The sequence below is a fragment of the Cottoperca gobio genome, chromosome 19 (genome assembly GCF_900634415.1).
Source record: "Cottoperca gobio chromosome 19, fCotGob3.1, whole genome shotgun sequence".
In the NCBI taxonomy this organism is placed as follows: Eukaryota; Metazoa; Chordata; class Actinopteri; order Perciformes; family Bovichtidae; genus Cottoperca; species Cottoperca gobio.
The window spans coordinates 16750618-16819432 of NC_041373.1; the positions used below are offsets into that span (position 1 = coordinate 16750618).

The 68815-nt window shown below is 43.4% G+C and overlaps 5 protein-coding genes across 6 annotated transcripts; 3 read left to right on the forward strand and 2 right to left on the reverse strand.

The window, feature by feature from the left end:
• Positions 1-20022: 20022 nt before the first annotated feature.
• Positions 20023-22652, reverse strand: LOC115024726 (uncharacterized). The gene is made up of 2 exons (XM_029456521.1): positions 21460-22652; positions 20023-21365 (listed from the first exon to the last, which is right to left on the reverse strand). The coding sequence occupies exons 1-2, from the start codon at positions 21521-21523 to the stop codon at positions 20332-20334; spliced, it is 1098 nt and encodes a 365-aa protein (XP_029312381.1). The 5' UTR covers positions 21524-22652; the 3' UTR covers positions 20023-20331.
• Positions 22653-36128: 13476 nt separating this feature from the next.
• On the forward strand, positions 36129-45931 carry fscn2b (fascin actin-bundling protein 2b, retinal). Its single transcript, XM_029456524.1, has 6 exons — positions 36129-36221; positions 36354-37080; positions 43479-43635; positions 44225-44346; positions 44431-44598; positions 45029-45931. Exons 1-6 carry the CDS (start codon positions 36129-36131, stop codon positions 45232-45234), a joined length of 1473 nt encoding a protein of 490 aa, XP_029312384.1. The 3' UTR covers positions 45235-45931.
• A 1193-nt stretch (positions 45932-47124) lies between these two features.
• faap100 (FA core complex associated protein 100) lies at positions 47125-51362 on the reverse strand. Of its 2 annotated transcripts, none has more exons than XM_029456880.1 (8): positions 50982-51362; positions 50770-50902; positions 49715-50563; positions 49412-49562; positions 47950-48871; positions 47739-47861; positions 47461-47538; positions 47125-47347 (listed from the first exon to the last, which is right to left on the reverse strand). In XM_029456880.1, the coding sequence occupies exons 1-8, from the start codon at positions 51135-51137 to the stop codon at positions 47216-47218; spliced, it is 2544 nt and encodes an 847-aa protein (XP_029312740.1). In that variant the 5' UTR covers positions 51138-51362; the 3' UTR covers positions 47125-47215. The 2 variants fall into 2 exon arrangements, with proteins under 2 accessions (XP_029312740.1, XP_029312739.1); XM_029456879.1 differs by having other exon boundaries at positions 49715-50572; positions 50784-50902; positions 50982-51360.
• A 244-nt stretch (positions 51363-51606) lies between these two features.
• Positions 51607-54409, forward strand: birc5a (baculoviral IAP repeat containing 5a). Its single transcript, XM_029456882.1, has 4 exons — positions 51607-51823; positions 52503-52612; positions 53836-53953; positions 54156-54409. Exons 1-4 carry the CDS (start codon positions 51716-51718, stop codon positions 54246-54248), a joined length of 429 nt encoding a protein of 142 aa, XP_029312742.1. The 5' UTR covers positions 51607-51715; the 3' UTR covers positions 54249-54409.
• Positions 54410-54537: 128 nt separating this feature from the next.
• tmem235b (transmembrane protein 235b) lies at positions 54538-60269 on the forward strand. Its single transcript, XM_029456881.1, has 4 exons — positions 54538-55170; positions 55258-55338; positions 55759-55896; positions 59501-60269. Exons 1-4 carry the CDS (start codon positions 54993-54995, stop codon positions 59728-59730), a joined length of 627 nt encoding a protein of 208 aa, XP_029312741.1. The 5' UTR covers positions 54538-54992; the 3' UTR covers positions 59731-60269.
• Positions 60270-68815: the final 8546 nt, after the last annotated feature.

Genomic DNA, 68815 nt, shown 5'->3' on the forward strand with positions numbered 1-68815 from the left:
TCAATCTGTGTGTATGCATGTGTGTGTGTTATTATGTGCTTGTATTTGTGTGAGTGTGTGGAAATGTAGGGGGGGGGGGGGGGGAAAGCAGAGAAAGAGGTGGTACAAATTTGTGGATTGAAAAAAGACGTGGGGGGGGGGGGTTGTTGGGGGGTTTCCAATCCAGAGAAAGCCTTCCATTTAGATATAGCCTGAGCATGTCACTGAAGTGAATGAATGGCTGTCAGCTGCGGCGTGTGTGTGTGTGTGTGTGTGTGTGTGTGCGCGTGTGTGTGCGCGTGTGTGTGTGTGTGCGTGTGTGTGTGTGTGTGTGTGCTGGGGTATATTCAGGTCACTCAGAGTGGGAGTAAGGAGATCAGCACTCTTCTTTCTCACCTCATCCATTGTTCATATGAGCCTCTGCGAGCTCTCCACTGTTATCCATCTTACTATCTGTGTGTGTGTGTGTGTGTGTGTGTGTGTGTGTGTGTGTGTGTGTGTGTGTGTGTGCGTGTGCGTGCGTGTGTGTGTGTGTGTGTGTGTGTGTGTGTGTGTGTGCGTGTGTGTGTGTGTGTGTGTGTGCGTGTGCGTGAGACATTGTAGATGTCCGTATAGCCAATCTGACTCATTGGTAGTTGTGAAACGTATTCTGTGGCAACAGATGGTAGGCTTACATAAATCATGGATTCTTGGCAGCGTGGAAGTCGTGTCTATTCTCCTACATTACAACACCAACAAACCTCCACTGTTCTTTCTGTTTCCCCCCAAGTTTATGACTTGTTTCACTTTCTGGCTCGTTTCACAGAGTAAAGAAAAAACCCCCAGAGAAGTCGTCAGCTATATTTCCCACAGATAAGTGGCCATATGTAGATGTTTCATCAATCTAAGAGCTGTGAGCATCAGGATGTTGTTAAACTCTTATGTTCGATCGTAGTAAAATCTATTTTAGAGTAAGACTTTAAACTATTGGTTTTGAATCCAACATGGGTAAAAAGACCATTAACAATTGTATTATTTAATCTGAGGCAACATCAGTAAATTATTGCTGCAATAGGCCCATTTTGAAACATTCGCTGTATATGTATAAGGTGTGTTGAGCACAACATTTAGGTAAAATAGTAAAAAAATGCTCATTTATTCATTCATTTATTTATTTATTACAATTGATAAATTATTATTAATTTATATGACTTTTCAAAAAAAAATTCAGGTTTTATTTGGACGCTATTATGTGTTTTTATATTTTTACTTTGTGTCTTTAATTGAATTAATTTACATTAAAAAAAGTATGATCAGAGTGTTTTATGTGTTTGTATTTTCAGTAAATATAGAAGCTTTGTAGATAATCATTTTTTAAATTACGAAATTATTTAAACAAATGAAGTGAATGAAACAGGGCAATAAGAATACAAAATATATATTTTTAAACCAATATTACACATTTTAATCATTTTAAATATTAACAAATGTTAGAATATCAATAAAATAATATTTTATTTTGTTATTATATATTGTATATTTTCCCCCTGGTCTCCCATGATGTGCTTTAAGTTATGAAGAAAGAGAAAGAAAAAAGAAGAGGAGAAAAGGATAAAGAGGAGCAGGGAGTCTGAGGAAGAGCAGGAGATGAGAAGTGTTTTATAGCTGCTACGCTGGCTCAGGGTCATCTCGGGTCAAACTCCCTCCGTCACCTCCTAATCCACACGATTCAAACACCAAACTGCAGAAAAACCACCACAATTTCCTCTCTTAATGCCGGCAACACACACACACACACACACACACATCAGGTTGTAGCCCTCTCTACTCGGAGCAGCGGTGGTTATCGCTGATGTTAGTATTTGATATTTGGAATAGTAGAGGAGTGTTGGCCGGCTCGAGTCCGCCTGCTCCCACCGTCAGAATAGGTCAAACATCCTGTAAAGTCTTAGTGGACACAGCAACCCGAGCCGCAGACACCAGATAGCTGCTGTGTGGGAATGTGTGTGTGATATTTATGATACGATCTGGATGCAGCGTGGAATTTATATTCGTATGTGTGCCTGTGTGAGGCACTTGATTGCCGAGCTTGCCAACTCTACCCCAGCGACAGCAGGAGAAAAGATTTGTACAGTATATTTATATAAAACAACTGGTGCACACACACACACACACTCACACACAGATATCTCCAACAGCCCTGTATGTTCTTTCCTGCTGAAGCGTTGTCAGCTACACTGCGGGGGTCATTAAAATACATGTAACTGTACACCTGTCTGGATGTAGTACGTACAATAAATTAACATGAAACCTGAACAGTGTCAGTGTGTGAGGATTTATCTGCTCACGTGCTTCTATCGCTACTTTAAATGGGAACTGACGCAACATTTGTGATGTTAACAGACAGTCAGGTTGCATTTCTTTACATTACATCAGATTTTCTCAAACATATTCCACATTAAATGAATACTGCACCACGACCCCCCCCCCCCCCCCCTGCTGTAACTTTTTTACACCAACAGCAATAAGAGCACAGCTGTTAAATATCGCTGTAAACGTGCATTTCTCAAAAGATTTGTATTTAATAGACGACACTATCTGTCGTGTTGGTTTGAAACTTAGTTTTGAGAGTTTTCATTTGAAGAAATGTTACAATAAATACATATTATTATACATAAGTATAAGTATTCTCCGGGTCATTAATCTGACGATGTTTTCTCAGGACGTTGGGAAGGGGCCACTGGCTGGAGTGATCCCGTGGAGAGGGTGTGTAGTTTCAGTCCCATGTGCCCAAACACTAAATATATATAATATACAATGATAACAAAATGGCTGTATCTCAGAAACTACAAGGAGCACAAGCAAGTGTTTGGTCAAAAAAGTTAAAAAAATGTTAGATACCAAAAGTATTTCCAGATTTCAAGACTATTAGACGAATATTAAGAGGAATTAGAACAAATGTTAGCTCAGTAAATATATTCTTTGGGCACAAACGTCTTAATTAAACGTCTCCTGAAAGCAAATAAGTGTATTTCCGTCGATCTATGACTGTAAACCTCACGCACCTCACATTTCAACACCGTGTGTCCTTCACAGAAACGCAGACACACGGAGGATACGTTCCTAATATCACCGAGCGTCCCCTCTCCAAACGGCTCCCCATGCTGAGCAGCTTCCTGCATTTCCAACCCCAAAATTCAATCCAAACTCTCAATCACAATTAACCGCAGCAGCAGTCGGGGTCTATTCTTATCCAACACAAGAAAGAAAAAAACATGTATAGATCCGAATCCTTTAATTGCTGAGAAGCTGCACAAACATTACCTGATGACCTTTGTGTTTGGTGATACATGGAAGGTAATTTGCAATTTCTTTTTTTTTTGTACTTCACGCACACGGCAGATTCACAGCAATTAAGAAAACAGACAACCTCTGCAGTTATTACAAATCACAAGAGGAGCCGAGGTAATACTAATCCCGGGCCTATGGGGCTAATGTCAAGACATAGTTACCATGGTAATAAATGGCAGGAAATGAATTAACAACTTGGAGAATTGGTAAACATTGCAATTTCTGCACTTGAAGTATCTCCAGTAGCCCCTTTGCTCCTCTCCTCTCGTGTGAGACGCACAGAGAGTGTGATACACTGCAAAGACAACCTTCATACGATGTCTATTTTATGTGTTCTGTCTAAACTTCTCTGCCTGTATAGTCCCTAAAGCTGAAAGCCGCTCTGCTCGGTGTGTATGACTGACGATTCATCAACTGACAGCGATCCTGAGAGATTAAGACGCCACGCTGAGTGAGCAGAGCTGAACCAACACACCAGGAATGTACAGTTCAAAATCAATGGAACAGTTAAGCTTCCTATATATCACACGACAGAAATCAAGACAGGCGGGGTGAAATCCTGGTGATATTTTGGGCTTTTGTTATCCGCATTGACTCAGCAAAGTGTGTGTGTGTGTGTGTGTGTGTGTGTGTTTGCATGAGAAAGGGAGTCAGAGAAAGAGGTGGAGGATTATGCGCCGTGTGTGTGTGTGTGTGTGTGTGTGTGTGTCGTCCCGTCCTATGGCGACAATTAATCAATTAATTGTAGAATCAATCATTTAATTAATTCACTTTATTTCAAACACTGCAACGTGACCGGATGGGAAGGTTTATAAATAGCAGGCGGGGCATTTTAACGTGTCATGTCACATATTTTAAGCTTTCCACGTGTCATTTAACGCCGTTCTCATTCGCAGCACGGTTGCCGTTTTAAACACGTGAATGTAAACCGCTTGGTTATATTGAAGCAGCAGAAACACACTTGTTTAGGTTCAGGAAGAGGGGACATCTATTCCATAAGTTATTTACGTTTGGTAAGTAGTCAACGTAAATATGGAAAGTTGACTTTTGGTTCCATACGGGACACAAACACTAACTAAAGGTCATGTGTTTGTTTGACCCATGCATTCAATCCTTCTTCCTGTCGCTGAGCGTCTAGCGACCGCTTGAGACGACACGAGAAGAGCAAAACAAAAGAAAAAAGAATGACTTGGAAATTGCCATTTTGTGAGAGCACTGTGGTCCACGCAAGACTAAAATAAAGGGTCAAATAAGGGAGAGGTAAAAGACATGTGTGTGTGTGTGTGTGTGTGTGTGTGTGTGTGTGTGTGTGTGTGTGTGTGTGTGTGTGTGTGTCCTGTCCACAGACAAATTACTCTCCCCTCTAGAGAGAGTTTCAGAACCCCCCAATAAATTACAAGGCAACAGAAGAAAGAAGTTTAATACCAACTTTGGCAAATTTGTGATTTCTGTCTGTATATTTTATCTATCTATCTCTATATATGTGTGTGTGTGTGTGTGTGTGTGTGTGTGTGTGTGTGTGTGTGTTTGTGAGCATGTACATGGTAGTACAGCCTCCTGTGTGCTATTCATGTCACGTTTCTGTTGGCTTAAAGAAAACGTTTCATCTATAATCGTCCCTTCATCTTCCACGGTGGTGTGTGTTTCAGTGTGTGTGTGTGTGTGTGTGTGTTTTTGCATAATGTCTCTTTGGGTTCTCTAAGTTTGTGTGTCTGTTCAAGTACACTTGCATGTGTGTTGCATGCACACACACGTCAGTGGTCTTAGTCATGGGCTTCGTCTCAGTGTGTGTGTGTGTGTGTGTGTGTGTGTGTGTGTGTGTGTGTGTGTGTGTGTGTGTGTATGTGTGTGAGTGTGTGACTCAACGTTTGCGTGCTGATGGCTCTTCACTCTTTCATCTCATCAAGCGTTCATCACTCTGTCCTTCATCAATCACACCATCCAGCAGATCACTCATCAACAGAGGGTCCTGCTTTTAAATGATAAGATCTCTCAGTCCACAGACTCTCTCTGTCTGCAACACACACCCATACACACGCACACACACATGTGCACACACACACGTACACACACGCGCACACACACACACACACACACACACACAAACATGTAAATGGCGTGGAATGTGATCATAGTGAGTTTTGAAGGTATTCTTGCTAACACAGTTTGAGGCCTCCTAAACATTATTCTCCCTCCTCATAACACACACACACACACACACACATTTACAAACCCTCCAGCTCACTGTTGGTCGCCAGTGCACACACACTCATACACACACAGTTTCCATGGTGACGGATAGGCAGCCATGCAGAATGAGTGCATAGTCCCTTGGGACATCTCCTTTGTCCATCTTTCCATCGCTCTCCTTTAGTGATGACAAGATGTCTCCTCTCTGTCTCTCTTTCCCTTCGGCCTCTGTTCATTATGCATAATGCATATGTTTCAATTCATAAGCTAAATTTCATCTGGCCCATCAAGTGTGTTGCAGCACAGGCAGTCTTTGTTCCCAAACTCTTTCCTCCAGATTTGCCCACTGTATTGCTCCAAAGTCTGTTTCAACAAATGCAACTGAGACTTTAATCCCATCTGAGCCGGCTCGTCCTGTAACCTCCACGGTGTTGCAATAAGTGCAGCTGGAAGCGGTTTGAGTGGCAGCTCCTCGTTATGACAGAGTAAGTGAGGTATGGATGGAAGCAGGGAGGCAGCGCACAGATTGGCTGTTCTGTCAGAGATTGTGAAAAGAGGCCACGTGACACTGCGGTTGTGTTTAATGCTGAACATGATCCCTTCATTTCCTATGTGTCACCGCCAGTCGGCATGTCGGGGCTTTGCTGGGCAGAAGGAGCGTCCAAACTGGACATCGAGCACAATCCTCGGCCTCCTCTTTTGGAAGCGAATGGTAGAAAAGCATGGATGTAGTGTCTCTGACATCCAGTACACAGACATGGACTGCTGTTCAAGAGGCAGCATGGTGTTAACCCTAAACCAGACGCCATTTTGGAGTCTCTTACGATGTGAGAAGAACCCAGTGGTGCCTTTCTTTGCTTTTTCAAAGTTCCAATGTATCGAACAACTTCTGGTTAGCGGTGACCAGTACGTGTGGCTCGTCCCGTCCACGACTGTACTTTTGTAGAATGAATGTTGAGCTGATATCGTGTGTCTTGCGCGTGCCGCGACTACGCACAGGTCGCACATTATGTCTGACTTCCATTAACTTACTGATTTGCCACAACGGGAATAAACACTATAGATTAGTGCGACGCATGCCCCGAGTGACGCAAGAGGTCAGGAAACGCTCGCTCATTTTCATTCTCTTCTTTTTTGAGCACCTGCGTTTTAAATATTGTACTTGTGGGAGGGGCGGGGCTGGCTAGATGTTAAACATTTGATCATGCGCCAAATTCACACTGCGGCTTGTGGTCGAGCTGCCATGCAACGTGTGTTCAGCGAGCTGCGACTGTTTGATTCTGCGGGAAAGAGTGCGACCAGAGAGAACCTGCAGCCAATCAGTAAACAGATTCCTGTGACGCCTGTGAAATGTTGTAAAGACTTTCATCCCACTTGAAACACATGAACACCCCTCAGATGTGAGCCGCACTTTGCTTCACTTAGGGAAAGTAACATTTTCCTGCAGTGATTAATTACATGTTGAAAACTACAAATGTAACTACTTAAAAACGGCTTGGGTTTTGCCATTTTCAGGGTCTGCATATGTATTTTTCTGGACCTGTTCTTTGCTAAAAAACTGAATGCATTTAGTATTGTTCTTTATTTCGACTCAACTAAGCTGATCTGTAACCCTGCCAGACTGACAAATAGCCTCAGAAACACAGACGGTACGTTAACATTGCAAATCTTACTCATCACTGCAAAACAGTTATTTCCGTGCTGAGGCAAAAGGAGCAACATTGTTATACAGAATGTGCAAATGAATCAGTGTTGCTTTGAGGATGAATTAGTCTCTGCTTCTTTTATTCTGAGACATTTGGCACCACATGCTTCTTACACATTTGAGTTATCTGAGCCTGATTCAAACCATGGTGATTTTATAACTCAGATCCGTACGACACAGCTCACATGTACCATAATGTTCTGTATCCACTGGATAATAAATGATGTAGAAGTGGTTTAAAATCAAAGATTAGAGACATGTGTTCTTCACTGCAAACTTTAATCATGACAAACTGATTACAATGCAATAAGTCATTAAATATGTTCATCATGTAAACATCAGATAACCATAAAACCATCTGTTAATATTACTCATTTGATCATTCATTCAATAAATCAGTGTATTAATGACATGGTGATTGATCTCCTTACTTTAATGTAATCAGTATATACGTACTTTTTGAATTCCTATTCAATTTCCCCCTATAATTCATATGTATTTAAGTGTATACATTTCAAATATGGACAAAGTTATTGGTAAATTATATGTTTAATTGTGTGCAATACCACACTGTGAACATCCAGTCCAAATCTGGTGACATTCTGATCTTTATTCCCAGAGATACATGTGATAAGAACCAACGCTGTTTTTCTGGATGATCCAGATGGTTCTTTGAGCTAAATGCTAACGTTAGCATGCTAACACGCTGAAGCTGGTTTCTAAACATCTCGCCAAAAGACTGCAGTTGAAAATTAGCCAGCTGGCTTACTAAAATGTTCATTGATGTGCGTTGTCCATATAAATAAAAATATGAAATGCTTAGGTCTAAAGTTTACCGTGTTTAGCATCTTAGGTTTATGTGTTAGCATGCTAACATTTGCTAATAGGTACTGAACACGAAGTACAGCTGAGGCTGATTGGATTAGTTCTGCAGGTATTTCGTCATAAACCAAAGTATTGGACTTAATGGTGCTTAATGGAAAAGAAGGAATCACCAATTCATCCTGAGGGGAACATGTGTGTGTAGCAAATTGGCGATCCATCCTCTGTTTGTTGAGATATTTAAGTCTGGATCGATGTGCTGGACCGACAGACTGCCTAAAAACCTTTTTCTCTAAAATGGTTTCTCAAAAAGAATATGACCGGCATCACATGATGTAATTTCCCTGCAATAAAAACTCTGTATGTTTCCCTCCTTAATCTTCATAGTGTCTGAGTCAAGATTTGATTTATTGAAGGTCAGCCGTGTTCATTCAATGTCTTTTTTTGGAAAATACCATGTTGTATTTGATTGTACGCTTCTATATGAGTAACACTGTCAACGCTCATATCTGCAGTGAAATTGACAAATTATTCACTTAACATGCTTTCAACTCAGTTCCTAACGTGAGTTCGTCAAGCAGCAACTTTAATACTTGCATAAATCTTTACTTATTCTCCTAAAAAAACAAAATGTCAGCCACCAACTAGCTGTTTCCATCAATCATCCGTTGCTCAATCACCCAACAAAATGCAAAAAAAAACACGAAAATGTTGTAACACTCGTTCAAGATTGTCCTGATAAGATCGGAATAAGAATGAGGACACGGGGAGGTCGGGTGTAGTGAAACGGAAAGCTTGTGCAATGTTGGCTGTAACGCTGCAGAATTACATCACTTAATGATGTGGAGGGTGAAAGGCAAGAGGGGAGTAGGTGAGACGCTGATCACCTACCCAAAGAGATATGACTTACATTCACATGAGTGTATTGGAGAAGTAGAAGCGTGTGTTAAACTCCCTCGTCGGAGAATTTCCTCATCTGACCCAAAAGCTGTCGGCCATTGTGCAAACAAGACCATTTCTCTTTCACTCTTTTAGTCATTAGTTGTGGACAACTTACGATTCAGCCTGAACTATTGCTCTTGATCTTATTAGTTGCACACACAATCTCCGAGGCTGTGTGGTCACCAGCAGGAGGGTTTTAACAGGCTCCCCTACAGGGAGATGTTGAAAATCTGATTACAGACGGAAGATGTTGGAGGTAATCAGGGGAAATGTGAAGAAAACATCATCTGGTTTCAGCCCACGCTGCCCTACCACCCAGTGACTGTTCACCCACACCACAGGATCACTAATAAATAAGACTACGACGACTCCGCAGTTCACTTTTATTGTGCGTGTGTGTGTGTGTGTGTGTGAGACCCCCTCCCGTCCTTTGGCTCGTGGAACATTTTGCTCTTCTGTTTTTACAAGCCGGGCGTTAAGCTGTCAATCAAATGCCAAGAAATTACCCCTGATCCTTTCCCCCCTGTCACACACACACACACACACACACACACACACACACACACACACACTCACACACACACACACACACACACACACATGAACAGATACACACACATTGATTCTGTAGAAACCACAGTCGCAGTAGCGGTAGCCGCTCCTCTGCCAAAGCTCTTAAACATGCTGAAACCAACCTCTCCGCTCTTTAAGGCCTCTCTTGTACATGAGCCTTCTCTTTTTACATCTCTCCCTCTCTCATCCGTCCTCCCTTCCACCCATCATTCATCTCTCTCTCTACGTCTCTCCCTAAATATCCTTTCTGCTCAGATACAGACCAGCAACTGCTGACTAGATGGGCCGTGATACAGCCAGCCTCATCTGGCCGCACCACTTTAGATGGCTTGTTGGGAGATATGCTTGTAAATGTAAAATACGGCTTGACATGCTGCACGGCTCTCTATTACTGCAGTCAAAAGAGAGGATGCAAAGGTTGTGTGTGCATTCAAGTGTGTGTGTGTGTGTGTGTGTGTGTGTGTGTGTGTGTTTTATAACAGGTAAGGCAATATATCAAGTTGAAATTGTCTTTATTCAATATTGAATATTGCAGGAAGCATGAAGGTTACAGCAGAATCACCTCCACAAAGCACCTGTTTGGCTGTAAATTAGAACTTGTGAGCTGTGTCGTGTCACAGATTAAAGGTTTGGTTGTGTTGAGCGTCTGGAGCCCGCGATGACCGACAGTGAGCAATGTTTCAGGACAAAGAATGAATCTTGGGAAACAAGGAAGGGAGACACAAACACAGGAGACCGCTGATCCGTGTGAAACGCCAACGTTGACTTATTTTAATCCTAAACTCTGATCTTTTGCTAAACCTAACCAAGTAGTTGTGTTTAAATGCACAACCTTAGTCACATGTTTAAAGCTGTGACTGTAAAGGGGAATCAGGTGGTTAGTGTTGACTCAAGGTACGGATGTGTCCCGATTAAAGTACACAGAAACAGAAAGTTGTGTTGATTTATTTAGGCTGCGGTCTGTAACAAATATACAAACACAGAACATTACATTAATACAACAAACAATCACAATACAATTAACTTTACACAATTAAGTAAATACTCACATGCAGATAAGGACTTTAATTATGAATCAAAATGTATCTACAACCAATTTACTGCCCTCACACACTGCATATAAAAGGCTTATGAGCTAGAAACATTTCCTGCAGAGACACATGTGCAAAGTTACCAAATAATCACACGACTATCGGGTTTGCAATTATAAATATTAACACAGTCGCCTTTAAAGCATTTACGCACAGCGGTAAACAAAGGTAGTATAGGTGAATCAGAATGACGCAAACACAACTTATAATGCAGCAGCCCGACTGGTCTTTAACCCAACTTACTCCCACAATGCACCGCTCCTTCACTGGCTACCAGTGTTGGCCCGAATCTGCTTCAAGACTCTGGTGCTGGCCAACAGTGCTGTGAATGGATCAGCCCCTTCCTACATCCAGGCCATGGTCAAAACCATACACCCCAGCGCGTTCACTTCGCTCTGCATCGGCCAATCGGCTCGCTGCTCCCTCACTGCGAGTGGGACCCAGATTCCCCTCAAACAAAACCCGCCTGTTTGCTATCCTGGCTCCAAAATGGTGGAACGACCTCCCGGTTGATGTGAGGTCAGCAGAAAGTCTCCACACGTTCCATCGCAGACTGAAAACTCACCTGTTTCGACTGCACCTCGGGGAATGAGGAAAATGTGCATGTTGCGCTTACATTGGTTTGGCTTATTTGTAGCTAATGGTTGAATTCGTATTCTATTGTTTCTGTTCGTTGCACTTGGTTTGGCTTATTTGAAGCTGTTGTTCTGCACTTAAAGGATTGTACCTGTTTGAAGCTGATGTCCCTACAAGATCGTTGCTGTTCGGAGTTGTATCCTCGTGCTTTTTGTCGCTGATACTCTGTCATCGACAAACTATTCTGCCATATGAACACATATTGAGAAGGCAATTGTATTGAATAAAGTCAGCTCACAGTCTTTCCTTTATCGACGATTTTCCATCTATTGGGTCAAAGTGCAAAATTCTTCTTTTTATAAATATTGTACATTACCTTATATATTCATCAGCAGCTTCAGAACAATAGTCTTGGCCTTCAAAAACTCTGTCAATCCCCTGGTACATCTATACATCCGTGTGCAGGAGGGAGAGTACACCTGGGGAGAACCTTTGACAAATAAAAGGTGGGAGACAAAGGGGAGAACTAAAAGGAGGGAGAGCATCACAGGGGCCATGATCGAGAGAAAAACATCAATACTGTGTGCATTTAGAGGAAGAGAGGGAGAAAGAGAGAGAGAAAGACGGAGCCATGGGAGAGAGGCAGGGAGCTCCGCTGAGAGAGAGAGAAGGAGGCTTGAGAATCAAGAGGGGAAGTCTAAATGAGATTACCTGAAAGAAGTCGAAGACAATGAGAGAAGCATTCAGAGGAACAGACAAAGGGACGAGTGGAAAGCTTTCTATAAAGTGCAGGAGGAGAAAAAAAAATCCAGCCTTGTCAGTGCTGTGATTTCAGCTCAAACTGATCTTACATATTAACACTTAGAGTCTCCATTAATGTGTGAACATACATTTATGAACTGGCATCTTTGCTGCATATGTATGTTACAAGGTTACGGTTGAAAACAAAGAAAAGACAAAGAAATTTGTCCCTGTAACTATAAATGTATGGTTGACAGTGTAGTGACAAAAGGAATCAATGTTAAAGGATAGAGCTCATCTTATTCCATGTTTTTCTTATTGTCAACAAATCATCAATGCTTCAATGGCTTGCGGCCAGCTGATACCATGAACATCACTTGCAACTCGCTATCTGCCCCGTCTCAAGGTCTGATCCACCAAACATATCCCACTGATGATATCGCAGCACAAACACGGCCATTAAGTTTTGCATCTTAGTGTAATTTGCCCGTTTTTGTTTGCGTCTGATGTGGCAAAAAGGTTGCCTCAGCATCAAGAACACATTAGGCAGAATAATATCAGAGAGAAAACGAGAAATTAAATTTGTGTCACCAGCTGTTCCCGGCCTTACCCTTGTGTCAAGAAGCGTTGACACAAGGGCACGGCAGCCGTGTCACGCATTCAAGTCTTCAAGTGCGGCTCCTGAATTGAGACACAGCTGTTGTTCGGTCCTGCGTATTTGGTTGATGCAACTTTGGTTGGGAGGTTGTTCAAAAAGAAAGCACTGGAACCTTGTGTATTGAGATACACGTAAAAGAAATGTGTTAACGTGCTTTAAAGATGTTTGGAAAACACTTCTTTCACCCGAGACCTGTAAACCACAAGGTAAAATAAGCATAAACTAAACTCTTGTTAAGATGATAGGTACGGCAGAAATCCCCCAGATATAATAATTGTTGTCATGAGCCATCAGTTCGTCAAACATCTGCACATTCATCCACCTAAAATTGGGTCTCTGAGTGTAAATCTGTGTGTGTGTATGTGTGTGTGGAGGGTTTTGGCGGGGTCATGTCAACAGACAGTCAGTGATATAATTGCACCTCATTAGTCGTACAGATTGACGCCTTCCACTCCCTCTCCATTTTCCTCGCTCCGGATGACCCCATAGGACGGCTGCCACTCAGAAGAAAGTCATTAACCAATCACAGCGTGGCGTTTGTCACTAAGGGAAGAATAATGATAATCGTAATCCTTAGAATCACCCGGATAACTCATTTATTTCATTTAAAAGCCAAATTACAGTGCTCGAATGCAGCGGAGGCCACAGTGGCACTCAGAGCCGAGCGTCAGAGAGGGATGAGCGACGTGTCGCGTCTTCATTAGCAGTGCGAGAGGGAACCAAAGACTCTGCACGCAATTAATGCAACATCACAGCGCTAGCGTTTATCACTCGCCCTCATTCACACACACACACACACACACGTATATGAGTGGCATAGACACAACAGCACACTGCTCATTACTCCTGTGCAGGCCTGGTCTCCATGGTCTAGGTGATGTGATGGGGGCCGTGGCAGCAGCACCGAGCTTCACCTGCTATAAGGGATCAGGATGAGGGAAACCTCTGATTCACCGCCTTTTATCTCGGGCACATACAGACACACAGAACACACTCTCTCTCTCTCTCTCTCTCTCTCTGTCTGTCTCTCCTCACACCCACACACACACACACATGCAGCGCAGTCATATCTTGATTAGGCGGCTTAGGTGGTCCCGGGGAAAATACACTCATCCCCGTCTGTCTCCCTGCCTTCCCTTCTCTGGCATGTTGTTATCTCCAGGGTCCAAATGTTTGGAGATATCTTCACACACACCTGATGGCAAACGGCCTCAGTTGTCTCCCCGGCCTGTCCTTCTTCTAACAGGCTGCTGCCTTGACCGGAGCCGCAGCCTGTTTACAAAGGGTCAGCCCCAACACAGCTATTTAGCCCTGTTTGTCAAAGAAGCAGAAACAGAAAGCGCCGGCAAGCTTTTACACTTCTAAAATTGGATTCCTGACCAACTGAGGAAATCCATTTGCATTTTGTTCAAATGACAATGTTTTACTGAATAATGGCTCCAGACAGAATATGAAATGAACTTCTGTATTTTGACTGTACTCATGCTGTACTTGTATTTATATTTTGTCGGCTCATGTTGTTTAAATATATTGTGCATGCTTTTTACCACATTGTAGTATGTTCTTAACTATTGTACATATTATATTATTTGTATTATTCTAAGATGCGTAACAACATAAGACAAAGAGACTATATTTCAATTTGATTTTAGTTTTTATTGTCCCTTTTCAAAACATTTTTTTATTTAATAAAATGTAAATATTCATCTTATTTTATCCATATGCTGTATGACCAGCAGATGTGCTTGTAAAACTAAGGTAAAAAGTGGATATGACATATAATTCTAATAATTATAGGTCAAATGTATCTGATGGATATCCGGGAACAGAGTGTTTTATATGTTAAGCTCGGATTTAAAATGCACACATGAATCTATAACTGTAACGTCCCGCCATGTGTGTTAATGTATTTATGTTATATGTTTCATGTGTAGTTTATAGTCCAGGTTTAGTCTTGTCTCATTGTTCTCTTGTGTTACAGTCACTCATGTCTAGTCTCGTCATGCACTTCCTGTTTTATTTTGTAATTACCTGTTCCTCTCGTTTCAGAGCACTTCCTGTTTGTGAGTTTTTCCCGCCTGTTTGATTGTTGCCACCTGTTCCCCATTACCTCGTGTGTGTGTGTGTGTGTGTGTGTGTGTGTGTGTGTGTGTGTGTGTGTGTGTGTGTGTGTGTGTGTGTGTGTATAAGTCTCCCTTTGTCCTGTGCCAGTTCTCTTGTGTTTCTGCCACCAAGAGAGCCAGCGTTTTTGGAAATAAGTAGCTTTTGTTCTACGTGTTTTCTTCATATGAGTGATGTTGTTGTTGTAATTGCAGTCTTCATTAAAGACCTTTTTACTTTTGAAACATTATCTTGAGTTGTTGCATTTGAGTGTACCCTTTTGTGTCACGTTCCTAACAATAACTGTATCTGACAGGAAATATACGTTCCATAATGAACCCAAGCCATTAATTTAAAGTCACAATATGCAGCTGTTTAAAACACTCTCAAACCGCTCAAACATATCTGTGCGAAGATAAGTGAGCTGAAGACTGCTTACTCATGATGAAATCAACATATAGTCTATAAAGTACGAAGCAGTCGTCACAGAAAGTGTATCTGGGTAAAGAGGATGAGTGTTTTTACTTGCGACGCCTCTTTAGAGCAGCTAATAAGCTGTGAAATGACAGGTGCAGCAGTTTTCAGAGCGGTTGGCCCACCAATAAAGACAAAACCTCATAAAACTGTCAGAGCAGGATCTTCTCTTCTTTCCCTCCTTTATACTCATCAGAGACGGCAACAGAAACGAAGCGGCTTACAGGACAAGAGGAGTTTCTCGTCAGTTGTGCACATAGAAACTTAGGTTGTAATCTACACTGTATGCAAAACACAACTGACATTTGTGTTAATGAGTTTGTCAAGGGAGTACTCTCCTCACATGTTGACTTATAAAGATCAGTCAATAGAAACGTCTGATTTATGATGTCCCACCAGCGACAGGATGATTAGTTCAGTCATACTCGTCTTCACCAGTGTCCTGTCAAACTTCAGCACAAATTAGACCACCATTCTCCATGATGATGGTCTTCTTATTTACATGGAGCTAGCAAAGAAAGTTGCAGTTTACTCATATAATGTACGTAATGACGACTTAGAGGGAATTAAAAAAAAGATATGATGTGTATTTTCTCATAATTAGCGTATAAATTCAATTCAGTACAAGTGGTTTTGGGCCAAATGCCCCTCAAGGCATTCCTCAGATGTGGCGTCAAACGGGCAACCCGAAAACATAATCCGGCTCCAGCTGGTGCCGAGGCTTAGAGATGATGGAAATGGTGCAATAGGATGTGCATTCAATGTAAATGTTAAAGTGAACGTGCATATCCCATGCCTTTTCATATTTATAAAGAGCTGCAGAGTTTTAAACTTTATATATTTCTTGATTCTATATTCATGACTAAATAAGCTACAAGTTGAAAGTATTAAGTTTCGCTTTTACCTTTGTCTGTCTGTCTGACACACACACACACACACACACACACACACACACACACACTCACATTACATCTAATCATCTCACAACTGTGACTTTAAATGTTGTGTTCCTCAACAACTTATAAAGTGAGGAAATATGTTCTATTTGTATTATACGTGCTTATAAGACTTATCATTGCTATGCTATCTTTGTTTAAGATATAACACAATACAATGGAATATTTAAGGCTATATGGGAGTTGATATACACAGCTTTCACACACAAACATGACGCTCACTGCACACACGCAACTTTGTGACAGTAAGTAAACCGTGATGAACAAAATTCCTGCAGTTGACAGGTAGCGACGAGCCTGAAGGATAACTGACATGAGTACACACAAACACAAACACGCTTTGCACACAATCTCTCTTTCTGTCTTACACACGCACACACACACACACACACACACACACACACACACACACACCACTGATCTGCTTGAATGGACTTTGTTTAGCACGCAATGACTGTGCTATGTGCATTTTATTTTTCTTACCCCCGTATAGTTGACTCATGCTCCGCTGCCTATTGTGTGTGTGTGTGTGTGTGTGTGTGTGTGTGTGTGTGTGTCGAAACACTATCAGGGTTCACTCTTCTCACATTCACAATAACTGATGATGTGGTGTGATCGGTGACTGTAGCCAAAACTATTGCAGACAGGTTTCAAAATGAGTTAGAGGAGGGGCTGTTCAATTTTTCAACCGACTGGCTGTTGAAAGCCTGAGCTGCTTGTATAAATATATGAAGACGCACTCACATGTATGTGCAGGCTCAAATATATCAGATGCACGAACACACACACACACACACACACACACACACACACACACGGCGTTAGAGCAAAACAAGTAAAGGCTTCATGAAAATAATGTTGCGCTACTTCATCTTCAATTTTTGTTTTGCTGGTTTAGTTCACAAACAATGGTGTGTACACACACAGACACACACACACACACACACACACACACACACACACACACGGACACGGGGACAGGTATATCATGCAGTGCCAAGGCGCGCAGTAATTGAAACCAGGGCTGAATAATCCGAGAGAATGACAGCCCTGAAAGATTATGTGAACTCAAACATTAACACAATTAAGTGTGTGAGCAGTGGAGTATGTCGCAGCATTAGACACTGTCTTAATGGTACTCCAGCACAAAGACAGAGGAATGTGTGTGTGTGTGTGTGTGTGTGTGTGTGTGTGTGTGTGTGTGTGTGTGTGTGTGAGAGAGAGAGAGAGAGAGAGCATGCATGACAACCCATATCACCATAGTGCGATGAAGAAGGACCAGAAGCAGAGCAGTGGTTGTTTAAATGTTGCAACACAAAGAAATCTGCTGCCTTTTTATTATTTATTTTATAATATCAGTTTGATTTTCAAAACCAGAAAGCGGACCAGACTTCTGCTGAACCTTGTAAAACCCCACCAGTGATAACAAATTGTTTTTATTTTTTTATAGCAGTGATCCGGTTGTTAAAGACAGACGCTTTATCAGACAGTGAGAAAATGATTCAATTGTCTCCTGATGATTCTGCGCCTCAGCAGCAGCCGCCGGGTCGGCGTGGCGACGGCCCGTTTCTGATTTATCTAGCGGGCTACACTCAGGTGCTGTTTTGTTAACAGGATTGCAGCCATTTATAACTGTGTTTCATTACTGTACTAAGAGCCGATAAGATGATCACTCACACACACATACACACACACACATTCACACACACAGAGGCGCTAATTCAATCCGCTGACAGGGAAACACGGCAAACAACATCCATTATGGCCCTAGAGCTAATTGGTAATGGGGGGAGGTGGAGGGCTGGGTGAAGGGAGCAGGAGGAAGCCTGGGTTAGGTGGGGGGTTTCTACAATAAGTTGTATCCTCCGGAGAATATTTATCCTATTTTTCCCCACTTATTGATTGCAATTAGTCTTCACATGTATCGCTTAACCACCTAAAATCAGCACGTCTCACCCTCGCATCTCCTTTCCTTTCCTTTTTGAAAGAAAGCTGTTGCCAGGAGCTACAAGTAAAAATGGAAATACCTGCCAACAAACCAAACACATCCATGTGACCGGCAGCAAACTGTATGAACCCAAAACAAAGATGGCATCTCGGTCCCCAGGTGGCATCAAACTACGGGTGACATTTAATAATTCCTTCTCTCCCGAGAACCCTCGCCCCCCCTCGCCCCCCCTCGATCACCTGACTCCCTGCTACAATTAGAGATAAATCTTCCTCTTATATACGCAAAAGAAACAGGGGAGGGGGAGACAAGCTAGTGATGAATTACCGTCATTCATGCAAAGACAAGATCTTTTAGGATTTCTGGCTTTGGCTGTGTTTATTTACTTCCTCCATCACACCACATCAGCAACAGAGTGATGGTGGATGAATGAGTGAGGCAGGCAGACCGTCAGACAGATGGAGGAATAAATAATGCCAGTGGAGGTGTTTTGAGAGGAGGAGACGAAGAAGAAGAAGAAGAAGAAGAAGAAGAAGAAGAAGAAGAAGAAGAAGAAGAAGAAGAAGAAGAAGAAGAGAGAAAGATTATAATGAAGAGGAAAAAAGGAAAGAAACAGTGGGGAAGGATTTGAAGGCCCCGGGAAGAGAGACAGATAAACAGATAGAGGCGAGTAGAGACAGAAGAGGCAGGGAGCGATGGAGGAGCAGATTTAGAGGGCAGGAGATAAGAGGAGAGATAAAAGCGGGGAGGAACAGAAGGAGGGAGGGATGGGGCTGCTGCAGCGTACGATGTTTACATGCACCAATACGTTGTTGAACATGTCTGCTTACTTATGTCATTAGCTGGAACTACTGAGTACGCACACACACAGCTGCGGATGATGGCAGGTACCGACACACACACACATGGAAACAGAGAGCAGACAGTGATGAGTATGTGTCCCAGCAAATAGATACACCCTTAATCCTCTGCAAAGGTTTGATGTACATAAGGAACAGGCCTCTCATGAAACAATAAAAGACACTTATATTCAGGTTTTCATGCAACAAAGTCTCTTAAAACTTTATGAAATTAACATTAAAGCTGAAACCCAAAAACAAAATGTGGCAACAATTTACATTTTGGAAAGTACTGAGGCTTTTGTCATTTTTAATCATGCTGGATTTGATTGGTCACTCCATCACTTTGGTCCACACTGAAGTACGTACAGACATGTCCCCCTCAGGATAAATTGTAATCACTTTGGTCCTCTTAAATTTTAATCTGGCGCCATCATAAAAGCAATTTGTTCAGTACTTTGGTTTAAGACCAAATACCTACAAAACCTTCCCATATTCCCTCAACTGCACTTTGTGTTATGTGCTAATTAGCAAATGCTAGCTGCTAGCATGGCTGTAGATTGACAATTACTGAACTAGAAAGCCATTAAATGCACCGCTATAGAGAATAGTAGGAGAATTGTTTGTAGTCTTTCAGGCAGAGACTGTATATAAGAAGTGGGCGGTGTCACATTGACAGTGGATTACTGTCTGGAAGCGTCTATTTTACTCTAAATGGTACTTAAATTAACAAAGTAAACATCAAGCTGTATTGAAGAAACTAGCTATTGAAACCATAAACCCATTCATAAAAAGTTTACTGATGTAAATCAAGTGAGAAGTCGGATCATTTTCTTATAGACTTTTATACAATCAAACTTATTTTTACTACCCGTGGAGTCGCCCCCTGCTGGCCATTAGAAACAATGCAGCTTTACGTAACTTCGGCATTGGCTACGTACGACGTACAAAAAGTGCAAACAATCATGAGGATACAACTCCGAACAGCAATAATATTGTAAGCAGCTTCAAATACAATCGTATAAGTTAACACTGTCTTCAAATAAGCCAGTTTGAAGTGCAACATACAGAAACAATAGAATACAAATTCACCTATTAGCTATAAATAAGCCAAACCAATACAAGTGCAACATACAAAGAACAGTTATATTGTTTTCTTCATTCGCCGAGGTGCAGTGGAAACAGGTGAGTGTTCAGTCTGCGCCGGAAGGTGTGAAGACTTTTCAGACCTAAGGGTTCCCCCTTGCATTCAAATCAAGTTAATTTACATATTGTAATAAATGAACTTTAGTTGCACATGCCAAACTGATAACAATTAAAAAAACTTGTGGTACACAGTGGAAATAATATGAAAGGTATACACATGGAATATAACATGTTGTACTGGGCTGCTTTAAAACCTCTCTCTCATCTCAGGGGGTTATGTTGTAAGTTCTCATAAACAGGATCAGCAGCCGAGCAGCGTCGCACTGTGCTCAGTGTGCCATATTCAGCAGACATGGATTCAATATCCAGTGCCATGTAGGAGTCGCTGTTGGGGTCGGGAGGCCCAGGGACTGAACCAGAACACCTTCTGTTCTTCTCGTTCTTCTTCTTCTTTGCTCTGACTAGTATAACCACAATTATTACAATTACCCATCCCATGCAAACACTGACTATACACGTTACCGAGAACGTAAACATGCTTTTGCTTTTGGGTGTCAGGTAGTTATTGAAGATTTGGTCTGTGGAGTTCTGAGTCTGTACGCAGTCCTTCTTTGATCCATCGTCGTGGATTGCAGGCAACAACATGTTTACGGGTCTTCTCTGGACGGTGAGATTGACAGGAGACGAGGGGAGGTCTTTGTAGCCAATCATGGCGCAGACATAACTGCCCGTATCCTCAATACTGATTGGGTCCAAAGACAGAGAAGGTGAGTTTGCTCTGCTGCCATTTAATTGCAGTGTGTTCTTGTACCAGATGTAGCCTGGGTTGGAGTTCAGATTGGTAGCACAGGTGGGGACACAAGTCAGCACTACCTTCTGACTCTCTATCACTGTATGATCCTTTCTCCTAACAAACTTGTCCACCAGGAGTTTCACAGGAGACTCAAAGACCTCAAGCCTCACACCAGGGGCGCCTCCACATGTCACCGTCGCACCTTTAACATTTCTAAAATGGTACACGAAATGGAAACTGGATGTGTCAGTCTTTTTTATGTCTGTCAGTTTCAACGTGCAGTCATTGTTTCCACGTTCGAGGAAGTTCTTTCGAAACAAATAAGCTCGCGTCTGTTTCAAGGGTACAAGTTTCCTGTTAGGGTGCAATCTTTTGTTCCATCCTGAAATTGAGATGACTTGAGTATCATTGGGGAAGGAGCAGGGAAACTCTACGGATGAGCCCTTTAAGCCACATGTGTTTCTGATTCTGTAGGACACACACGTGGGTGATGATAGTTTAACTGAAATAAAACAGATTTTTGATTAAGACTCTGCAGCATGAGGTGAATGGTCTAAATCTTTCTCACAATAACAGCTTATGATGCAGACCTTTACCTGCCACAGGAAGCAGCACCAGAAAGACGGCCCAAAACACACTTCCTGCTGCCTTCGCACCCATCGGTGCTTCGAATGCACTGCACCAAAATTGACAAAGCAAACGGATATGAAGGGAAATAACTGCCTATATTTTAGTGTGTTGGGGTAAATCTCATGCAAAGAAATTATACATTTGTCATCCAGAAATTAAAAATGTTAATAATAACCGAGGATCAACAATACAAGTGAAGGTCACAATGAATTTCCATTGCTTAGGATTAAATAACCACTCTTCTATATATACTGTATATTGCATGGGTATTTATAGTGTTCCTCTGTGACATGAAGCTACGAAGAAAACACAGGGTTCAGATTCAAACTTCTTTCTTAACTTATCGAACTCTTAAAGCTTGAGCAGGATTGTATAATCCTCCATAATTTCATATCTTAAATGAGAGAAGTTATGTTACAAATACCTCAAATGATGATAAATAAGGTAGAGATCCCACTTACAGCTGAGACAGTCTGGTCAGTAACCTTGAAACAACACATCAGGCTTGAGTTTAAAGTACCTGTTGGTGCGGATGTGGCAGCCAACACCCCCACCCCCAGCGTCAAAAAGCATCACTCACCAACTGATGTCAGACAAACAATCTCAAATTTGACTTGAGGAAGAACCTGTTAGTATCTCCTCCCAGCATCTGCCAAGGGAAGCGTCTATCCCCTCTCTTTTCGATCGCTTTAAGAAGAAATGTAATGGATTTCAAATCATTTTCTATGGACTGCTGAACACTATAGCTTGAATGTCAAACTATAAATGTAGCCTCGCATGTCACCCTGTAAAAGATGTCTCGTTTTTCATAAATAGGGCCGGGGGTTGAACCTCAAAACATGTTTTGGTAGCAAAAAAAAAGCGTATTGAGAACTTTCAATCACCACAAAATGGCTTTCAATGTTGACGCGGTTGTGGCTCATATGACTCCCCAACCCTGTCTCCTGCAGAATGACCTTCTCGTGTAACTAAACTGCGTTCTCAATTACGCTTCAAGGGTATTTTGTCACGGATTACAGAAGCAGTTTTAAACTCGTTGTAAATTGAAACAAAGCTAAACAACAGTGCAACAGAACGACTTGCTTAGGGTTAGAAAACGATCATAGTTTGCCTTAAAATAAGTTTTTTTAATGTTATTTAAGTCACAAACGTAAATTAAAATAAGTCAACATTGACTTAGACGAGGTTTGATGCAGAATCACAAGTCTCAAGTGATGTATATACATATATATATACATATATACATATATATATATATATCTTATAGCCGCTGCCAGACCAGTGAGATGTGAGTAAGAGCTGAACAATGACAGCACAGTGTGTCACATATTTGAATGAATATGACCATTTATAATACATTTTAGGTTTAATAACCCCGATGTGAGAACTACACTTATGCAATAGATATTTAACAACAACAATAATGTTGAATTTTTACTCAAAAGAAACTCTATTGCTTCTTTCTTTTAATGAAACACTATGCACCTGCCCCTCACATGTCGTGTCTTTTACCCCAAAGGCCATTCTGTATTTTTTAAATGAACTGATTTGATGTAATTCTCTCATATTTTGATTTAATTTGTAAGAAGTTTTGTGGAAAATTAAATGAAAAAGACCTGGAACTCAATTAAGATAGAAAATAAGATAATAATAAAAAGAAGATTATACTTTTAGCACCAAAGTAGTGAAATGCTTTTGATTGAGAGATGTAATGTGAGACAAGAAATCTTTACTTGTAAATCTTTAATATATTTAGTACATGTTCAGGATTTGCTTGACTCCTTAGTGGCTTTACTCAATATTCGATTTTTTATCATTTTCCTGCTTCCAGTGTTTTTCCAGACGGCCTGAACGATGTGTGTTTTGATTTTTGTGCAAGATAAAAATAAGAAAAAAGCCTCCAGTTCTTTGCGAGATGACAAATATGGATTTCTGCACAGAACTGAGAGAAGATGTTCGACTTCATTCTGGATTTCTCTCGCAGTGTGCTGCAGACATCATCTTGTAATATGGGGATATGATGCACTTATACGGCCTCATATTCCTCAGTGCTTAGACAGCCCTACAAAGGAAGCATGAAGCGGACTCATGACACCTGTGAGAGAAACATGAAGGCAGCTCATTAGATCATCTCACTCCTGTCCGTTGCTCAGGGCTCCGGGTTTTTGTGCTCCTTACACCGACTGCATCTTTGCGCGTTGGCCTTGGTAATAGGCTGTTTTTGAATGGCAGCCCTGAATGGCAGCTTTGTGTTGCTCACGCTGTACAGCGCTGGTTGACCGGGAGTCACAGAAGGTTTGAGGGGTTGATTAAAATCTGCGGTCAATTTTGTGTTCCTACGAATGTTAGCAGCTTTCCCGACAGTAAATGTTTGTCTACCTCTGTGGCTGAGCTTTGACTCGAGACCACTTTAACTCTTGGCCCTTTCATCCATTAAATTAATGCATTAAAGATTTTATTTTTTTGCTTTTGTGTGTGTGTGTGTGTGTGTGTGTTGGACTCATGTTGCACATAAAAGCCACTTACTAAGGACTCTTTTATTACCAAGATGGCAACTTTTCAGAAAATCTTTCTCGGCTTTTTACATTTATATTTATAACAACTTGTGTTTAGGACTAACATACAGGTTCACGGGCTTATTCTCTCAACCTGTAGAGATGCATCCGAGCCCTTTAATGAAAGGGAAAACATAACAATCATTTAATCAGGGGAACACAACAGCTATGATTTTCATTTTGTATTCAGGAATACTCTCCAGTCCAAGCAAAGCAGTCTTGAAGCGTGTCTTTACATGTCTTGTTATACATCTAAATGGTCAGCTGTGTGCCAAATTACACAATTAGCAAGAACACGTTTCGGTGTGGACTTTTACTCTTGATCTTGGAGACAAAAGTTTAAAATCTGTGTATATTTACGCCCAAAATCACAAAGAATAGGCCGCTGATAGCACATCCTTTGCAGCAGCTATCTATCTGGAGCTCTTCTGGTCGATGACTTCGACCCCGCTGGTAATTATGAAAGCTGCAGAAGAAGCCAACAAGTCGACCTCGAGTTAGGAAATGTTTTTTTCACCATAATGCTGCAAATTAGTTTTACGTCTTAGAGGTTTAAATAGCCAATCACTGATTTTGGTTGACTGTAGTTTGTTCATCTCTCTTATGCATATCACTACACACCTGTGGTGCTTTAGTACCTGTGAGCCAATCACACGTTTGAGTTGATCTGTGTACGGCGCGATGATGTAGAGGTGGAAGACACGCCACTGATGATGATGGGCTCTACCCCCAGAATGATTTCAATTAATTATTGCATTACTGTCACACATTAGCCCACTGGCCAGAAAACAAATGTTCCTCTGCAAACAAAGAGAACCAAGAATAAACCGACAAATGAATTTACTCTTGAGGCGATGGCAGAGTCAAGCCCATGAAAACGGAACCAAACACCAACCATTATTCAGAGCAGAAGCATCGCCATCTGGTTTGAATTTATATCTCTATGTGCATGTAATTTGTGCTGTAGTTGATCCGAGTACTGTGTAAACACATTTCAATACACTGGGGGGGGGGGGGGGGAGGACATCAGGACAGAGACGAGTGACGGGGTCTCTCTCTATCCACGTCTTTCCCTCCCTCTCTCGGACACTTTTGGTATGTTGATGGATACAGCGCACTCAGCAGTATTTCAAGGTATGATAGAGGTGCAAGAAAAAAGCCTTTCATTGTAAAACAAACAGCCTTCGAGCTACTTAGGCTCGTGTTGACAAATGGGGAGGGAGCATTAAGTACAGTCAGGAATGGCGACGTGAATCCCTGGAGAATACAAAGAAAAAATCTGACTACTTGGTTAGACCATAACCATAACCATAAGGCTGGGTAAATCTCTCTCACACACACACACACACACACACACATATATACATACACACACACACACACACACACACACACATATATTCACAGTCCTTTGATGAGCCTGGGGCTTAGAGGGAATAATGGTTAGCAACCTGAAAAATGCCCTCATCACAAAAGGCCTTCGACGGTAATAAATGAAATAGTTGAGCCAAACACATTAATCCGTGCCGGTGCTTCTGTGTGTGTGTGTGTGTGTGTGTGTGTGTGTGTGTGTGTGTGTGTGTGTGTGTGTGTGTGTGTGTGTGTGTGTGTGTGTGTGTGTGTATCCCTGTATTTGTCTGCATATTGTCACTGGTATCTGTGAGTGTTTTATGTGTCTATACACACACATGCATGCAGACAAGCCTGTGTGTGTGTGTGTGTGTGTGTGTGTGTGTGTGTGTGTGTGTGTGTGTGTGTGTGTGTGTGTGTGTGTGTGTGTGTGTGACCCAGAGAGAGAGAGACGGCTGAAAAAACTCTGCGAGCGCCTTAGCGTCAGAAAGTGAGAGGTAGTAACACACTGTCAAAGCAAATACTCCTGCCGTCACTCTCTCTGGGCTGCGTTCACACTTTAGCTTACGTGGAAACACGCTGGTTACGTGTGAAAACAAAGTGCGTCTCCACTGGCGTTCTCCAGAAGTTGTCGGGGAAGATAAACACATACAACAGATTAATGGCAACACAAAGAATGTGTAAGTTCCTATCAGCCGTCCACACGACCATGACGGCGATCTTTCCGTAACACACTGGTTTACTCATCGTAGGTCAACGTGACCTCATGGGAAGGCGTATAAATAGCACGCCACTTTTAAGAACATTTCATGTGTCATTTAACACGCCGTTCTCATTACCAACTCGCCACATGTGGTTAACATTGTGAATTCAAACAAAACGACTCGCTTAGGTTCAGGAGAAGATCAGGGTTTGGGCTTTTCTTTGAAGTCTGTGTGTTACGTAAGTTAAGTTACGTATAGATCAGTTAAGAAGAACCAACAGTCGTCTCCGTCGTGAGTTTGTTTTGACCCGTCCTTCTGCCTGTGCGGGACTGTCTCGCTCTTTAAACTACGTCACCTGACTTCTGGAGCACTTGCTCTGAGCATATAATATTGCTGCGACGTGAAATGACACACGAAAAGCAAAAAATGCGAAGTGATAATGACTTGTTATTCACATACCAGGCGGCACAGGTGGTACTCAACCTGCGAGTACAGTTGTGTGTCACCACTATGTTCTGGAGGAGCGTACTCAAGTCTGATCTTGGTGTTTGGACAAAAGACTCTCTTCCATTTTGACCAATCTTTCTTTCTCGTGTCTCTTGTCCCCGAACTTTATGGAAGAGGATCCCTGAAGTACCCCTGCCACACACAACCTAACCTTTGAAAATAGTTCCTAGTTTCCAAGTGTCAGCATTCAGAAAAATGTATTAAAGCCCAATTAGTGTTAACATACTCTCTCAATCCCCCACCCACAACTCCTCTCTCACTTTCTAAACTGTATACATTTCCTCCCTCTTTGTGTCTAAACTGTGTATTTTTAGTCACCATTTGGCTTCACCTTGTTCTTCCCTTCGTTCTCTTTGCCTTCGCTCTTTCTCTCTCTCTCCAAACTGTGTATATTTGGGTCTGTCTATGGGGAGTCAGGGGTCATTATTAATCTTGCTGGCTCTCCTACCTTCAGGCATAACAGCAGGGCAGCATGATATGTGTGTGTGTGCGTGTGTGTGCGTGCGTGTAAGAGAGCGGGAAAGGAGTGGTTGCGAATGAGTCAGTTACGCTGTTCGAGTAAAGGTGTGGGAGAACATGTTTTTGTGAGTGCACCGTCTGTATGCCGTTTAAGTGTTTGTGTGTCTATGTGTATGTGTGTGTGTGTGTGTGTGTGTGCGTGTGTGTGTGCATGCATGTATGTGTCTGTGTCTGTGTGTGAGTTTCCCAGTGTTTCCGTGTGTTTGAAGGAGAGGGAAAGTGCATTTTGCCATGATGGATCATGAGAGACCCACATTCTTAATGCACACTCGCACAAGACAGATACCCATGAGAAATTAAGGGGGGAGAGAGGGGTAGAGAGAGAGGGGGGGGGGGGGGGGGTGGGGAGAGAGAGGGGAAGGGAGCAAGAAAGAAAACGAGAGGTGGTGATGAGGAAACGGAGAAAGGAAGGAGAGAGAGCAGGGAGAGTCCCTGTTCCTCCTGAACTCATTAACCGTTGTCCTCTCCGCCCTCCCTCCTGCACTCCCATAATGCCAAGCAGCGGCGTGCATCAATAATGCTGGTGACAGCACGAGGGGGACGGGTCAGACAAGCAACCGCCATCTCCCTGGCAACCACCACTACGGCCACCATCGCCACGACAACAATTGCTGAGCGCACACGGGGGGTATCCCCCTTCCCCGCTGGCCCAGCTCCCCTCCTGCAGCCGTCACACAGCGAGGGCCGTCGTGCCTGCTGCTGCTGGATCAGAGGCAAGCTAAATCCGCAGCACGGCTCCGGCATAGGATGAGGCGAGAAAAAGCTGACTGATCTCGATTCTGAGGTGAACCGAATGGACAGGAGATTCAATCTGAGCCGAGTTTAGCGCCATTATTTCACAATCCAAGAGGAGAAGGAAGGGTAAGGGATGGTCTTCAGGCACTGTGGCTGGACGGGGAGGCTCACAGAGTATCGCTGCATGGAAGACACCACGTATTAGAGAAAAGTTGCCCTACATTTTTTATGAAAAACAAGTACGAATGTGGATACAGAAGAAGGTTCAGGATGCAGTCAGAAAAGCTTCACAGGATTATAAATCTGTGCAAAAACAGGTCATATTTGGTGGTTCTTCTTGATTATTAAACCAGCATTAGTGCCCAGTGCCAAATAGCAGACAAAGTTTACAAGTATCCTTAAAAAGTTTTTTAAAATAATCATTTGGAAGGCTACAGAGTAAAATATCTTTCTCAGGAGTTGATGGAGACCAACAGAGAGGTAAACGCAGACTGAATGTAGATTTGTTTGTGGTTTAATTTGACCTCTGAATAGACGATGGAGCCTCAAATACAGTAAAAGTCTGAAAAATAAGATATTGGAGTACGCATGCATCTTTAAAGCTGACAGTACTTTCTAAAAGACCTCATCATTTAAACAATTTCCATTAGATTTTGACAGTGCACAAATGTCAAAGCCTTAAACGTTAGGAGCAAACACAATGGCACTGAGAATCACCATTTTCTAATTCAACTAATTTAAAGAAAATGTTATGAGCATCATATATCACCTGGGTGCCAGCGTGTACAACTTCAAGACTGTTGAGGGGAAAAATAAACCTTAATCTATCAAGTGGATAAAATCGTGATACATTTTTTAATCAGGCAGGGAGAGTTGTAAATTAAATACATGTTAAGTTGTTTCCTTACCGCTTACATGCAGCTAGTCCATGTTGTCACATCTCTTTCTTCTTCTTCTTCTTCTTCTTCTTCTTCTTCTTCTTCTTCTTCTTCTTCTTCTTCTTCTTCTTCTTCTTCTTCCGACTGAAGAGATTTTACCACTGCAATTTGTTTGTTTTTTACAGTGGCTCATCTCAGCCTCATAAAATACTCCCTAACTATAAAAAAATAATGTGTTAGAGTCGCTTAAATCAAGCAATTAATCTCAAATGCAACTGCAAATTTTTGTGTTTTTTTATAACCAATTAATAATTAAATAATACAATTTTAATAAGTATTTTAATGAGACATTTGCTCATTTTAGTGGTGAAGACTAACATAATTGTTAGGAAGCAGAAGTGGATGGATGGACAGACAGACAGACAGACAGACAGACAGACAGACAGACAGACAGACAGACAGACAGACAGACAGACAGAAAAATAATAGATAGATAGATAGGTGGATGGATAGGGGGATGGATAGGTGGATGGATAGGTGGATGGATAGATAGATAGGTGGATGCATAGATAGATAGGTGGATGGATAGGGGGCCAGAGGCTATACTCTCACACACCAAATTTGATTAAGCCCCCTTGCCTGTTAATCTTTAGTAATATAATTAATTCATTAAAGGTTAATGGTCCTGTCACTGCAAAACAGCACATATGAACATGGACGTGTGTGTGTGTGTGTGTGTGTGTGTGTGTGTGTGTGTGTGTGTGTGTGTGTGTGTGTGTGTGTGTGTGTGTGTGTGTGTGTGTTAGGCAGAGCGAAGCTGCTTTATGAAGAGAAAATGAAGAAACACAGACAGGCAGAGCAAACGTCTCGCGGAAATTGACGATAAAACATAATAACGGGGAACTCCTCGCGCGGAGACGTCTCGCGGAAGTTGAATATCATATTTAGTAATAGCGTGTGTTTTCCGTATTATTCGTTAAGAAGAGGATCGGTGCGAAATGTCAGATCTGAGTTCGCGCGCCTCCTGATAGATGTGAAGCGACGGCGGCGGCGGCGGCGCGGCTGCCTGCGCGAGCCCATGGAGCTCGCGAGAGAGATATTTCCTTTCCTCTCGGACGGAAAAACAAGGCGAGGAAGGGTGGGGGGGAGAGGGTGGGGGGCGGGGGAGGAGTTGATTATGGCAGCTTGGCCAATAACACAGTGAGAGCCTCTACGGGCGGGTGTTGAGTGTGGGGTCTCAGCCAATCAGAGCTCAGATGAGGGTTCCTGCCCCCACGTGGGTTTTGAGTTCCAAACAACAACGACCATGCTTTGGGCCAATCACGGGCGCGCAAGGTGTTAATCTTAACGCTGATTGGCTCGCTGCTTTTCACAGAGTCCCCTCACTCATCACGTTTAGCCCGTTGTTATTAACTCTTTCGTACCACACAGGAAGGAGCTGCTTTGCTCATAAAACACAAACCCGCACTGTAATAGCCAAATGTGAATTAATGAATGATTCAGAGGCGGTTTGTTTTTAGAAACGCGATACATCAGTTAATCCGGACTGTTTCAAAGCCTCATTTCAGACACATTTAAAGAAAAGCGAGGGTAATATCCTGAACTACAGTGGAGGAGCACATGGTGCGACTAGAGCTGCGCTGCAGCCTTGTCAAGCGTGCGCGTTGCCCTGATCATAATCAAATCAGCATGCAAGAAAACCAATGGGATTAAAAGCACATGAGAAATGCATGCTTAGCAGTGAGGTATAACCCACATTCACACATCCAGGCTCTAAAATTGTGGGTCAAACCTGCTCCTGTACAGCCTGCATTACAGGGCAGAGAAGCAGACTCTGGTATGGTCACTGGCAAAGGATTGAAACATGGAGAAATACACCCCCTCCTCTTCCTCTCTCGTTTTAATTGCACTGATGTTTTACAGTTGATAACGTTGCACGTGTTGTTGACGCCTTTCAGTTTCTGCAAAGTCCCCCCCCCCCCCACCCAAAAAAAAAGCAGGAGACATTAAAAGCAGCCATTTTAAATAGCACTAAAGTCATTCCCTCCTACGCTATGCAGTCACACAGGCACCAACACTGACAAACCAAGCATCAATCTTCTCTCTCTTTTTTTAACCTCCAAAAAATATATAGGCAAGGTTCTCATAAAGGAGCCAAAGCAGAAGGCTGACACCGCCCCCCAGTGGAGACTTTGGGGTTTACAATCGTGAGCATGCCAAGTCAAGGTGTGTGTGTCTGAGGATACAACTGTTTTATGCATAAAAAGTAGAAAAACAGGTTTAAACCTTTTGTTTTCTTAATGCAGTTCTAAATTGGATATTTGCATTTATATTACTTTAGATGGAAGACACTAAAATGTAAAAGTGCATTTCTGTTCTTCCACACCGACGCCACATGTCTGCACGGTAGAAATCTCTTTTATCTTTGTGGTTTTTGGGTCAAGTTTCTCCTTTTAAAAGTCTGAGATGTCCTCCAATGTATAAGGAGAAGAGACACGGGGAAAAAGACAACGAGGAGTGTGTGTTGATGTGGGAAGGAGGAAGAGTTGATAGACACAGGACAGGTTTCATGTTGGGAGCAGGTTGGAAAGTGTGTGTTTGGTCCATTTGCATTGAAACATGTGATTTCAGTTAGTCGCTGAAGCTCTTGTTGGTGCAGCATCCTCAGATTTATTTACACTTCATCTCACCCCCATGCATATAGAAGAGAAAGAAGAAGACAAGAGAAAGTGTGTCTTTTCTATTAGTGTTCTTACTAAAGTTGTGTATTCTTATAGGAAGATAAGACAGTGACTTCTGGGTAAACAAGTATGAGCCATTCGTCAGGTGTTCCCAATATAGGATTTAAGTTTATATGCAAATAACTTTGCTTCACCATATCTTTACACCTGAAAAAGACTGAAAACATCCAACAAAATATCAGATTTCCTGTTGAATTTCCTTTTTTCCCGATCATTTCCAACATGGTTGTCGTACTCTCTTCTAGCATAACTCCTTCCTTTAGATACACATATGTAACTGAGTAACAGGTTGCCATGAAATGCAAACTCCCGGTGTTAAATACACATTTGTGTCCTGATTTTTACTGAAATAGATTCATAATGTGTCAGGGTAGAGAGGAAGGAAAGCGAACAAAGCACAAAAAAAACACCTTACAGTTTGTTTCGGCATTCTTTTTACCACAACGAGAGGAAGATTGATCCAGATTATCTCTTTCATTCAGTTCACAACCTCTGGAATTGAACTGAAGACGAGAGAGAAGAAGAGGGGGAGAATGACTTAAAGTGGAAAAAAGGGGGAAGAGGAAACTGAGGAAGAGTGTGGAAGGGAGTGTGTATTTGTGTGTGTGTGTGTGTGTGTGTGTGTGTAGGGAGGGTCTAAGAGTTGGGGGGGCACTGTGGGATATGAGGCAGCCCCCCGTAGTCCCAAGTAATGGCAGAATAGAACTTAATAGGGTAGAAAAAGGCTGGAGGCTGTTAACTCAGAACGGTCATTTCGAATTCCCCATTTTCTCCCCCAGTCACTCCCTTTCCCTCTCATCCCTTCCTCCATGCACATTCTCTGTCTGTAACGTGGTTCCTCATCCCTGTCTGCCTCCGTCTCCCTCCACCCTTAACCTGTCTCCCACCGGCCACCTTTCAGCTGTTTCCGCTTCCTTTCCTCTCTTCATCTTCACCTCTTTTCCTCTCCTCCTAGCCTTCACCCATCCCTCCTTCCCTCATCTCTCCCTCCTCACCTCCCTCCCTCCCTCCCCCTCTGTGTCTCCTTGGAGGAGGTGTAATGATAGCTATTTGAGTGTCATCAGACGACCGCTGTAATGGCTTCTAAAGCACCATGCCACGGTTGCCACGGTGAACCTTGCACAGCCGCCGTCCCAGAATAAAGGGTTGGAGGAAGGGAGGAAGGGGGGGGGGGGGGAGAAAAAAAAAACATCTGGTTGGCTATCGACAGGCGTCACCGTGCCGGCACAACAGCAGACGATGACACAGCCCCCGGGGCTACAGAGAGCGATCTAATGATGCGTGGGATAGGACACATATGAGGAGGAAGTACAGTAGTGATAATAGTGATAGTAATGAAAACAATAGCACTGATAACAATAACAGTATATGACTTTCTTTGATTGTGTGCCTCATTTTTCTTTCTCCCACTCTGTAGTGTGGTGTGTGTGTGTGTGTGTGTGTGTGTGTGTGTGTGTGTGTGTGTGTGTGTGTGTGTGTGTGTGTGTGTGTGGTTTTATATAAAAAAAATAAAAAATAAAAAAAAGAGAGGGATGGGAATTGTGAAGATCTGATTTCCAATTTATTTGTGTTATTTTAAAGATAAGGAGTGTTGTTACACACACATTATGCACACAGGCAGCTCCTCTTACCAATAGGATATCAGATGGCTCGTCCAAGTCGAGAAGCAGAGCGAATGTTTTTGAGCGAAGTGATTTATCCACATCATTAAGAGTGTTTATGAACAGACAGGTGGACTGGAGCGCTTTCCAAATGTCCTGATGGACTACATAAAGTACCTTATTGTACATTGCTAATGCGTTAAATGTCACTTTAATGTCCGTTGGAATGGCACGTGTCAAGTGAATTGAATTGGACGAAAGAAAAACTCTCAAATGTTTAAGATGAGATAAGATGTTTTACATGTGCCGGACCTCCCGCCTGCAGAGCAGAGCGCCCTCGCAAGGTTAAGCAAAAGTGCCTTGTGTAGTAAATCAGTGTGAAGTGAGTCAGATTTATTTAGTAAAGAACCTCAGTCAATAAAAATAAAAATAAGATAATATTGCAATGTTTTGTTCCCCCTAATACCATGTGAAGAGTCAACATTATGGCCATTATTAAAAAAAGATATGACACACATACACATGACAGTTTAGGTATAAAGTAATCTCCAGGCCTTTGAAATTCTCCGAAAAAGTAAATGAAAAACATAATTTATGAATTGTTATAATTAAAAAGAGACAAGAAACAAATAGAAACCAAATGTCCCGGTGCCTACAGCGAACTAGAATTATTTAATTATTTAAAAGTAACCACAGCTTTGGATCTGGGAGATTTCCATGTGTTTGTAAGGTTCCTTTAAATATTGTGAGGGTAAAAGTGATTCTTTTTTATAATAGATAGATGATAGAAGTGTGTTTCCTTATGTTCTTCTTATCGTCTCTAATACGTTTGTGTGTGTGGTTACATACTGTGGGGATAAAACCAGTGGAGGAAAAGCAAAGCAGCAAAGTTTCAGACTCGCAGCAGTCAAGGTGATCTCATGTCAGCATCTCAGAAATGTCTGTCTGTTTAGTGTTCACACACTCAATAACAGCACTCATGTCCTTCAGTATCTGTGTTTGTGTGTGTGTGTGTGTGTGTGTGTGTGTGTGTGTGAGAGAGAGAGTTTGTGTGTGTGTGTGTGTGTGTGTGTGTGTCACAAGCATTGTTTATCACATTTTGCGTAAAGCGCAGCAGTTCAAGTCTGGGTCAGGAGGAGTAAATCTTTAGGTGGGTGGTGTTTACAACGAACACCGGGCCCCTCCTCTGACCTCTGTGTGTGTGTTTGTGTGTGTGTGTGTGTGTGTGTGTGTGTGTGTGTGTGTGTGTGTGTGGTGACACACATGTTGCTGTGGGTCAGTGAGTCTATGTGTATGTTTATAGCCATTGACAAGCAGAAGGGGGAGTGTGTGTGTGTGTGTGTGTGTGTGTGTGTGTGTGTGTGTGTGTGTGTGTGTGTGTGTGTGTGTGTGTGTGTGTGTGTGTGTGTGTGTGGGGAGGGGTTGTGCCGGTAGATTAGCCAGGTTGGGATGATTGGGTTGAGGATTAGATGGATTCAGGAACAGACACGTCTGTTTACTCTGCAAAGAAGTCTTATAATAGGCTGATTGGCAAGGTTGATTACTCACACACATGCAGGCGCACTTGCTGCACACACACAGTCATTGAAAACCCCATATGTTGATTAGCTTATTATTGTTTCCTTTACACACCCGCCATCTCCTTTCCCTTTGCTTGTCTCCAAAATTCGGATGCAAAGCGCGACTCCCTCGGCCTCTCAGAAACATTTCCCATTAGGACTGACCCAGAGAGCTTGCAATCAGAGAAGGTGTGTAACTAAACCCCCGGCATAGGCAAGTAAGGGGAGCTGCACTCAGGCAACTACCCTAAAGGCACAGGGAGCACTCTGGTTACCCGGCGCTGTGTGTGCATGTGTGTGTGCGTGTGTGCATTGTTTCTACTTACCTGTCTTTATGTGTCACAGTAAGAGGCGAAGTGCAGAGCTCGGAATAAAGCGTAGAGAAAGGCAGGATTATACACATGGCAGGTTAGAGAAAGGCAGAGAGAGAGAAGGAGAGGATGGGAGGAAAGAGCGACAGAGGGAGGCTTAAGACTACAGAGGCGAGCACCCTTTGTTGCTGAGTTCAGCTGTGATGGACGGCTTATGTTTAGGGGAAGAGTGAAGGAGTCCTTCAATGCACTACCATAACATTTGCAGGACGGCAGAGGATGTTCCTCTTCACTGATCAAACTTTTGTCTGACAAACGAAGAACCTGGACTTCAAGGAAGGTGAAGACGAAGGTCAGTGTATTCGATGTGATCCAAAGATAGTGGGCAAAGGAGGGGTACAAACTAAACCCCAGGGAAGGGGGGGACCAGGTGATTGAGCCTTCAGGGTGAATAACAAGTCAAGCAAGAACAGGAGTTAGGCTGTACGAGAGAGCACTGTTCAACAAGCGAGAGGCAGAGGGTCGGCTGCAGAAGTGGAGATAAGCCGTCGAGAACAAAATTAGTCTACAGAGAAGGAGAGGTTGAAGCCAGACCCTGGACTAAAGAGAGATCAAGGTTGACTCAAGTCTTTGCTGCCTGATTAGGGTGAGGAGAGTTAGCGGTAGAGGGGAGCCGGGAGACCCGATCAACAGAACGTGAGAGCCAGCGAGAGAAGGAGAGGAGAGAGAGAGAATTACAAGAGGACGCTTGGCGAAAGAAGCCTCTTAAATCTGGGAGCTGGAATTAGAGCCACAGAAGCTGCAGAGGGAAAGCCACAAAACCACAGTAAGTAAATTAGGAGGCTGTAGCTGGAAAAAATATATAATGAAGCCATGGGCGGGGGAAGGAATTTGTGGTCTTGAGAGTGCTTTATATACTGTACCTTAATGAATTGATTTCCTGTCTCAAAGACTTTCTCATTTCATCATTCTCCATGACTTCATTGCCTTCCTTTATCCTCACCTCTTTAAATAATCCTTTAAAAAAACCTTTTTTTTAATGCACACCCCTCACTCTTGCATCCCAGGTCTATTTGCCTACTCTCTTTCTCATTCCCCACTCTTTCCCCCATCACTAACTTCTCTCACCGCTTGTTCTCCTTCTGTCTGTCACATTTCTGAATCCACAGGTGAAGATGCCTGCTAATGGGAATCGTCCCTTGAAGTTGCAGTTTGGTCTAATCAACCACGAGGGTCGCTACCTCACTGCTGAGGCCTTTGGCTTCAAGGTACAAACATGTCATTCAATATAAAAAGAGTGTCTGCACAGGGCTTTACTCTTTTAGGCATGGATCTGTCACTGTTGTTGTACTCACAACATAAACCCTAACCCTTCATGCTCTATTTCCCATGTCTCTCAGGTGAATGCGTCCGCACCCAGCCTGAAGAAGAAGCAGATATGGACTCTTGAGCAGGACTCTCAGGACACCCAGGTGGTCTGCTTGCGCAGCCACCTGGGACGCTACCTAGCTTCTGACAAGGACGGCAAAGTCACCTGTGAGGCTGATGGGCAAAATTCAGACTGCCGCTTCCTCATCGTGGCTCAATCAGACGGTAGCTGGGCCCTGCAGTCTGAACAGCACCTCCGCTTCTTCGGAGGCTCTCGGGACTACCTGTCATGCTTTGCCCAGGTAATCACAGAGGCCGAGCTGTGGGCAGTGCACCTGGCTCTACATCCTCAGGCCAGCCTGCTGTCTGTGGCACGGAAGCGCTACGCCCATCTGTCTAAGGAGGATGGGGAAATCGCTGTGGATATGAACATCCCCTGGGGTGTGGCAGCGCTCCTCACCCTTGTCTACCTGGATGGAAAGTACTGTCTTAAGACCTGTGACAGCCGCTTCCTCAGCAATGATGGGAAGCTCTTGACGCAGAGTGGGAGGGCCACTGCCTACACGCTGGAGCTGAAGTGTGGGAAGCTGGCCTTTAAAGACTGTGAGGGGAAGTATTTGTCTCCAATGGGGCCTACAGGCACCCTGAGGTCTGGACGGTGCTCCAAGCCAGGCAAAGATGAACTGTTTGACCTCGAGGAGAGCCACCCACAGGTGGTGCTGATGGCGGCCAATGGGCGATATGTCTCCATAAGACAAGGTAAGGAAAACACAAACATATCATTGGGAGATTTTGCCTTCAGGCCTTGCATGCATGCACAAGCTGCAACTCTTGCAGCTTCCTAGGTTCCCTAAAGTCTCACACAGGATCCCACATGTCTGATTAAATGACTGAAGACTGACCTTATGTGCTTACTGATCATATGAGCTTTAAGCTGACACAAACTGACCTACACACATACATAATGAAGCAGAGGGGCAACAAGTACTACAACTACTACAGTTACTACTACTAGCCTATATACTTACATACTGTGAACTGATACGTCCCCAGAACACTGAGCTTACAATTCACAGGAAGTAACTTGTGGGCGAGCTTAATATGCATTGTTGAGGAATAGGCCACTCTCTAATGATTGACACCTGATAAGGGATGCATGGTAATTATGGGTAATGTAGTCTGCGCATCAACATGCACACTGGATAGTCAGGAAAACAAGATAGATGAGGCTGATATGGGAGAGTATCAGCCTTATCCGGGACAAATAAGCCATTTGTTTCAGGGCTGCAATTGATTTAGTTTAGTCCACAGTTGGTATTAAGTCTCGCACTCGTGAGTGGTTCGGTCAAATGACAGATTTATCGTGCACCCATGTTGGTAATAACGGCAGAAATACATTTCTCAACTACATTTTGTGAGTTTTAATGTTGGTGGAGAAGGTTTTGTTTTCCTGTAATGGTGGATACCCTTTCATAAAATGCTGCTCATATAATAGAAAAGGTTTAGCCAAATAATCTATCATAAATGGTGATCTTTTCAAAAATCTCCTTTCATTTCCTCTCAAATGTACCTCCTGGCTTTGTTGGGTAATGGTGTGAACACACTAGGCTTTTGCCCCTGTGGCTTACTGAAACAGCTGCTTGTAACCTATATACTGTGCAGTAATGCTCTGTTGATACTGTATTATGTATTTACCCCTCGGCCTTGTGACAGGGCCATTGGAGTGCGTTATTTGATCAGCATGCGTGCACGACACCAGACTACAATACTGATGGATTACACCTGCTCCACATTGGCTTCAAAGTTGTTTTTTTTCCTCAAAAACAAGGTTGGATTTCTTTGATCGGTGTAAAAACGAGAAAGAATTGTTATAGTGGCTATCACGTTTCATGTAACCAGAAGTGCACGAAATGGACTTGGACAAGTGTTCAGTTGATGATGGTTGAAATGGTTTGCTGGTCTGATTTGAAACTGGATTTGGGGTGGATTAGCATACACCAACAATGCTTGTCAGCATACTTGGCCATGACACCCATCCGTGGGCTGCAGATTCTTGTCTGCAGGGTCGAGTTACTTCAGCCCCGGGTGCTGTAACTGAATCTTTCCCCCCGTTCATTGTTCCTGGGTAGCAGTGGGAGCTTCAGGCAGAAACCAAACGACTGGGAGGATTGTAAACTGATTGGAAAGATGTGGTGCAGAATAACACGCATACAGTATATAGAGCAGCTTTATGTACCAACGTATGCACAGAGATACTTCTGCTACTGTCTATCTCCTTCTTTCTCCTTCTCTCTTCCTACTCTTGTTCTGCACAAACAAAAGCTTTATCTTCCTCCAACACACTCGCCCACACAGAACGATACCATCCGGCTGCGGCGAGTGGTGAGTTGAGGTGTGTTGAATTATTGATGAAGTTGGCCCCTGTTACTGGAAGGAGAAGGGGGGAGTCTGCTTTCAGAAACCCAAGCTGCCTCTCACCTGGGGCCAAAGCTTCTGCCCCTTCGGGTCCTGCTCTAACCCGCTAATGTAACCCAGTTACCCCCAGCACATCAGTCAGTGCTGCGGTGCTGCTGAAAATCAAGTAAACAAACTGATAAAGGAAAAAGAAGGTTAAATTGATAAGTTGGACTAAAAGAGGGACAAAAGTACACAATGTAAAGTCCTTACATGCTAGTGCTTCTAAATGCTTTAGTACTTGGGTAAATATACGTTGTGTACCTCTGCGTTGCACATGATGAATGGGAGATGGAGAGAAAGAAGGAAAGTAGAGACAGAACTCTGAAAGGACTTGAGGACAATAGGAGTATGTGTGGAGACAGGTGGGCTCTTCATCCTCCCTAATGTCACCTGTGTCTTTACACATACAGCACCTTTGTTTCTGCTCCATTTAGCGCAGAGGAGTCACAATGGCTATCTATTTTAAAGTGAGCACAAATGCAGTGAATGGGTTCGTAATAAAAGAGGGTCAACTGTGATGAGGGAGCATGAACTTAGATAGAAAAGTGTTAAAGAAACAGCGATTTAACGCAGAAATCTCCATCTGCCATGAGATGTTCTTTATCTTTATTGCCTGCAGTGCGTGTGTATGTGTGTGTGTGTGTGCCTGCATGTGTGTGTTTATGTGTGTGCACGCGTGCATATGTCAATGCCTGCGTGCGCATGCCATGTAGATCTGTCATCATGTCTCTCATCACCACCCTGTGGTCCACTCACACACACACACACACACACACACACACACACACACACACACACACACACACACACACACACACACACACACACACCAGAGGTAAAAGAATGGACTGAAACAAAAAAACTGCAGTGTGGAGGATGAATGATTTGGAGAAAGAGGAAAATAAGGGACAGGGGGATAGCAGCATCAGCTTACCATTAATAATAGATGTCAGAGCCAGCTATCGCTGATGGATTAGCTAGGCCTGCTCCACTTGCAGCCTGCAGGTAGGACAACGGCAGAAAGTGAAGCTGGATCTGGGGTCTGATCCAAAATGTGGCACTGCTGCAGTGTGTTTGTGTGGATGCACCGGGGAGTGTACTGATTAGAAGTGTGCATATCAGTTAATCAGTGATCGTGGCCATGATGACAACACCTTATTTTGTATGCTTGACCAACTGCTGTGTCAACGACGGTCATCAACACAGCTATTGATATCCTCAGAATGCTGGCTTGGATTTCAGCGCATCTAATCTCTTTCTCCCCCGTTCTCTGTTACTTTCTCTTCCTCCATCCTTCTCTCCTTCCTCCGTCCCCTCTCCTTCTCATCTATCAGACGGCGGCTGCGAGGTCCCAGCTGAGCCCTGTCAGAGGATCATTTCTGGGTTGAATTAGTGTGAAATGGACACATGGAATAGGTAGACAAAGCATGACATTGAGTCGGGATGAGAGCGAATGAGAGTGATAGGCCCCCAGGCAAAGGTGCGGAGCAGAGGGGCAGAAATTTGTGCTTCAAATACACTTAAGATCAATGATGATTTCACCAGTTGTAAGACTTCATGATACCTAGTTTATCGGGTGTGAATAAGATGTGATTAAAGCGTCTCTGCAGCTCAGTAACCATGACATCTTTGTCACGTGTCATCCCCTTTCTCCCTCCTCCAGTCTGCACCTATGGGCATCAAATAAAAGCAAAATGGCCAAAAGGAATGTTAAAACTACTACAATTGTTGTTTTTCAATCAAGAAAACTGCTGTAATCTCTTCAGACTGCGAATGTTGATTGTGTCCAAAGCTTTGGTTAATGACGAAATATCTGCATATCTAATAACATCACAGCCTTATCTGTACTGAAAGATGTAGAGATGCACCTGAGGCTACGCATAATGAGCGCTGCGTTGTTGTGCCTTTTCTGACACAACAGCTTATCACACTACATGAGCTCTGAATAGGACACCGGTCAAGACATCATCCAAGTCCCAACGAAAGTTAGGAATGACGAGGAAACCTTACCACTATCGCCTTGCTGCAATAAACTTGGGAAGATCTCACAACGTACCTGTTGTGTCCATGGATGGAGAAAAGGAAGGAGGTGCCATGACTTCTAAAAGCCGATGGATGATGGACGTCTGTTTTCAAGCAACAGAACTTCAGCTGAGGAATAATGTTGATTCAGTGCAGTCATGTACACGTTAGCATGCTTTGTTAGCATGCTTTGTTAGCATTAGATCATAGCACCGCTGTGTCTAAATACAGCTTCACTGAACCACTAGCTTGTCTCGTCTCTGTTACACTTGTATTCACTCGTGTTTAGCATTGTTGCATTATTATTATTATTATTATTATTATTTTAAACCTTTGGTTGATCTTTTTGGAAGACGGACGTGTATTTTCCGTCCCTTCAGGTTACCAATAACTGATCCTTTCTGAGGTTTCAGTCTTTAACTTCTGATTATCTCCTCTGAGGAGGTTACGTCTTCAGTTTGTTTCCTTGCTTGGTTGGTTTGGATTTGCAGCAGGATTACAGGAAAAGCTACTCGCCCGATTTCATGAATTGGTTTGAAGGGTGTAGCACCGGCCAGAGGAAGAACCCATTACATTGTCGAGCGGACCACGGGGCGGATACACTCATTATTTTTCAATTATGGAAACGGCCTTGGCGGAGGTCTGCACTCTCACAGTGCCCTTCTTATTTTTCTTTTTTTAAGACACTGTTGTCAAATAAAGTTTGCTTCTTTCCTGTGCTTGTATAGTATATTTGGGGTTTTGAGCACTTTAAGGTATATAACACAGAGTAGAATGCAGTTACATTTACTTTGCATGTTCTCCATATGTTTGATCATTCATCGCTCAGTAAGCTGGAGGGTTGAGAGGGCTTGGTAATTATCCGTACATCCCGCTAAGTGTGGACCATAAAATCCTCTGGTCTTTTCCTGTTTTTCCTTTATTCTTTTATTGAGGGGATTGAGGGATTGGACGGGTAGCACTTGAAAGCTGATTATATCAGAGCCCCGCTGTGAAGAGGGCAGATAGGCAGGGCCGGAGGTGGGGTGATGGTGGGAGGTGGGGGTAGAGGGGGTCAGGGGTAAGGAGGGAGTAGATGGGGGAAGGGAGGAGAAGGGTGACCAAAGAAGAGAGCCGGGAGAGATAAGAGGGGGGGGGGGGCGATGAGCGCAGACGAGGGCTGTTAAAGGATTGAAAAATGTATTGGGATGCATCTAATTTGGGATTAACTCTGTGAAATCTGCTCCTGACAAACAATTGTTTTCTTTTCTGCCAACGTTTATAATAAAGCGTCCTGTTTTAACGTCACCAGCGAAGGACTTCTAAAGAAGGTTAATAGTAAAGCTGCCTTCTGAACCTGGAAGCCAACGCAGCCCATCAAAGCAGAGAGGGAACGGATGTCACTGAGAGGATGTGCATTGTTTTTCTCACGTGTTTGACACCCATACTGTTTGATGTGTGAGCAAAGAAGACGCTGTAATAATTGCTTTCTGAGTGGTTAAAGTCAAATCAAAGGTGTTGTTTCCGTGCGGTTGTTTCTCGGTGTAATTGATGCAGAGTGTGATTTGTATCTCCGTTATCTCTGTATAGCAAATTACCGTTGGATGAATTGTACACATTTAGTATGTGATAGCTTGTCGCTGGAAGATTTTCCTGCACGGGGGCATTTAGTATTGTATTTACATACATATGCATAAATGCATCTGGAACCACAATCAGGGGTTTACCCCGAGGAAAGTACCGGGTACGCTTGGCACATCAGATCAAAGGTGCGGTTTAAAAAACGGCATCGTTTAAAAATAACCTAACATCCCAGGATCAAATGTGATTACCAACTCTTTCATGCTGGGCCAAGCTGAATATAACAATACAGCCTGATTAGCAAACTGCTGTCGCTGTTTTCAAATTACTTTGTTGGTTTTGGACTTGCCACTGAGAACGAAGAAAAGGGAAAAACAAGAGGTCTGTGGAGGAATTTGTTTATTTCATGCACAAATTACACCTATTCAGTACAATCTGATGTATCTTTGTGAACACACATATTGACGCTGCCTTAAAGAGACAGTTCACCCAGAAATCTAAAATGCATACTCGTCCTCTGTAGTGGTATTTATCAAGCTGGATTGTTTTGGTGTGAGTTGCCGAGTGCTGGAGATAGTGGGAAAGTGATACGGTTGGTGGGTGTAGTTTGGTAGAAAGACAATAGTTCCTGCATGAAACAGTCTGTGGATCATCTTTAATAAAGGGTCGTGATTTCTGGAAGGTTTCACAGACGTCTCTACGGCCGATATCTCCAACACTCTGCAACAATCTAGATTTATAAACAGCATTACAGGTAAAAGGGGAATATGTACTTTAGATTTTATTCTGAACTGTCCCTTTAAGTTTAACAGTAGTTGCACATTATCACTGTCTTATACTTTACATTTCAAGAAATATTCTTGTTTTCAGCATTAATATCATTATTAATATTATTGCATTGCAAAATATATTTTATATTTTATTCTCAGGGATAAATAACGTTTTTCTGATATACAATATACGTCATTAGAATACAATTTAGAAAGTATTCAAATGGAAAGTGACCATTAATAACAAAAAGCAGCGGTGAATGGGTGAATTTCACCAGACACTAAGTAGTCCTCAAGCTTTCACGCTCAAGTATTAATGACCACGTGTGCTCGCTTCGCCCCTCCCAGGAGTAAGCCTTGCAGCCAATCAGGAAGACGAGACGGACATGGAGACGTTTCAGATGGAGATCGACAAGGAAAGCAGGAAGTGCACGTTCCGCACCAGCCAAGGGAATTACTGGGACCTGGTGTCCCACGGAGGCATCCAGAGCTCCGCCACTGCAGTGTGAGTGAATGCTCTCAAAGCGTGAATACTGAGTTATAAATGTAAACAATCATGAATGACACATATTATTACAGGACACAAGGAAAATTAAAGTCAGTCGTGGAATTTAAATATCAAATTCAGTCTCTCTTATTTAATCTTATTTTCTTTATCTTTAACATGTAATCCCAATACTTTTACTCTACTAGTATTTCAATTTCATGCTAATATATATGTTTATTTATGGATATCAGAATCAGAATCGGGTTTATTGTTCACATACAAGGAAATTTGCAAAGTTAAAGTTAAAGTTGCAAAAATCAAGAAATATAGAAAAGATAAATAAACATGAAAAGACACTTTAAAAATATGTTAGAACATTATTAATTATAATACGTTAATAAAAATCAATATATATATTTAAATACAATAAAACAATATGTAAAGTATGTGTGAATTAAAAATGGAAAAGCTGTGCAGTTTTAGATTTGGTCATTTTGTGCAGAATTGTCTACATTTATCTGACAGCTGGAGTTACTAGTTACTTTACAGATTAACATTTTACAAATAAAACACTTAAAAGCAATGAAAGTCTCTTTTCTGACTGCAGGTCAGCCGACAGCATGTTCTCAGTGGAGTGGCTCGGCCACAAGGTGGCACTAAAGGCTAACAATGGAAAATACATCTGCACCAAGAAGAATGGGCAGCTGCTGGCTGTCAGTGACTCCATAGGTAAGAGAGCATTTTAATAAACAATACAACTCTTCACTAATGTGCCTCCTCTGATGTGTCATTTTACTGTCACCCTTTCGTCAGGCGAAGACGAACAGCTGACACTGAAACTGATCAACCGCCCCATGCTGATCCTGAGAGGAGAGAACGGATTCATCTGCCACCACAAGAACTCCAACACGCTGGACGGCAGCAGATCAGTCTACGACATCTTCCACCTGCAGTTTAGCAACGGGGCGTACCACATTAAAGGTCAGGACGCACCCACTCAAAGGAATACTTCACCCCTGTGTGAAGAAAACTTCTCGCATGCCTTCACGGAGAACGAAGAATCCAAAAGCTTAGAAACGTCTTAGAAAACTCTATCAAAGCATCCCTTTACAAACTCCAACAGTGCAGAATGGTCAGTCTGTCCTCGCGCTGACGAGCTTTAGCTCTAATGCATGTGAGCACGACTGGATCCATCTGGAGATCACACAGCACGAGTTGTGTGAGAGCTTTTCTAAACAGATGTTTTTAATACAGTTTAGCTGTCGTTAAATGCGGCCTCCATTTACGTCAATGCAACAAGTCCATTTCAGCAATGAACAACATGAAGTGTCTTGATCATGCTCCTGTTAGTACCTTCTGAATCCCTGACGCACTGCTGCTGCTCTGCTCTCTCTTTGTTCCACACCTGCAGGCGTGGACGGCCGGTTCTGGTACGTGAACAGTGCCGGGCTGGTGTGCTCCGACGGCGAGGCCCCTGAGGATTTCACTCTGGAGCTCCTGGAGCACGGTCGCCTCGCCATCCGTGGCAAAAACGGCAAATACCTGCGTGGAGACCAGGGAGGCACGCTGAAGGGAGACGGACTCTTCCTGAGCAGCTCGGCCCTCTGGGAGTACTGACACTGACGCCTCTCGGCATCAAGACCGTATCTAAAGTTAGGCTCTGAGATGGAAGACAGTTGCTCATCAGAGACGAGTTACATCCTATTAAATGTTTCTCCTTCCTGTTACGAAGAGGTCACCACAGAGAACTCATAACTGATAGTTGCCTCATCGGGAAGGAGAAAGTGCAAGAGAAGAACCAAGGGAAGTCTTCATGAAGAGAACAATGCTTTGAATCAAACAGCAACATGAGTGTGAATGAACTTTAGAGTTTTTGTGTTGTTCTTTTTGATTCGCTGCAAGATCTAACTATTGTGCAAAAATAATCCTCCTTTCAATAAAGACCTTGAACCCTTTTCACATGTAAAAGCAAGGAAACTCTTTCTCCTCGTCTTCGTCTTCCAGGCCTCGGCGCTCCTCACAGGTGTTACATTGTTAACACCATGGCAACAACGTGGTGATGCAGGATGTGTAACAAGAAGAATATAAATCTGGGATCTAATAATCACCTGCAGACTGTGACCAACACTCATGTACATGGTACTAACAGGATCATTACAACCTGCCACTGGAAGGGGGGGGGGACTTGAGCGCTTGTATGGCTGGTTATGTGTTGTTTTTAGTAATAGTAAGTATGAGAATCTAAGAAATCTTATCCAGAGGCACTTTTACAACTTCTAGATGTGGTAGGAACACTTTGTAATTACAAGTGAGATTAAACTTCATCATTTTCTTCATGTTTCATTAAAAAGTTCCTTTTTCCAATATTGAATTTTAAGAGTTCGGTATGTTTTATTATGTATATCCAGCACCAAGTAGTACGGTCCAACGGTCCAACGATACCTGCATTCAATCCTTTTTGTACACAAAGACAATTTGTCTGCTTTTCATTTGATCCCGACTGACATGAAGATCTTTATCGTGCAGCTGCACAGCATTAGAGACACCTGTACAAGCGCTGCTCACACCTTCTCTCTCCGACCACAAGCGTCCACTTTCTTGTGTTTTTTTGATTTTTTGAGTTTTATGGAGGTTATCCATCACCAGAACGCTGCGGGTTCAATCCCTCAAATAGTTATGGTGGCTATCAAAAAGTCAGAAAGGGGCTGCAGGCGCCACTTTACTTTCTCAGGTTTGTTACTCTAGCTTTAATCCCTCCAAATGTATTTGGTGCCGTGTGGAATACAAGTCCCTCGACTCACTGCCGATGAATAGGGGAAACCATATTAACACATCTGACTGTCAACAGCTATAGATTTTTAGGAATAAGATGTTACATAAACAAAGCCCTCTGTAGAAACCTTCAGAACATACACAGGAATGAATCTCTACAGTTTGGTGCATGTAAGTGCTACTGAGATATGAAAAGATTGTGAATTGTGTCAAAATAATAGATTTAAATAATAGATATCACCATAACACTTTCCCAGTTGATTACTTACATTAAGACCGTTATGTATTACAAGCTTTATGACGTTATTATGATTAAATATGCAAATGAGGCTTTATCTGATGCTAACTATCTGAAGAAGAGATGTAATGGCAACATGTTTCTGCCTTAACACGTTGTTTTTGCAAGAGATTGATTCTTTTTGGAATCTGCAAAAGCTGCATTAGTAGCTGATCTGCTGTTTTTTTGGAGGGTTAGGAAAAGATGTTGAGACGTTCGCAATCTATCAGTCGTCTGTGAACGTGTGTAGCTCCTCTGCTACATGTCTGACTCTTCAGGAGACTGTGGACCTGCGACCTTCCCCCGGCGGTGACACTGAGTTTTACAAGCTGGACTGTAATGTGCAGATATTTCTTACTCCACCTGAGCCTTTCAGTCGCGTTGAGTTGCGACGATTCACACGCGAGCTGTAGCAGCACGTACAATAACACAATAATGAGTCGTGATTCTTCTTTGTGTAAAATATTAAACGTTTACAGTCATTTACAGTGATTCAAAAGCAAAGGCGGGTTACAGAACACTGGACGCGGCCGAGGGCGTGGAGAAATGTTACATTATGAGGAGGGGGTTTTCTCTGAGTTCTCTGTAAACGCTGAGGAGCGTGCGGGTCATCTGCCCCGTGGACGCGCCCATGCCGAAGGCCACCGAGATTCGACTTTGCTGGATCTCCTGCAGCAGGCGCTGACATGACGAGGAGGAAAAGAAGAAACACAGATTATAGACAAGGCAGCCCGAAGGATAAACATTAAGTACACATACATATATATATACACACACACATATATCGGCGTTACCTCGGCCCGCTGCAGTGATCGTCTTAAACCTAAACTCTGGACGCTCTTTGTGGAAGCAGGAGCCCTCTGCAGCAGAGTCTGTGTGAAGGAACACAACATGACCATCAAGCCAGTTTAGGATAGATCTAATTATTTTAAATATGTAATGGAACGACTTAGGTCTCTGTCTATCAACGCCACAACTAACATGTTTAATTGCATCACTTGTGAAAGATTAGTTTTTCTCCCCCTGCTGTAACTTTCTCTAAGATATGCTGGAGAGATCGGGGTGTTTGTACCTGTACCCGCCGCAGCACAGCATGGTGCAGTCCACACACCGCTGCTATAGAGGAGCTCTGAACCTGAACCTCCACTGTGGTCGGGGACTCCTCCTTCCCCGTGCTCTCCTCCCCTACATTTACCTGGAGTACGAAGGCTCATCTGTTTTATTCCAATAACACAAGCAACAAGAATGTACTTTTTGAAGTGTAACATTGGAGGATTCTTTACCTCTTTAGCAGTCAGCTTGACAGCGTGTCCGTTTGGACCTCGAGCGTGGATCCCTGAGCTGCAGAGTGCGACCTTGTCTCCTTGTCGTCCCGTCGTCACTCCTCCAGCACCTTCAGACAACAGCCAGTCCAGCAGAGAAAGGCACACATTTTGCGGAGCCAACTTTGGCCCCTGAGGGTCCAAATCTGAGCTTTTCAACAACAGCGTGTCCCTCAGTAGCTGTGCAGACACCCGTACGCTTGCTGAATACTGATCAGCACGCTCTCCTCCTCCTTCTGCTCTTCCACTGCCCCTAATCTGACGTGACATTAAGAAATCTTGGATGGCATCTGTTGGGTTGCTGGTTTGAGAGGTGACCTTTTCAGGGGTGGCTGTGGGGCTGTTCACCTGCAGGGCGTGCAACCAATCCACTGTCAGTGTGTTCAAGGGCAAGCTGACGCAGCTACTCTGCAGACCAGCAAGGTCTGCGGCCTCCTCTCCCAGGAGACTTGTGAGGGAGAAGATGAGCGAGCAGCTCACCGTCATGGGGAAGGATGCGTCGCCTGCAGCTGCGAGCGGGAGCGACACTTCGAACGTCTGCCCTGGGTGAAGATTGTGGAACGGGAATGAAAAATGTGCGGAGGAGCTTTCCCCTCCTTCACTGGGAGGACAGGACAGAGGAAACAGAGCGACGCTCAGTGTCCAGCCTCGTTCCAAAACATAAGGACTCGAGTTGTCCAGGACACATGTCAGGTTCAGGGAGTCTTCCTGAAGCAACCTGCTCCACCCGGTCCTGGCATGACATCTGATCGGCTTCTGCTGGATGGGAAGCTGCTCTTCACTATGTGTGCTGGCCGTCAGCAGGAAGCTGATGTTGAGCACCTGATTCAGGTGCTGCAGAATTTGGTTTTTGGATTTGATGGCACTTTTCAGCACTGATGCTCTGAAGGAAAGAAAATCACATTTATATATCAACAGAAAGATCATTTAAAACACACAATATGTAATTTCCTGCCACGACGGGTCTCTCAATCCAAACAATAACACAAGACGGAGTTTGGTGGCGTCTCGGAGCAGCGTGGGATCATTGTATGATCATGAATTACCCGCAGAGATCTCCACAACAAACAGACCAGGTGATTATAATCGGTGAAAATACTGAATAAAAGAAGTTTCTCATTAAAATCAGTGTTTCTCCAACGCTGCTTGGTAAACACAGAAGGTCCCTGTTAGCTGCCGCTAACGTTTGCTCAGCTTCTTAAGATCCAGACGTCCGATGACTAAAATACTTCTTTCAGTTGAAACATAAAGTTAAAAAAGATCTAATAAGCTTCTGATGGACAACTGCAACGCTGATGCATGCAACAAGGGGAAACAACGCCACGAGAGGAGAGCAGATGAAGCGGTTACCTTGATTCTTTAGACATTTCAATGTGAAAATGTACCTTTAACTACAATGTCTACTGTGTTGGGTATAGCCTACCTCTCACAGACGTCCCCGATAGCAGACAGGAGGTCCCTGACGCTGCGGCCCCCCTGAGTGGAAGGCACCTTGGACAGTGTTGCATCCTCTCTCCCCACAGGTAAGGTAATCCTCTGGAGCTGCCCTCTGACACACAGCCCCAGCAGCTCAACTTCACATGAAACAACAAACAAATAGTTTAGAGTCGCACTTTAAAGCGATCACTGCCTTCTGGCTTCAGACAGCCAATGCTCTTCTGTTGCTTCCACTGTGCAGGACTCTCACACCTTCTTCAGTCCACACGTCTATGCTCGGCCTGCTTACCTGCAGTGTTACATGCGGACACGGCCAAGGCGACGATTCGACACACATTTAAACTGGTGGGGCTTTGGAGGGCAGCGTCTGTCTTGCTGCGCGTCTCCTCGTCCCTTTCTTGGCCTTCTCTCGCAGTTGACCCCTCTGATAGATCCAGGAGCAGCAGGTCTGACCCAGTGCTGTAGTAAAGAGTGTTTTTATCCACACAGCCACACATCACAGGCGCCGGTACACACCCCTCAATAAAAACAGTTTTGTGTCCGCCTCCCTCTTTGTCTGTTTTGATCAGCACCACTCTCCCTTGTTCCCCCACTGCCACCAAACACTGTCCCGGTGCAGATGCTCCAACAAATACGACTGGCTGCTCAAGGCTGCGCAGGACTCGGAGACGCGATCCTGGGAGACGCAGAGGGAGGAAACACAGGCACCCGTCTGGCAGGCCACAAAGGATAACGGGGGATTTGGCGAGGGCGACGTCGATCCCAAACAGGAGTTTGAAGAGGACCGGCTCGAGGCGGACGTGGCCGTCACTTAAAGTCGCCTCTGATGAAGAAGTGGAGGAGGAACACGGTGGTGTTGCATCACTAGAGAGGACACAAATCAGTGCAGGCCTCCTTCTCCTTCCCATCTTTCCCTCAGCGTCATTGTGTACAACTCCTGAGACCCGACTGAATGAACTGAGCTTCTCGTAGTTTGAGGATTTGTACAGAGTCAACGTCCAGAATACGTCTCTCTGGGAAAGAGTCAGGAGCACGGAGCCGACGACGAGCAGCGATAACACTCCTTCTTCTGCAGCAACGAGAAACTCGGAGGAGATTTTCAGCTCAGCTGGACTGGAGGATGCATCAGCCCGGGGCGCTTTGAGCTCTGCAGAGGAGAAAGGTCACATAACGACACATTTGGAAGATTTAATTTAGCAAAGTTTAAAGAACAAATGGACTTGGATATCTATGAACTAGAGGGGGGCTCCAAACATTTTCAGGGGAGGCTCAGTACTCTGAGGAGAGTATTTAGTATTTAGTATAGTTTGAAGCATTGTGCTGCAGTAAAATTAGACCACATACATGAATGTTCATACCTGGAGAGCAGAAATTGTAAACTGACACAATAAACTCCACTCCTACAGGCGACATAGAGGAACTGCTTGTCGTGACTCTCAACCAGGTCGCTCACAGGACCAGGACACTGCAGGACAGCCTGCAACAAAACAGCAGAACACAGCACATGTGGTTGTATAGCTTTGCAGAGACGGCTGTACAGTACATGAGTGACTAACCGTGAGTTTTCTCTCCTGAGTACTGAAGACGTAGACCTCGTCGCTGCCAGTGCAGAGGAACACATCTGTCCCAAAACCTAACTTGACCCTCGGTATGCATGATGTTCCTGAAAAGCCAAACCCTGCTAAAGTCTCAACAGCACACCGCCCTTCCATGGCCACAACACCAAAGAAGAAGAAACTAGCTAGTGTGCATATGTAACGTTAGACACTGTTAACACTGTTTGCTAGGCGAGGGATAATAAAAGTGAAAATGTATGGACAAAACTTGCCGTGGCTACTCCTGAACCGGTTGTTGATAGAGGATGGGACACCCTCACAAAGTTCCGCGCGTCGCGTTTTGGACCAATAATAGCCAAGAACTACATTTCCCATGAAAAATAAACGGAAGTGAGACAGACGGTGGATGACGTGAGTTTTAAATGTATTTCTGGGTTCAGGGAAGAGGGAGAGATAATTTTAGTTTTGTCTTATTCCTAAACAATTTATTTAAAAAAAAATTGTGTATATTGGCGTTTTTTGCAGAAAGTTTTAGCGCCAGTAAACGTTTACGGTAAATGGACACGGTGTGGTGTACCTGTGCGTTTTTCAGGATGTTAATCCACGAAGAAGAAATCAGCCAATCAAAGCAGTCGAAGTGATCACGCGTCGAAATTTAAAAACACTCTTTGACTCGGTGGCGGATATACTGGTTAAAGCTAAAGTTATAGACGTATAGTGTCATCCTAAATACAATGGAGCCATTACACGAAGAGTCTATCAAAATGTATTTTTATGAGAACAGACTGAAAACTTTTGAGGGGTGGCCGTTTGTCGAAGACTGTTTGTGTACACCGGAGAACGTGAGTGAACGTTTGAAACCGTTGGGTTTTGCTACGGCTAGCGACGTTAGCTAGCTAGCTAACACAACAACAATTAGCTCTAGCTAAAGTAAGAAACCCGCTAATATTTAAATGAAATACGCTGTGGCCTTACCTCGGGGTTTCTAATAAACGACCTGTAGGTTAACTGCCAGTAGATAATCCCTATAGGCAAATGTTATATAATGTTAACGCTAAGTTTAGCAGTCAACGCTTTGAATTTGAAATGTTTAATATGTTATAGGTACGTGTCAAACGTAACATTTAAGGTGTGGTTTCGCAATTTAAGGTTAAACTAACATAGCAAGTTGTTACCTACTATTTCGAAAGCATACTCCGCTAACACTAAACCCAAAGATACTTAATTTACAATTTTAACTAAAAAAAGAGCAACAAACCCTTAAATTTAAACAGCTGAAACCAACAACTGACATGTTAGAGCCTAGTCCAAACCATTTTTATTATGGATTAATCTCTTCTCAATCATTTGGTCTAGAAATTGTCAGAAAGACTGCACTCAGGGATATTTTAAAGTTAGTTGAGTATCAGTTTGGCTTAGTAATTAAATATACATTGAACAATAAAGTGGTTCTTGATTTACAGCTGCCATTTTTTCTTTTTCTTTTTTAAATATGGTCTGTTCATACATTTGTTTTCGCAGATGGCCAAAGCTGGCTTCATTCACACCCCTTCAGACAACAGCCCAGACATCGCCATGTGTTTCTTCTGCCTGAAGGAGCTGGAGGGCTGGGAGCCAGAGGATGACCCACAGTAAGATTTCACTACTAGAGAGAAATCAGTAATAAATGTAATATGACTCAGCAGGGTAAAAGGATAAATCGCTCGCAACATAATTATAAAAACAAATGGCAAAGTAATAAAGTAGGATATGAAGTAAAATATATGATCGGTATATGCAGATGAGGTTAAAGGAGCACTCCAGCGATTTAAAATTGCACTTTAATTAGGAAGTTTGCAAGACACAGTTTTAACAAAGAATGCTTATAGACAAAGATACCTCATCCTTTTTTTCTTATTATGGGTCCAGCTCCAAAAACACTGAATCACTTTACTTCCCGTAATGCAACCCAATTGCATCTTCTTCTTTTAAACCCGCTCTGCCTGGTTAACAGCCAAGTCTTTCAGCCACTCCTCGATCAGTTTGTAACACAGACTTCGTGTTTTTAAAATGTGTAGTCTCCAAGACATCACGAAAGTTATTTTCTTAGACTTCAGAAATCGTCACAAGACAACAGCTGTTTTTGCAGGCTGACTTGTACTCCACATGACTAATAAACTGATCTTTAATGTGGATAAATCTGTTCAGTACTTGGTGTGTAAATAAGCACGAAAATGATTCTCATGAACACATTTTGACGAAGCTCTTTTGACCCCTTTAGCTGTCTGGTAACACAATCTTACTGAGTGTTAGCGCTGATGATTCAACTAAAGGACATAATAACACTCATCCATTTCCAGTTAAATCTTCCACATATGTTATAATTCACAAGACTTTCCTCCTTGGGGTGTTGCATCATTTCGCAGTGTTTGTTACTGAAGCACCAGCACTTCAGGCATTAACTATCTGAACTCTTTGTCACTCTGTAAACATTTGTTTTATATTCATAGTTATTGAAATGGCATCATGACTGTAAAATCACTGTCGTTGAACTTCACAATATTCAATAATATTTAGCGTTGGTGTTTACCAGCTGTTCTACAGAAGACTTATTGAAAACAAGACTGTTCAGTTTTAAGCAGAAACCTTAAGGAAATCATTTATTTTTGTTCATATAAGTGTTACAGAGCCGTTCAGAATTACAGCCACCACGGACATCTGAAACATTCTGTACAGGTGTTTCCCACGTCCATAGTTCCTTTAAATGATGTACAAAAAGTACCTTGCATCCATATCTGTGCACAATTTGTACATGGTCCTTGAAATGAAGTATTCGTCTCTCCCTCATCACTCGTTTCACTTGTTTTGTTGCTAGAAAGGAGCACAAATCTCATTCATCATCCTGCCAATTCCTCGCCCTGAAGAAGAAAGTAGAAGAGCTGACTGTGGAGGAATTCTACAAACTACAGAAGGAGAAGCACAAATTTGAGATTGTACGTTCTTCAGACGACTCCATGCATTTCAAATGACTGACCTGACTACAGATAAAACTCTAACTGCCAACTTACTTTTCCAATTTGTTTATCTATTCTTATGCATCTTAAAAATGACACAGAATGACTAACATCTACAAAGTGTTACTAATATCCTGTGAGATCATTTGGGCCTGATCGAGATTTCATTTCCTCCATTCAGAACAAATCCTGTAACGAAGACATCACCAAGTTTGAAGAGGCAGGCAAATTGAGAAGAGCGGGTATCATCAAGACAGCCATGGGTGAAGAGTGACGCGATAATGGATGTGTGTGTGTGTGTGTGTGTGTGTGTCATTGTAGCTGACTCAATATCTATATTCCTTTTGTCTTCTTTGTAACACTCTTCAACAGTCTTCAATTGTTGCTGTCGTCATTTTATCTGTTTGTATTCATTAAACTTGTTCTTTCCACGTACTCCTTTTTAATTAAATGTTTTGAGGGGGGGGGGGGGGGGCTATTCTGATGTGATGTGTGTTAACGTGTAGCATCTATGTGAGTCTGAGCATATATGAAACTGGAGAGAGGAAATCTTATTTTACATCATCTTTACTAGGATAGTATTTGGTGATGATATAATTGCGTTTCTTTGCAGTGGTGCTCATTTAACAACCCCATGTAAGATTTGCGTACTTGTATCTTATTTAGTTAACCCGCAGCTGATTAGTCTCCCTCATGTTCCTTTATTATGTTCTCCCTCCATGTCTCGTGTAACCGTGCGCGCCTCCCGAATAAAATCAAGTCCCTCCCAGACAAGCTGCTGCTCCTCAGTAAGGCTGTTGTGCTCGTGCAGCTCTGTGGCTCGATTCGTTCCGTCAGGTATAAATTAATCTCCATCCAGCACATGTTTTCCCTCTAACAGGAAAGCTTTTGGAAAACAGCATCAGCCTAATATTGCCCGATTTATTGCACATTTCGAAATGAGCGCGTCGACGTGTGAAAGACTGGACCAAGAAGAGTTACGCACGAGTTAAAGCCATCACCGTTGTACCTGTTCAGGATGAAGGTGACCCTCGGCTCTCTGGTGATCACAGCCGGCATCTGCGGTCTTCTGAGCTTCGCTTTGTTGGCCACTTCCCTCGGAACCGAGTACTGGTACATCATAGAGATGAATCCTATGAACGTGAGCGACTTTGACGACCTGAGCTCCCACTCGGGACTGTGGAACACCCACGAAGGTACTTTTCCACAACTTTAAGATTACAGTGCTGTATGTGATGGAGCAACGCTGCAGATATGTTTATAACGTGTATTGTGACCTCCAGGTGGGAAGATGAGCGTCGACTCTTTTGACTCCTTCACAGCTGACAGCTCCATGTACTCTGAGACTGAGCTGCACATGCTGAGTGAGTCTACGTCTTTTGTTTTTGTGTGTAAAGATTCATTCTATTAAAAAGCTAATTATGCTTAATTCACAGTGCAATTGCAATATGTCAGATGGATTTCCATTTGTGCATGAACAAGTGAATGTGCACGGATGTGCAGGTAAATGTGCTTCAACATTCAAGTAAAATAGTAATAATGGTCACATTAAAAGAAACAAATGAAACGTGTATTATGCACAAACTCTTCCACACACGTACAGTGTGTACAAATCAATGAGCTAAATCTAAAAATAGATTCTATACATTCCCAAAGGTTGAGTTGGATTTGGTCTGGTACTTTCAGGGTCATCTCATTGACCCTGAAAGTGAATTTGAAATCCTGTTATCTTACAATTTAATTCGATACTATGCCCTGTGCACTCGTACTCTGTTTGTACTCAGGCATGCACAGGGCGATAGTGGTGATGCTCGCCTTCAGCCTGGTCCTGTTGCTGATTGGGGGCATCTGTGGATTGGTCAGCTCCCTGGCTCGGAGCCCCGTCCTCCTCACCGGCACGGCCTCCTACTTCTTCATCTGCAGTAAGTTGAGGTTCAGTTTCTTCACCTCGGTCGACTCTCACTTTGTCCATCTTCGGGCTCCAGCGGGGGGCTGTACGTGTGTTTTTGTGCAGCCATATAACACCGATCCAACAGAAAACACAATGCACCAGGATGAATCAGTGCTACGACTATTACTACGCTCAAAAACTTCAAAGAGCTTCAAAGGCTGGAGTAGGGAGTTCCCACCCACAGTGTGGACATCATTCTCTCACAACTACTGCGCCTTTGTTGTCTATCCAGAAGACAGAGCTGCTTTTATATTCTTCAACCGTTGAAATGACACTTAACTGCCACTGAATTGTAGCAGAAGAAGTGGTGTTAGTAGAAATGACATTTATAAAGAATGTATGTCACAGTAAGTGCAAAAGAGAGCGATTCTGCTTCGGATCATTTCCCTCAGTGTTAAATAAAGCCGGAGCCATTAGGTGGTGGTATAAAGGAGTCGATTGTCGCGACACACGTTGTTGAAGATCATTGCACTCAATTGGCTGTGTGTGGTGAGGAAGTGTGTGCTCCATCTCTGTGCAGCTCTCTCCCACCTATTCCACCCCCCACCCCCCCGTTTTAAACAGCATTTCCCGCACATGCATTTAATCTGGCAGCGAGACCTGTGGATGGAAAATGACTCCAACTGCTTTTAAGCATTCAAATGCATTGGAAACTATCATTGTTAGTGCATGATCCAACACATCTGATTTAAAGAACACAGAACATTGCTTTGTTTATTGCGTTTGATTGTGACCATGTTGTGATCAATGTGGTGGGGGTTATGATCACGTCTTCAATCCGTACAGCTATTTAATGATGTTACAGGAGAAAGTGTCGAACACTAGACAGCTGTGCAGGGTTTGGTGGACTACATATGGACGGAGTGTGGAAGTAACGAAGGGCCATGTGGTTAATTTGTGCAGATAGTGACACGTTATGTGCAGCGCCGTAAGGCTGGCGTTGACCTCCCTTATAGTTATTGACCTCATGAGGCCAAAGGAAGTGACAGATTGGATAACGGGGGTCTTTCTCTTCTCCTTTCTGTACACAGTTCATAACGTAACTCTAGAACAAGGTCGTAATCAGAATCAGAATAATTTAGTTGATTTATCCGTCAGACCTTCAAATTCAGCTTGATGCTTAAACATCTTCATTTCTAGATTACATTAATTTCTGTAAAGAAAACTAAATTAAATTGTTGTTTCTAAAGTTTGGATTGTTGAACTCGTGCTCAAGTGCGCAGTTAAAACCACCGAAGAGCTAATAGAATAATGGCCAAGTGTTGGGAGAAGGAAATGTGTCCAAAAAAAAGGCTTTTAAGATTGTATGATTTAATATATATATATATATATATATATATATACATATATATATATACAGACAGAGAATTGCAAAATAATCAGCTCACAATTCATCCAAATCAGTGTTTCACAAACAGTTATTGCGTTCACTGTTTGGGTTAATTGTACATCTTATCAGTTGTTCTGCACTGTTATTGTTATGCATTAAATAAAATATCCATAACATATCACTTAATGTTCGTCAGGGCTCATCAGTTTGCCGCTGCTGTAGGCTACCACGCACCCGACGTGCTAATTATTTTACTTTCAAACAAATGGTATAAATGTGTTTCATTGGCAGCGTTGGATTACCGTTAACCATTTTAACACTATTATGTTAATGTTGGTATTTACAGTAATCCAGTTATTGGTGTGCACAGACACGTACGTCCCTGTGGAGCTGCTCTCCTGCCGTATGACCTCTATAAAGAAGACCATGTGATGGACAAACACTTACTTAAAAAGACTCTTTATATCCCCACTGTAATAAACAGCACATGGCAATGTGTGGAATGGAATAAAGGCTTCAATTAGATTGGAGTCGTCTGGTGAACTTGTTGACTGTCCGACTTTTAAAATAACCTCCTAGTCGGGCGTTTCTTTGTGTGTGATGTCCCCCAGCATTGGTCTTTGCCCTGTTTGTTGTCCAGCTTTCTTCCGCTCTTAAATATATTCATTAATTCTATAAATTCTGTGGCAAGTATTCGTTAAAGTTCTCAGTTAGCATGCATTGTTTTAATAAACCGTCAACACAACACGTGTGTGTTAACACCAGAAGTGAGAGTAACTTGCCTTGTTACGAGACAAAGTGTGTGTTTGCATACAGTATACACACACTCACACACACACATACTGTACGTGCATATGTACAACATTAACATTCTCTGTCTGCTTTTGTCTAATGTTGCAACTTCTTTCCTCACCAACCATTAAACAGCGTGATGGGTATTAGGCTGGGTTCCCTGCAGGGTCGTTCCACTGCCTCCCTTGTATTTCATTTTCAGGGTAATTGACATCTGGAGGAAGGTTTCCTCTGAAATGAGAACATTTACAAAGTGCTGCCATGTTAAAAAACAGATCCACGCTTATAAGAAAAGCACAAGTACAGGATGCGTCACTACATATTGTTGCCGTTGTCTCTGTAAAGCTGCTGTGACATGACCAGCAGCAGGACAAGGAGCAGGCTAAACGTGCTGACATTTGATAATAGGTACATTCGATTATTAGTTAGTATTTATCATAAAAACATATCATAAACCATGTATCGGACAAATTAAAATGTTCACCTAATGATGGCGCGAGATGAGGTATTTCTCCCCGTCGGGAACATGAATGATAACACTTAATGTAAATCCATCCGATAATTGTTGAGAGATTTCACTCAAAACCACAAATGGTACCCTCGTGCAGGAGGCGACTGAAGTCATTAGGATTAGAAGATACTTTAGTCTGGAGCAAAGTATCCCGACAGATACATCCAGCCATCTCTCTCCTGTTTACTCTACTGTCTAAAAACAATCCAGGATATTCAGTTTCCTATAGAAGATTTAAAAAAAAGCACCAAATCTTCACATTCAAGAAGCTAGTAAACGTATTATTAATGATCAAAACTGCTTGATAACAACTCGTCGATCCACTAATCAATAATTGACTTTCTCTCAGCTGTAATAGTAACAGTAATCCTTTCTACATGCAGTTTCCGGTCCATCTGTGCTTCTCTGCATAAAAATGAGACATCAGATGCAGCTTCCTCTTCGTTCTCTGAGCTCGTAGCACCTCAGGGTGTAATTGTAATAAAACAATTATTAGTCCCCCCACCCCCCCTGGGCAGCCTCTGCGCTCGACTTGCATCCTCTCAAATCCGGTAACAAGTCGTTAAAATTAAAAGGGTTTCCAATAGCAACACTATGAAACTTGTGAGGACTGTGTGTGTTTGTACGTGTCTCAGTCTCTGAGGACCAGGAAGTTGTGTAAGCAGACAACACATGCGTCAGTTTATTTCCTGTCTCTCACAATATGAGATTTTGGGTAGCTAATGGCATCATGTTACTGCAGGTTTTATTGATCAGCTCTCAGCACGGAGCTGTCACAAGCCTCTCGTCCATGAGTAGATACACGGTGATACGGTTGACGGGTGTAGTTTGATGGAAAGAAAATAGTTCCTACGAGGTCAGGTAAGAGGATTCGGGGTTGAACTGTTCCTTTAAGTGTTTGTGGCTAAGAACATAAATATATCTAAATGCATCTCTCTTCAGGTCTGATGACCCTGTGTGGTGTGAGCCTCTACATGATCTACTCGTACCAGGCTCTGGCTGAGACGGAGAGGCTGGTGGGGGCCGAGGTTCTGGCCTATGTTCACACCTCCTTCGGTTGGTCTCTGGTTATGGCCTGGCTCTCCTACGTCCTGGAGCTCCTCACCGGCGTACTGCTGCTTGTGACTGCACGAATGGCCAAGCTGCAGTGCATGGGTCCCACCATGGCCTGAGACGAGCCTCCACAGTGGAGCCAACACGGAGACTGAACTGTACTCAATGTGTTGCACAATAGCCGGACACTATTAAGGCTTTCACAAAACACGAATGTTGAACTAAAGATGTGTTTTGACTGTTTAAAAAGAGTGTTTAATACGTTTAATGTCCCTAAACCTGCTTCAGTTTGGCGATCTTGTGATTTACAGTCAGTGCCGTGATGGACTACTTTTGAGTTCAATTGAATCAAGTGCGCCCTCTCGTGGTCAGATTTGAAGTGGCTCCTTATATCCAATGCCTCTGGCCATGCTTAATCATACTGTGGAAATGTGATAAGAGCCAAACTTAACTGAGAAGTTCACCATTTGAAATCCTTCCATGCTACTTTAAATCTATAGCTACGTTTTTTTATTCTCACAACATTTTTAATCATGCTGATCAGTTTGATGTAAGCTCTATATGTTTGTTATTTATATAAGTGCTGTTTATATATCATGACTTGTAAGTTACATGTTTTCCTACTGAATGTGTGTAATAAATGTTTCATGTGACTGCAGCTTGTGACAGCTTGTGTTTTAAGTCCTAACTGTTCCCATCTCCCTTCAATACTATGAATATAGTGATAATATATACATGAATTTGATGTGATATCTCAAAAGAATTTCATTTTCCTTCTGCAAGAATATCGTTATTTGTAACGTCCATTTGTTTCACAGTGGAGAATCATCACCCTGAACACGGCAACATTTGGAAAGAAAAAAGGACAAGATAAACTTAAACTAGCAGCACTTGTGAGCACTTGAGATTTGGCTCGAATGTCAGAGGCCGTTTTGTTTCTTGAGGCAGCAGCAGTGTGCAGAGTGGGACGTCCTGCTGCTGTCAAACATATGTGACAGGTGACAGATTCACACAAAAGGATGGAAAGTGAGTGTGCGATGCTACGCTAAAAAAACTAGAATTTTAACAAAAAATAATATTTTTCAACCCTGAGAAAATAAACGACTAAAACATAGCAATATAATTTCACAAAAATAAGCAGCTTTATCGGCTTTCCAATATACTGTCCCTTTAAATTAAGATTGTCTTTTTGCCATTTTTTTGTGTGACCCCTCGAGCTTCTTAACCGCTGCCAGCTTGTTTGCATCTCCCGCTGTAAACTGTAAGATTGTAAATAATTACAGTAATATGATTTTATAACCTTGGTTAAAAACTGTACAATAAATGCCTATATTGTACTGGCCTATAAATCCACGCACACAGAACTTTCCCAAATAAAAAGAACAGGCCTCTAGGCAAATCTTGAAATCATTATTTGAGTTTTAGTTTTAAATAACAGAAATGTTCTCATCAGTTATTTTCTTTTCAATGATACCGTGTGAAGAGTCTGGTCTCATCTTTATACCCCTCAGGTGACCGTCAAGAATAGTTGCTACTAGTTTAAGACTGGACCTGGCTTTAATCATTTTGGTCTTTGTCTGTCAAACACAGCCCCCTGTCTTCTTATCAATGTACTGCCTCCCCCTACCATAAACACCTAGGATAATAAAAAAGGTCAAAGCTTCACCCCGTATCATGTGTCAGAGGAAAACAGACAACAGAAAAACAATGAAGCAATTTAAACAACATTTTTCCATTACATTATGGTCATTTAAAGAGTGGTATTTTGTTGGGGTCTCCCCAAGCAGCAGACAGGTACTGGGGGGCCAGACTGTGACTCCGGCCGTCGCCAAAGGAAAGACCTTGTTGTGTTCATGGGAGTTAGCCCATCCAGTCTACATGTGTGTTTATTGGACTTGGCCTATGACTGTGTCCCCCAGGAGTCCAGGAGGAGATACTGCGGGGCTATGGGGTACCAGACATCCCTAAACATGTGTGAGTAATAATAATCTCATAATATACTATATGTTATAGCCCTTAATCATATTTAGTAAATCTCATTTAACCATGTTTATGTAATTTCCACTGTGAGGCCTAGCAGCACATTTCCATGATAACTTTTCTTCTTTGTTATTTGTTCTGTCTTTAAATCTGTTGTTTGTTCTTCTGTGAGAGAGTTCACTTGACCTTGCAGTATGTGTAGTGTAGTAGTGTGTGTGTGTGTGTGTGTGTGTGTGTGTGTGTGTGTGTGTGTGTGTGTGTGTGTGTGTGTGTGTGTGTGTGATATGTATTTTCTATTGTTCCTGGTCAGACTCGGCAGCACCCGGCCAATCACTCGCTCCATTGTCCCCTGACTCGCAATCAAGACCCCGAGGTACTTGAACTCATTCATTTAGGGTAAGGGCTCACTCCATACCCGGAGTAGGCTATACACCGATTTCCTGCTGAGAGCCATGGCCTCAGATTTTGAGGTGCTGATCCTCATCCCAACCGCTTCACACTCGGCTGCGAACCGATCCAGTGATTGCTGAAGGTCACTGTCCGAAGATGCCATCAGGACCACATCATCTGCAAAGAGCAGCGATGAGATCCTCAGGCCACCGAACTGCAACCCCTCTCCTCCACGACTACGCCTCGATATCCTGAACATTAATATCACAAACAAGATTGGTAAGAAAGCGCAACCCTGGCGGAGGCCAACATCCACTGAGAACGAGTCCAACTTTCTGCCAAGTATCCGGACACAACTCTCGCTTTCGGCGTACAGGGATTGGATGGCCCTCAGAAGTGGACCCCCCCCCCCCCGCGCACCCTAAACTCCCGCAGCACCTCCCACAGTATCACCCAGGAGACCTGGTTCTATGCCTACTCCAGATCCAAAAAACACATGTAGACCGGTTGGGCGTACTGTGTGTTAGTTGGATTCGGGTGTTCCCCAAAGTGCTCTTTCCACTGCCCGATAATCTTCTCAGTCAAAGTCGACAGGGTCCCACCCTTGCTGTACACAGCTTGGATGGTTCCCCACTTCCCCCTCCTGAGGTGCCGGACGGTTTTCCAGAAGCACCTTGGTGCCAACCGAAAGTCCTTCTCCATAGCTTCTTCTCCCACACCCGCTGCTTTGTTTCTGCCACGGCCCTTCAAGCCCGTCGGTACCCTGCAACTTTTTCCGGAGTCATCCCTGATAACATAACACTGAAGGACTCCTTCAGTCAGACAGCTTCCCTGACCACCGGGGTCCACCACGGTGTTCGAGGGTTACTGCCGCTTGAGGCACCTAAGACCTTGAGACCACAGCTCCTCACCGTAGCTTCAGCAAAGGAGGCTTTAAGCATCGCCCACTCAGGTTCAATGCCCCCAACGTCCACAGGGATGCCTGAAAAGCTCCGCCGCAGTTGTGAGTTGAAGATATCCCGGACAGGGGCTTCCTCCAGACGTTCCTAGTTTACTGTCCAGAGTATTCCCCAACCCCTTGATCCAACTCACCACCAGATGGTGATCAGTCGACAGCTCCGCCCCTCTCTTCACCCGAGTGTCCAAAACATGCGGTCTCAGATCAATTGATACGATCACAAAATTGATCATTGACCTTTGGCCTCGGGTGCTATGGTATCACGTACACTTATGAGCATCCTTATGTTTGAACATGGTGTTACGTTATGGTCATTCCATGACTAGCACAGAAGTTCAACAACAAACAATCATTCAGGTTTAGATCAGGGAGGCCGTTCCTCCAGGGTCTGGTCCATCGAGGTCCCTGACCATCACTGCCACCCGTGTGACAGCGCATCCTACCGCATCGCTTTTTCCCATGAGTGGTGGGCCCACAGGATGGATGGATGGGAGGCACCACGTACCTTCTTCGGCCTGTGCCCGGCCGGGCTCCGTGGCAAACCCGGACACCAGGCACGCGCTGTCGGGCCCTCCCTCTGGGCCTGGCTGCAGACGGGGGCTCCAGGCTTCCTCCGGGCAGGGTCTCTCCCTCTCTTTCTCTCTGTTTCATTAAGTCGTTTATAAACCATTCTTAGTCCGGCCCCTAGCCTGAGAACAATTTGCCTTGGGAGACCCTACCAGGAGCACCAGGCTCCAGACAACACAGCTCTCAGGTTCATAGGAACACACAAACCTCTCCACCATGGTAAGGTGATGGTTCCCGGAGAGGGATTATATTTACCAACAAATCAAATAAAGATTTCAACACAGGATGTTTACTTGTAATGGAATATGTTTACAGTGTGGTATTGACACTATTACTTACATTTAGTTTATTTTAATACATTTTAGGGGCCATGTACAAAAAAACATTCATCTCATACGAAGAGAAGAGATGTATTTGACTAGATCAGCTCATTTTACTGAAGAAGAGGATTTGAATACTTTCACGGCTGGTTTGACCTTTCTACGCAAAATGATTTCAAGGTCAAATCTGATCCCTCAAAGCAAATGAGCTGCGTGACAGCAGTCTGCTGTCCACATTATTTATATAAATGGTATTGGAACAATGGTATGCCTCCCGCCAGTGTCACCATTATGTGTGTGGTTCTGGTATGAGCAAGTCTGGTTATTAACAAATATTAATAATAATTAATATTAATAAAATGATAAATAGGGGTTCATAATAACCAGCACTACATTAAAGTAGGTGCATTCGCTCAAAAAGACATTAGAATGGCTTATTTAAATAACAATAATAATTAAATGAATAGCTATAAACACAATGACCATATCAATAGTTAATAAAAGTTGAAGGATTTCTGAATTCTTTGATAGAGGTTGGCAATACTCACTCTTGTACAATATTAAACAAACCAGCATGTATATTACAAAAAGCATGTATTAATAAGATAAGTGTCAAAACACACAATATCTAATACTAAGCAATCAAAAAGAAATATGTAGACAAATTCGAAAGTGTGTGTGTGTGTGTGTGTGTGTGTGTGTGTGTGTGTGTGTGTGTGTGTGTGTGTGTGTGTGTGTGTATGTGTGTGTGTGTGTGTGTGTGCGTGTGTGCGTGTGTGTGAGACAAAGAGTGTGTGGGTGTGTGCGCCTGTCTGGGAACCATCATCTTATCGTGGTGGAGAGGTTTGTGTGTCCCTGTGAACCTGAGAGCTGTGTTGTCTGGAGCCTAGTGCTCCTGGTAGGGTCTCCCAAGGCAAATTGGTCTCAGGCGAGGGGCCAGACTAAGAATGGTTTAAAACGACTTCATTAAAAAAAGGGAAAGGAAAGGAGAGACCCTGCCCGGAGGAAGCCCGGGGCCCCCGTCTGGAGCCAGGCCCAGAGAGAGGGCCCGACAGCGAGCGCCTGGTGGCCGAGTTTGCCACGGAGCCTGGTCAGGCACAGCCCGAAGAAGCTACGTGGTGCCTCCCATCCATCCATCCTGTGGGCCCACCACTCATGGGAAAAACCGCTGGGGTCGGGTGCGCTGTCACACGGATGGCAGTGATGGTCAGGGACCTTGACGGACCAGACCCGGGCAGCAGAGGCTGGCTCTGGGGACGTGGAACGTCACCTCTCTGTGGGGGAAGGAGCCGGAACTAGTGCGGGAGGTGGAGCGCTACCAATTGGATATGGTGGGGCTTACCTCTACGCACAGTCTTGGCTCTGGAACCGTACTCCTGGATAGGGGTTGGACTCTATTCTTCTCCGGAATTGCCCAAGGTGTGGGCGTCAGGCCGGGGTGGGGATACTCACTAGCCCCCGGCTGAGCGCCGCTACGTTGAAGTTTACCCCGGTGGACGAGAGGGTTGCCTCCCTACGCCTTCGGGTTATGGGGGGGAAAAGTCTGGAGGAAGCCCCTGTCCTGGGGATCTTCAACTCACACCTCCATCGGAGCTTTTCAGACATCCCTGTGGAAGTTGGGGGCATTGAACCTGAGTGGGCGATGTTCAAAACCTCTATTGCTGAAGCTGCGGTGATGAGCTGTGGTCTCAAGGTCTTAGGTGCCTCAAGGGGCGGTAACCCTCGAACACTGTGGTGGACCCCGGTGGTCAGGGAAGCCGTCCGACTGAAGAAAGGAGTCCTTCAGGGTTATGTTATCTGGGAGGACTCCGGAAACAGTTGCAGGGTACCGAAGGACTAGAAGGGCGGCAGCCTCTGCCGTGTCAGAGGCAAAGCAGCGGGTGTGGGAGAAGTTCAGAGAAGCTATGAAGAAAGACTTTCGGTCGGCACCAAGGTGCTTCTGGAAAACCATCCGGCACCTCAGGAGGGGGAAGCGAGGAACCATCCAAGCTGTGTACAGCAAGGGTGGGACCCTGTCGACTTTGACTGAGAAGATTATCGGCTGGTGGAAGGAGCACTTTGAGGAACTGATGGAAGTCACTGAGATAGTCAAACAACTCAACAGTGGCAAAGCTGCAGGGGTTGATGAGATCCATCCAGAAATGCTGAAGGCCTTGGGTGTTGATGGGCTGTCTTGGTTGACACGCCTCGTCAACGTTGCGTGGAAATCTGGGACAGTGCCTAGGGGTTGGCAGACTGGGGTGGTGGTTCCCCTATTTAAAAAGGGGGACCAGAGAGTGTGTGCCAACTACAGGGATATCACACTTCTCAGTCTCCCTGGTAAAGTCTACTCCAAGGTACTGGAAAGGAGGGTTCGGCCGGTAGTCGAACCTCTGATTGAAGAGGAACAATGCGGATTCCGTCCTGGTCGTGGAACAACGGACCAACTCTTCACTCTCGCAAGGATCCTGGAGGGGGCCTGGGAGTACGCCCATCCGGTCTACGCCCATCCGGTCTACATGTGTTTTGTGGATCTGGAGAAGGCGTATGACCGGGTCCTCCGGGTGATATTGTGGGAGGTGCTGCGGGAGTATGGGGTGAGGGGGTCACTTCTGAGGGCCATCCAATCCCTGTACGCCCAAAGCAAGAGTTGTGTCCGGATACTCGGCAGTAAGTCGGACTCGTTCCCAGTGAATGTTGGCCTCCGCGAGGGTTGCACTTTATCACAAATCCTGTTCGGGATTTTCATGGATAGGATATCGAGGCGTAGTCGTGGAGGAGAGGGGTTGCAGTTCGGTGACCTGAGGATCTCATCGCTGCTCTTTGCAGATGATGCGGTCTTTATGGCATCATCGGTCATGTGACCTTCAACAGTCACTGGATCGGTTCGCAGCCTAGTGTGAAGCGGTTGGGATGAGGATCAGCACCTCAAATTCTGAGGCCATGGCTCTTAGCAGGAAACCGGTGGATTGCCTACTCTGGGTAGGGAATGAGTCTTTACCCCAAGTGAAGGAGTTCAAGGACCTCGGGGTCTGTCGGTGGCGCGCCAAAAATAATAATTGTGCAGTCCTGAGACCGTCTCCACGTGCTCTGCGTACATGTGCACATACGTGTGTAGAACAAAACGGAACATATGAAGCGCAGTGGCGGGATAGCTCAATCTCGATGCTGTGAGGATCCCAACACTACACTTGTATTGAAGAAGCATAAAGGACAATAAAGCAACTATTAAGTTTTCTTAGAATTTCTATTTTACTATCTGTTAATGTTAAGCCATGCTCGCAGCGCAGCTCTAGGGAAGGCAAAGTCAGTCTGTTGGTTCACCACTTTGGTCCAGACTGAAATATCTTAACAACTATTGGATGGGTTGGATGGAAATTAGGTTCAAACATTCATGATCCCCAGAGGGTGAATCCTACTGACTTTGGTGAATCCCTGACTTTTACTCTAAAGCCACCGTTAGGTTTACATTTGTGGTTCAGTGTGAAATATCTTGATAACAATAAGAACAATTGCCAGGACATTTACTCCAGATATTTAGGCTCCCAAGAGGAGGCCTTTTAAGAACTTTGTTGATCCTCTGACTTTTCCTCTAGCTCCACCATGAGGTTGACGTTTTAGTTCTTTATTGAAACATCTTGACCAACTTTTGGATGAATTGATGTTTTTGATCTTTTGTCCAATGTTTTGATTTATGACCAAATAACTTCAAAACTAACAACATTACCATCAGCCTCAGCTGTGCTTTGTGTTTAGTGCTAATAAGCAAATGTTAGCATGCTAATAGGTGAACTGTGAACAAGGTGAACACTAAACCTGCTTATTATCAGCATGTGAGCATTTAGCCCAAGTTCAACCTTGCATAGCTGCTGTCCTGACTGTAGACTCTTAGGGCCCTATCTTACACCACACAAAGCGACGCATAGCGCAGCGCAACTGTCACTGCTGGTTTCAGATGACGCAGTTGTCATTTTCACACCCAACAAGCAAATATACTTGCACCCGTCTGTGCGTCCATGGGCCTGTTGTCTTAAGATTAGATGTCGTGAGGAGCATTGTTGGACCATTTGCATGAAGTCAAATGATGCGGGCGTTCTGTAAGCCTTGTATGTCGAACACAATACACTCAACAGCCGCAAGACCGAAGTCACACATTAAATGAACAGAGAGCAAACAAAGATGGACGTAGTTCTTCTGCTCATCATGGCTGCACCAGGCAAGTGTTTTATATTTCTTTATATTATTTTATTACAGTACATTGAGATATCAGTGTATAGTGTATATTATAGTCCAGTGATTCCCAACCTGAGGGTCAGGCCCCTCCAAAGGGCCACCCGGTAGATCTGAGGCGTTGTGAGATAATTAATTGGAGAGAGAAGATGGTAAACTAAGTTTAATAAAGAATGATTAACTGTATTTTAAGATAACTATCATATGTGTTCAGTAAAGTACAAGAGTAAAATGTAAATGTTAAATTTACCACTGAGTCACAATGACACGTCTGAATACACTGAAATGTGATGTTACAAAGTCAAGTTACAGCCTAAATCTAATCAATGTGCATGTGTGTGTCACTACAGGGCTGTGTGCTGTCTCATCACATGCTGAACGTCAGTACCATTTTATTTATGATCTGAAGACCATGACTGAAGCACAAAGTTACTGCAGAGAGAAATACACGGACCTGGTCACTGTACACAACATGGAGGATGTGAACACCCTGATCGACATGTGGGATTCAAACAGAATGAAAAACCCAGATTACAGCGACGTAAGTTCACTTTTCTCTCTCTTTCATTTCAAAGTCATTTTTAATAATTATGTTGGTGGTTTGAAAGTTTTAAAATCTGACCCGACATAGTAACTAATAACTAAACTGTATCGCAGTAAAAAGTACAAAACGTCTCTAAAATGTAGTCGAGTAGAAGTATAAAGTGTTTTAGTATAAAACTCCCTCATTGTGTTTCCCTTTTGAGCTGCAGTGGACGTTATCCTTCATTGCGTACATTT

Bases quoted from the DNA above. Each gene is read 5' to 3' on its own strand.
- birc5a (XM_029456882.1), top strand. From the start codon at position 51,716: ATGGAGCCATTACACGAAGAGTCTATCAAAATGTATTTTTATGAGAAC. The intron at 51,824-52,502 runs GTGAGTGAACGT...TTGTTTTCGCAG, and splicing joins GTTTGTGTACACCGGAGAAC to ATGGCCAAAGCTGGCTTCAT. The intron at 53,954-54,155 runs GTACGTTCTTCA...TCCTCCATTCAG, and splicing joins AGAAGCACAAATTTGAGATT to AACAAATCCTGTAACGAAGA.
- LOC115024726 (XM_029456521.1), bottom strand. From the start codon at position 21,523: ATGGGTGCGAAGGCAGCAGGAAGTGTGTTTTGGGCCGTCTTTCTGGTG. The intron at 21,366-21,459 runs GTAAAGGTCTGC...GTTTTATTTCAG, and splicing joins GGTGCTGCTTCCTGTGGCAG to TTAAACTATCATCACCCACG.
- faap100 (XM_029456880.1), bottom strand. From the start codon at position 51,137: ATGGAAGGGCGGTGTGCTGTTGAGACTTTAGCAGGGTTTGGCTTTTCA. The intron at 50,903-50,981 runs GTTAGTCACTCA...GTTTTGTTGCAG, and splicing joins CTCAGGAGAGAAAACTCACG to GCTGTCCTGCAGTGTCCTGG. The intron at 48,872-49,411 runs GTAGGCTATACC...TCTTTCCTTCAG, and splicing joins ATCGGGGACGTCTGTGAGAG to AGCATCAGTGCTGAAAAGTG.
- fscn2b (XM_029456524.1), top strand. From the start codon at position 36,129: ATGCCTGCTAATGGGAATCGTCCCTTGAAGTTGCAGTTTGGTCTAATC. The intron at 43,636-44,224 runs GTGAGTGAATGC...TTCTGACTGCAG, and splicing joins CAGAGCTCCGCCACTGCAGT to GTCAGCCGACAGCATGTTCT. The intron at 44,347-44,430 runs GTAAGAGAGCAT...CCCTTTCGTCAG, and splicing joins GGCTGTCAGTGACTCCATAG to GCGAAGACGAACAGCTGACA.
- tmem235b (XM_029456881.1), top strand. From the start codon at position 54,993: ATGAAGGTGACCCTCGGCTCTCTGGTGATCACAGCCGGCATCTGCGGT. The intron at 55,339-55,758 runs GTGAGTCTACGT...GTTTGTACTCAG, and splicing joins GACTGAGCTGCACATGCTGA to GCATGCACAGGGCGATAGTG. The intron at 55,897-59,500 runs GTAAGTTGAGGT...ATCTCTCTTCAG, and splicing joins CTCCTACTTCTTCATCTGCA to GTCTGATGACCCTGTGTGGT.